Source organism: Adiantum capillus-veneris, chromosome 27 (genome assembly GCF_014529385.1).
Source record: "Adiantum capillus-veneris isolate H3 chromosome 27, ASM1452938v2, whole genome shotgun sequence".
Taxonomy (NCBI): Eukaryota; Viridiplantae; Streptophyta; class Polypodiopsida; order Polypodiales; family Pteridaceae; genus Adiantum; species Adiantum capillus-veneris.
Genome location: NC_140957.1, coordinates 52,018,554 through 52,090,642, shown reverse-complemented (window position 1 = coordinate 52,090,642; position 72,089 = coordinate 52,018,554).

Below are 72,089 nucleotides of genomic sequence, written 5' to 3'. Positions count from 1 at the left end.
GGCCACCTGTCCCCATCTGCCCTACTCGTCAGGGATCTACTACACACCCTTTCTTTAAACTGCAATATCTAAAGCCCCGGGGCTCCGTTTGACGAGCCGTTTGAACCGGCCTGGAGAGCACATTAAAGACCACACTTTGGCACACGATGACCGCCTTCTAGATACCTTTTGATTGCCAACCCTGTTAGCCCCATTCTGGAGCCTTCTTGGCCTAAAAAACCGCATTGGACATACACTTCCACTTCCGCTTGGCCACAACAGCTTTAGACACATGCCCTAGCACCATCATGTGTGCCTGTATGCATCCATACCCTTGCATGAGCCCATATTTGGCATCGACATGTTTTGGGTGCACCATCATTGCCCAACCCTCTTGTTGAGCATTTATGCTCAACCAAAAGCATACTCATTGCACACAAAAACGGCATAACCGCACCAACACTGAGCAAACCTCAAACCACACAACAACCTGTATGTACAATAGTTACATAGCTTCTGCTTTTCTGCTGGCCTTCCCTTAGGCGGGTTGCCCAACCCCCTGCTTTACCTGTCATCAACCGCCTGGATCAAACACTTGACACTGATCTCGTCCAACCATCTGTAGCAGCTTCCTATAGTGCCACATTCTAGCACATGTCCAATCATCCAAATAACCTGCCCATAGCATATCTCCACCACTCAAAGCATTCATTGGTAAACTACCCACTTCAAACCACGCATCACCAAGCACACGATCACTCAAAAACAAACATATCTGACCCTTCCTCCCCACCCGATAAACTGGAGGTCTCCTCCATGGAATCCTGTAGTAGCTGGTTGATGGCCCAATGCACTGCTGTATTTATAAGCATACCCTTCAACCACAAGGCACACGCCTCCCTTAACATATCAAACAAGGCCGCATTCTTGGACTTCTATTCACGCACAAAGAAACATTCATGCTGCACTAAAAGCTCCTCACACATAGGCACCTTAGCCGCCATCAACTCCATACCTGCTTCCATACCAGCATCATCCTCAACTCCAACCTCTCCAAGCTCTTTCACATCACCTGGTCCATGGGGATCCACCATCACTTCTTGTAGATCAGCCACATGTACCTGTTCTTCAATTTTTTCCTCGCCTAGTGGCGGACAAAGCACAAGGCTACCTTTAACCTGTATCCTGGCTAGCGCCCTCTCAACAAGCACCTGTGATTCCTCATCCATGTCAACCATCGAGTCATCGAATCCCCAATCAACCTCATCATCCCAGCATACATGACCACACAAGCTTGAACATTCATCCTCTTGTCGCTCAAGATGGGCTTGCTCACTGCTTTGGTCCTGCACACTGCCTTCTTCCACCTCATCACAACTCCTTGGATTTATGCCTGTCTCCTCAACAACCTCTACAAACTGCATAGCCACCTTGGCCTCAACTACCACTTGACGGACTTCAGAATCCTCCAGCACTTTGGAACTAGTAGCATCTGCTATCTTCTTCACACATAAAACGTCATAAACATCATAACTAGAGGATGTCGACCCCGTCTCCCAAGTCGTATCTCCATCAAAAGAGCTGCCACCATTCGACTCGTGCTCTTCCTCTACCTCAAAATATGGAACCTCGTCCATCTTTACTGCTTCAATCTCATCAGCAAACCTCACTTGCTGGCCATGAGCACGCTCCCCAGGAATTCAATTATCCATAGGTGAATCTGCCAACACATTTCCATCACCTGGAATCACTGGCACTTCTTCGAACATTATATCCCTCCTGTCTGGCATTCTAGGCATAGAAATGACCCTGTCTCTCTCCAGCCACAAATCCCTTGGCTCTTCTTGCATACGCAGACCCTCTAGCACTTGCTATGCCTTTACCCACTTGTAGTGCATAGCCAGTGGATAGGTGGGATGCAATCCATCTCGATGTCGACATTAGAATATTGTTGGCATATTAGGCATGTCTCCACAAACTGAGCCACATCTTTATACATACCTTTCCACCAATAACGATCCTTAATCTTGACAAAAGTTGCCTAGACCCCTCTATGTCCAGCCCATAAACTTGTTGGAATTAGGGTTGCAGAGAAACACACACAACTTGGAGAAGACGAAGGAAGCTCAAGGCACACAATAGAGAGTGTGTTACTTAGTGTGCAATGGAAAGATGGATAGCCCTAGAGTGATGGGCGAATATACAATGCACGGGGGAAAAAACCTCCTAAAGAGGGAAAAAATGCCCCGGCGGTCCTAATGTGTTCACACACATCACTACCACATGTATATGGTAACAAATCCCCCCTGGAGTGATGCAGTGAACGAGAGCTGGCACATGAGTAAAGGGAAGTGCCATGCCCTGAGGACAAGATCAGTCCACAAAGGGGAGTAAGCCCAAAGCTTTGCGGAAAGCTTCAAGCTTCTCACGAGACAATGCCTTTGTGAAAAGATCTGCAAGGTTGTCCTGTGTTGGCACATAAGCCAAGCTGATCTCTCCTGCTGAGAGCCTCTCCCTGACATAGTGGTAATGCACCTCAATGTGCTTTGTGCGAGCATGAAAAACTGGGTTCCTCGCCACTGCCAATGCGCTCTGACTGTCAGTGTAGATAGTGTTGGCAGTGTCCCGTCCAACACCCAAATCAGCCATAAGGCGTCTGAGGCATACACACTCAACCGTAGCTGTGAAGATTGCCCTGTACTCAGCCTCACAACTCGAAGTGGCCACAGTAGGTTGCTTCTTGCTCAACCATGATATACATGAACTGCTTAGCATGAAACGAAAACCACTTGTGGACACTCGCGTGTCAAAACAACCAGCCCAATCTGAGTCCGAAGAAGCATGTAAGTCTGGCGGCAATGATCCCCCCTTGAGATAAAACAAGCCAAGATGTAAAGTGCCACTAAGGTAGTGGAAAATCCTCTTGACAGCCTGCCAATGCTTAGACCCTGGGCTATGCATAAATCTGATGACCTATGAGACTGCAAACTGAATATCCGGCCTCGTGTTGCATACATAAATGAGGCAGCCAACAACAGTTTGGTAAAGAGTGACATTTGCAGGATCGCCAGCATCATGTAGACTCAATTTCAAACCTGTTTCCATGGGAGTGGCAATAGGTTTGCAATCCTGAAGTCCAAACTTACATAGCAATGTCTCTATGTAACTTTTCTGACACAAGGCAATACCACCATCACACTGCTTAAACTGTATACCCAAATAATGATGCAACAGCCCCAAATCTTTCATCTTGAAAGTAGCATTTAAATCAGCCTTAAATTCAGCAATATGTCTCTCATTTGGTCTAGTGATCAACAAATCATCAACATAAAGAACCACGATGAGAAATACATCACCCTCACGCTTTACATACAATGTGCTTTCTGTTGGACTGTTACGAAAGCCTTGTTTGACCAAATGAGTGTCAGCTTTCTCATACCAAGCACGAGGAGATTGCTTCAACCCATACAAAGCCTTGTTACATTTGCACACTTTGTCCTCTTGTCCTTTTATGACAAAACCGCGAGGCTGCGTTACATAAACTTCCTCAAATATGTCACCATTCAAGAAAGCAGTAACAATATGTCACCATTCTATGCCAATGCACATAGAAAACGCACAGTAGTCATACGACAAGTGGGAGCAAAAGTCTCTTCATAATCTATGCCTTTTTGCTGTGCATAACCCTTTGCAACAAGTCGAGCCTTATGGCGATCAATCTCACCATCCGGCTTGCGTTTCAACTTGTAAACCCACTTCGTACCATTGGCCTTTTTGCCAGGAGGCAAATCACATAAAGTCCATGTGTCATTTTCTATAAGTGCATCATATTCTGATTGCATGGCAGCCATCCAATTTTCTGAATTCTGTGCTTCATCAAAAGATAGAGGCTCCTCAACATCATGTAAACTAGACACAGCCAAAGCATAACAATCTAATGCATAGGATGCATGGCGAGAGCCTGAACGAGTACGACTAGACAAAGGTGCATCCAATTTATTGTCACGCAAAGTGTGCACCAGCCATTTTGGCATACCTCTAGCCTGCTCATTTTCAGCCCTTTCCTCATCAAGTACATCATGTACATTTGCATCAGTAATAGGCTGATCTAAAACATTTTCAAAAACCCCCATAGGCTGTACATTTGCCTCATTGGAACGTACATTCGTATTTCCACCACTGAAAAGAGGCAACAAAGTGTCATAAATGTCCTGTGAGCTTACATTACTGTCTCTAGTACATGACAGCAAGGGCTAAACAGAATCTTCCACAAACACTACATCCCGAGAAACCAGAATACGTTTTGTTTGCGGATGATACAACCTGTAACCTTTGCTTTCAGCACTATAACCAAAAAAAATACATTTGACAGCCTTATCATCCAATTTTCTGCGCTGCACTTGTGGCACCAAAGCATATGCCAAACAGCCAAAAACACGCATGTGCTCAATAGAAGGCTTTCTATCATGCCATGCTTCATATGGAGTAATAGACTGCAAAGCTTTCGTAGGACACCTGTTAAGTACATAAGTGGCACACATGATGGCCTCAAGCCAAAAAGAATGCGGTAAAGCTTGACTTTTGACCATACATCGTACCATTTCCGTCATTGACCTGTTTTCCCTCTCAGCAACACCATTTTGCTGAGGTGTATAAGGCACTGTACATTGGTGTTTTATCCCACGACTAGCCAAAAATGCATTAAATTCATGAGACATGTACTCCCCCCCTCGATCGGAACGGAGGGTGCCCATAGTACATTTCGAGACATTTTCAGCCATAGCCAGAAATTGTTTGAAGCACATAAAAACTTCGGACTTTGCTTTAAGCGGAAATACCCATGTATCTGAAATAGCCCTTGAATCTGCAACAACATTTGCAAAATTTTGTCCACACTTGTCATACAAAGTGAGCTTATACAACCCACGGCACAAAAGGCCAGATGCAACAATTTCATCACCAAAACTGAGATCATGAACTGTACATCTGTCATCCACAAATTTGACTACAAGTCCAAGTCTAACAAGTGCGGATACAGACAAGAGATTCTTCTTGATCCCAGGTACATAAAGTGTATCAACAAGTGTGAAGGAACGGCCATTAGCAGCAGTGAGCACAATCTTTCCAACTCCTTTAACTGGATAAGAGGCGTTGTTGGCACAAGTGATTGAATTCCCATGAGGGACAGACTCAAGAGAGGTAAACAATTCACGATGTGAGGTAATGTGCTTTGTAGCACCACTATCGAAATACCACACATGTGAATCTGCAGCAACGACTGACAAGCATGCATCATGGACAGCAGGATTGTAAGTGCACTCTGCGCTAAAAGCCCATTCTGCATCAACATCAGCAACATAGTCTCCTTTCATAGAAGACTCAACAATGGCTGCATTTGTAGTGGAACCAGCATTTGCAGTGGAACCACCCTCTTTCTTCTTAGCCTCTTTGGCCTTCAACTTAGGACACGACTTGATCAAGTGATCATTGGCTTTACAATAATGGAAACGCATCTTCTTTTTTCCCTTATCACCAGAATTGCTAGACGAAGTACTGCCAGCAGAAGCATTAGGAACATAATTTTTGCCACTCGTAGCAGAACCATAAGAAGTGGCTGCATTGCTGTTACCACCCTTTCTTTGAGAAGCAATAAAAGCTTGGTCAACTGCACGCTGTCTAGTCCTGTTTTTTTTGGACAGCGACTCTTGCAACAGCAATGTGCATAATGCATCAAACTTGACAACTTCTGGATTTCCTTGGGTCATAAGTCTCCAAGTACTAGCAAAAGTCTGGTAGGAATCTGGTAAGGCATCAAGAACAGTTTGCACAAGGGAACTGTCTGAAATAACTTCACCTGCAGAAATAAGCTGCTCATTGATATCCTTGACACTAGCAAGGAAAGTGTCCATATCATCTTCCTCATGCATAATCTTCGACTCCAGCTCTTTACGCAGCAAAGCAATTTTAGCCTCATTGCGGCTTGCATAAAGACCTGCTAGAATATCCCAAGCCTGTTTTGCAGATTTTGCTGAACGGATGTGAGGAACAATGGTGCGCTTCACAGAAAACGCAATCAATGCATGAGCCTGTGCATCCTTAACATCCCAACGAGCTTGTTCCGCCGTAGGCAAAACAACTCTAACAGCTGCAATCCTTGCAGCAAGACCTGCAACATCCTCAACATCGCCTACATCCTCAGAACCAGGACGTACATCAATGCCCTGCACAATGTTCCAGACACCCTTTGACACAAGAACATGTTGCATCATATAAGCCCACATAGGGTAGTTGTCCCCATCCAACCCGTCCTCAGCAGCAAACATCTTGAACACATCTGTGTTGTTGTTGTCAGCAATGGTAAATGCTGCACCTGATGTGAAAACTGCCCGAAAATAGGAGAAATGGAGCGGGAACAACCTGTGCTATATAGCACAAACCATAGAAGACTATAAGGCACCTGTTATGCAGAAAACGGCACTGACAGAAATTCTGCACAAAATGACGAAATAGCCTGTGCAGTACTGCCTGTAGTGGAAACGGATGCCGAAATGAGCCCAAATCAAAATTCTGAGCAGACCGAGCTCTTCGAGCTTACCCAAAAATTTGTGGACTTGCGAACGCTCATCAAAGCTCACTTAAATCGGAGAAAGTGAGCAGGCGTGTGCTGGAGCAGCTGGCGACTAAGCCCGGGAGGACGTGACCTGCTCTGATACCAATTGTTGGAATTAGGGTTGCAGAGAAACACACACAGCTTGGAGAAGATGAAGGAAGCTCAAGGCACACAATAGAGAGTGTGTTACTTAGTGTGCAATGGAAAGATGGATAGCCCTAGAGTGATGGGCGTATATACAATGCACGGGGGAAAAAACCTCCTAAAGAGGGAAAAAATGCCCCGACGGTTCTAATGTGTTCACACACATCACTACCACATGTATATGGTAACAAAAATTTCATGAAACTCTTTGATACTTGCTGTTGAGTCGCTTTATCACAAACAACCCGCTGTGGTACTCCTTTAGAGCATTTTGGCTGCTTCCATAAATGACCGTCCTTTAGAAAATAGCCGTAAGCTTTCTTCCTGATCTTTTTGTACTCTTGATCCATCCACCCTTCATGCTTAGTAAGAGTGCTAAGGTAGCGACCAATCAAAAGCCATTCTTCTTCATAGAACTCTTCAGAAAATACCTCAAAAGTATGAGCAATATTGCCACAATTTGCATGCAGATAAGAAGACGAATAGAACTTCAAGCCAACATCATCACTTGTGGTCAACATCTCTTCTTCATCTTCAAATCTAGCTCTTGATAACATATTTGCAACAGGATTATCTCTACCTGCAATATGACAAAATTCAGGATTAAGAGACTTAATGTAGGCTATCCATCGTAGCATAGCAATATCCGGAGTAGAGCAATTTGCAATCATCTCTATCAGTGGCAAGCAATCTGTCTCTACCAGAATTGAAGCTCCAATAGAGTATTCTTTATCAGACCTTAGAGCAGTAGCAACGTCCCAAAGTTCTCTCTTAACTTGTGGGTAGCCTCTTTGGTGAGCATTGAGCACTTTTTCTCCAAATCGAACCGCATACCTGTTCCCTTCTTCATCATCTTGACCTATAGCCCATCCAATACCTGTCGGGCTAGTGTCAACTGTTAAGATTACTGGCCTTTCGCATTCGTAGTCGACTTTCCTCAAGGTCGGAGCCTCAAGGAGCATCTTCTTTAATTTCCTCATAGCTCGTGTGTGAACTTCTTCCCAAACAAATCTTTTACCTTTTCTCAACAGCTGATAAAGCACTTCTGCAACATGAGCAAAATGTGGCAGCCAAATAAGATAGAATACACATGCACCCAGAAACCGACGAACTTCAGTAACCGAAGAGCACGTTTTCTTCATCTTTTGAATAGCTTCAACTTTAGCCCAGACTTGGCCTTCTACCTTTTGGACTGCACATGTGCCCTACAATTAGAACCTCTTTGGCACCGAAAGTTGATTTTTGCCCTGAAAGTGTTAAGTTAACTTCTTCAAGTCTGGATAAAATTGCATCACATTCAGCAATATGTTGAGCAACAAACTGTCGGCACCCCCTCTGATCTTTTACTTCATCTTTTGAGCCTTCCTCACAGCCCTTAATTGGTAGATCATCAATGAAAGGCATAGTAACATGTGGGATAAAGTCCCTTAATACCTTATTCATGCCGTTCATCATATGAGCTATAGAATTAGTAGCACCCTGTGGCAGAGTGCACATCCTTATCAATCCGAGAGGTGTATGCATCGTAGTAAGATCCCTGCTTTCCAAAGCTAACTGAAATTGATCATATCCAGAATAAAGATCACCCATAGAGTAAATTGACCTACCTGCAAAAGCCTCAGCAAATTCATCCACAATTGGGTCGGTACCCACATTGCGGATTGTTACCTCGTTAAGAGGCTGCATATCCTGTATAAACCTTAAAGTACCATTTTTCTTCGGAACAATGAACCATCGGTTAGAGTATGGCGCACATGATGGTTCCAAGATTCCCATTTGTATCTTCTCATTAAGCAAATTGATAAGCTTTGGCAAGTGAGCTTTAGGAACTGGAATAGGACGTAAGCTCCATGGCATGTGAGGAACAGTGAATATAACCATAGGTGCAACAAGACTTGGATCCACACACCCAATCTCACTTGGCTCAAAGGAAAAAGCTTTACCATCTTTTTCAAGCATACCTTGAAAACACTTGATTTCCTCTTTGTTGAGAAAACCATCTTCTCCCACCTTCAGCTGCTGCAATGTCTCTTTAGTGAATTTGTGCCCAATGTTCTTAGGATTTCTGAGCATAGGCTGTCGAGAAGCTTCTTTAATTACTTCATCACTTCCCTCTGGTAGAGGTGTATCCACATGTCTCACTTTCTTTGCAACTGTCTTGTACTTCGTCTCTACCTGTGCTTCAACTTCTTTATCCAAGTCATCCTCAATATGCATAAGTGCCTCGTATATGTCCATTGAGTGCACTTTAACAACTTCAGTTCCACTTTCTAACCTGTTCTGCTTGATATCCTCAAGCTTTGACATAGTATAAACATAAGAGATCTCTTCAAAGATTCCTGAAATCGCATCATCCGGTTCTAGCACATCACATCCCTGCAAGTTACTTTGAATGCTTGAAACATATTGTTTCTCCCACTTAGTTAAATCATTAAATTTCCTGTAAGATACTGAACCCTCAAATGTCAACCCTAGAAATCATGAAGAGAAGGTTTCTCTTTGCGAGAACTTCTCCTCACTTGTACCACCATAGTCCCGCTTTATAGTGGCACCCCAAGAAAATCCTGAGCAAATCTTTGTTCTTTAAACTCCTTACGTATCTTTGGCATTGGACGATCACGTAAACTGTCTTTGTTTCTAGCATGATCAACACATACAGTTAGAAATTGAACCCCTTTCTTACCATCTCGGCTTCGAACCCTGGCATAGGCCGAGCCATCATCCAGCACCTTAGTTTCCATCCACACAGCCGTAATGTAGGGTTGTCCCAGAATCAATGGGTAGGAGGAATGCTCCTGTATAAAAAAGTTCTGCTCATCACAGAGATCCCCAATAGTTACCTTAACATTTGCGCATGCACCATAAAGATCTCGAGGAAGCATGTTGGCAGCTCAAATCCGCCACCTGTGATCTACATCAATAGGCCACTTCCCCTTTTGGTGCAAATTCTTTTCCATGAGATTGAGTTCCGAACCATGGTCTATGAGGGCTAAGACCGGCTCCTCAATGTCGCCAAGCTTTACCACTGTTTCTATCGTTGCTCTGGCCCAATGAGTCCTCGAAAAGTGACTCTTGGGTATAACTTCTTCATCTTCACAATCATTAAAATGCATGTTTCTTACCTCAGGTATAATCGGGCTTGGAACCACCACAGGCTTTGGCTCTTCTTCTTCAAGATCTGCTAAATACTCTTAATAGTCTACCAAAATTGCTTCAATGTGATGAACCACTTGGCTTTTAACTGGATCTGACTCTTTATCACTCAGTACTTGTCGCTTTCTTTTTATGATGTCTATAATCTCTTCGTGGAGCTCGCGCTTAGCAATTCCAAGAATATCCCCCAATGTGAGCTCCACTTTACTATTTAGGATACGTTCTTCAAAAACTTTCTTCAAATTTGTAGCCAATTCAATATCAGACTTGAGTTTCTACGAGGGTCCTTTAGGCTTACCTTGCTTCTTGTCCTCCGGAGCCTCTTCCATAACCACCTCCAGAGTGGGTTTAGGAACTGGCACTTCTTCTTTCTTATTGCTGGATCTCGTCTGCCTTTTCGACGTCCCAGCCACCTCTTCATCTCTTTTCCACTTCTCTTCCACCATAGCTTCATTGGCTTGAGCTTTAGCAATATAAGCATATACTGAAAGAGAATCCACTGGATCGGTCCACCCAGTAGTTTTTCGAATTGAATTACCACCTGGCCGTAACGTCCCATATGTTACCTTACCTGCTTATGCTGTCTTTAAAGCATATGGCCACAACTGGCCCTTTGTACCTGTACCATCATCATCTTCCTTACCACAAACTTGCAGCCCATATGTAGCTGCTTCCACAAGGGCAACATTATGCTGTATTTCCTCCACTATCTTTTCATTCCGCCTTTGCCAAAGTTCAAGCGGAGCATTTCCCCTGTTGCCCTGAGATGAATCTTCTTGTCTTTCTAGCAAACCACATTCTTCTTATAAGCTTCATCAAACTCATTACACTCTCTCACAAACCTGTGGTCTTCACTATCGCACCACATGCATCGATCCCAATTTTTACGTGGTGGCTGCTGCTGCTTAGGTTTCAGAAGTAGACGCCTTTGCAACTAACCCTTCAAATTTAACAGTTTTAAAATTCAAATTTAGTTCTTGAATACCTTTAACCAAGTCGTCAAGAACAAACCCCTCCACTTTGGGTATTGCAGAGGGCGGCTTCTCTTTAATCTCTTCATCATCATCATCTACAACCTCAACCACGATTTGCTTGTCAGCTCGTTTCCTTTGTTTTACAATCATATTCACCGCTTCACAGATTATTTTCCAATCTGATGTCAACCCCAATTCTCCTGCTGGGTCCTCCAATAATTGCACCAAATTCTTTTGTAGTTGCGGATCAGCAGCTTGAATAAACAATTCCACCTTTTGATCCTTCAAGGAACGTTGTTTTGCTGACGATAACTGATCAAACTTCTTTTCAAACTCTCGCAACAGTTCTCGTGTAGATAAATTTTTACCCTTCTTCTGCACCCACTTCGTAAAACTCTGTCTGGTCACGCGTTGAGAATCCTCCAAAAAATATTCCTCTTGCAGTGCCTTCTTAAAATCCTGCCAGTTCGGTCCTTGAGCTGCTTGAATTTATTTAATCCGGGCCCTAAGTTCCGGTACTGCAATCAAATGAAATCCTTCCACTCAATCCTGGTCTTCAATACCATTATCTTCCATAGACTGCTCATACAAATTGCAAAATTTTGAAATATCTCGGCCCTCAAACCTTTGTAGCTTTTCAGTAACACTTTGCCGAGCTTTGCGAATCCGCTCTTGCAAATTATGTTGCTGTTGGGCAGCCTGTTGTTTGCTGTTGCATGTATGCCGCAAACTGCTGCATCATCTGTTGCATGGCTGTCTCTTGTGGTGTAGACACAGGCTTCAACAATTTTCCCACCCCGGCTCGGTTTCACGTCGGGTTCACCAGGTGTCGGGGGATAAGTGTTCGAAACTTGAGCCAGGTCAGCGCCGGGCTGCTGGCTGTGGAAAAATGAGAGCGAAAAATTGTCGCACCGCACAATACAACAGCAGTTAATTACTTGGTAATGCTATGGACGCACAAAACTTGCTTGAAAATTGGTAACACTGACGAAACTGATATGCAATCAAGAAGAAGTGTCATTAACGACACCATTAAATAATGCTAATAATAGTTTAGGAGCTTAAACTCCCATAATAGATCACTCCGGGCCGTTAACGGCTCCGCAACTCATCAAAAAGAAATAATTAAATTAGGTTGCCTGCTGACGAGAAAAATCCTAATGTGCCGGTTCCATCTGTTCGATTTGTCTTCTAACACTATCTTGCCTTTTCTTTAGCACTAGACTTTCCAATTTCCCTTCATGGTCGGCTTGCTCTGAGCTCTCAAAACTTGTCCTGCTTGCTATGCCGAACCTTGGCCTTCTTCCCGGAAGACTGCTTACGAGCCTTGTTTGCTCTCTCCTTGCTTAAGCCGAGAGAGAGAGTATCCCCTTGGTTCCTTCCTTAGCAAAGGCCGAGAGCGATCCTTGTGCTTTGGTTAGCGAAGGACGAAAGAAAGAGAGTGTTGTTCTTCCTTAAGCCGAGAGAGAGAGCCGTGCCTTGGTTGCAAAGCCCTTGCTTGGCTTTGATTGTCGAGCAAGAGAGAGAGTTTTTCACGCTTTGATTACCTCCTCGCCTCGCCTAGCTTGAGCCGGAGATCGAGAGAGAGAGCCCTTCACGCCTTGATTACCTTCTCGCCTCGCCTTGCTTGGTCCGGAGATCGGGAGAGAGAGCCTTGCTTACCGCTTTTCTCCCCTCTTCCCTTCTTTGCTTCTTCGAACCCTCCCTTTCTTGCTTCACGTCAAATTTTACTTGTCCCCAACCCTCGCTAAGCCTCCCTTGCTATATTTGGCTAAGCCCATCAGTCACATTGCCGTGATTGATGTGACGCGTGACTTATGGTGATGATGTGGCAGCTGAATCGCGACTAGCACCGTTTGCGGCGGGAGTGGTTCCAAATCCGCTCGAGAGGTCCTCCTGGTCTCTTTGTGCTTCTGCAGCGACCGCATCCGAGCATCGTAGCGCCCAACGCGAGTGCTTTTCCCCTGCTGCTCGTCGGCTTTTTCTTCCCTGCACGCCTTCGCCATGCCTTTTTCTTCACATAAGGTTAAAACTAAAAAAAAAAAACCTTTTAGGTGGCCATCCTTAGGCCCTTGGGCGGCCATTGAGGAGGCCTTTGGGTGGGCCTTGGTTGTCTTGGGTGGGCGGCCTTCGGGCCCCACTTACATATTGGCCAAGCTCCACTGGGCAGCTCTTTGGGCGGCCACCTTAATCAAATCGCCACAACATTAGGCATACACACTGAGCAAAGCAATGCCAAGCACAACATCTTTCCCCCACAGTCCTTGTCTAACCTTCATCTTGAACTTCGATGCCTGTACCAACCTCTCGTATAATCCTGCATACCTTTAAGATGCAAGTATAGGTGATTGCATTGAAGTAAAGCCTTCTCATCATATCCGATAAAAGGTGTCAAAGTTTATTTCTTGTCAGCTGGGTATTGCCAATTACGACCACTGCCGGCCAAGCACTGCATGAAATGACATCTCGGGCATGAGACTCATCAAGCTACTACTGCTCCAGCATCCCAATCTCTGGAAAATAGACAAAACTCCCAGCTGAGGCACCGACCGAGCCGACTGGACTGGTACGGAGCTGGCCCTCGGTGTATCTTAATCGGCCAATATCTTGCCGACCGGGACTCCGATCATTGAACTGAAAAGACCGATGTGCTCCACAAAGTGAGCACTTCAAGCCCGTGCATTCTTTTCATTTCTGTCACCTCGGCTGCAGTTTCCCAATCCGGTACGGATCTGCAATCGACTCAAACTTTGAACTGCCATAACTTCTTTACCGTAGCTCCAAACGACGAGCCGTAAAGACAGGCCGATAGAGCACTTCAAGCACTGCAGTTCTAGATCATAATCTTCCTTCTGTGCTTACTTCAAGCATAATCATTTTTGGCATCATTAAGGCATCTCTTGGCCTTTTTAACTGCATTTGACATACATTCAACGTTTAACTTGTCCTGTTACCAGGCCTTAACTACTGTTCATTAATCATGTAGGCTTCAAACAACTTGATGTGCATTTTTCTAGTATCTTTCTTAGCATGGGAGCGGAGCTGCACGACAACGAGGCAGATATTCAGTTTGCAGTCTCACAGGCCGTCAAATTTATGCATAGCCTAGGGTCTAAGCATTGGCAGGCTGTCAAGAGGATTTTCCACTACCTTAGTGGCACTTTACATCTTTGCTTGTTTTATCCCAAGGGGGGATCATTGCCGCGAGACTTACATTCTTTTTCGGACTCAGATTGGGCTGGTTGTTTTGACACGCGAGTGTCCACTAGTGGTTTTTGTTTCATGCTTGGCAGTTCATGTATATCATGGTTGAGCAAGAAGCAACCTACTATGGCCACTTCTAGTTGTGAGGCTGAGTACAGTGCAGTCTTCACAGCTACGGTTGAGTGTGTATGGCTCAGACGCCTTATGGCTGATTTGGGTGTTGGACAAGACACTACCAACACTATCTACACTGACAGTCAGAGCGCATTGGCAGTTGTGAGGAACCTAGTTTTTCATGCTCGCACAAAGCACATCGAGGTGCATTACCACTATGTCAGGGAGAGGCTCTGAGCAGGAGAGATTGGCTTGGATTATGTGCCAACACAGGACAACCTTGTCGATCTTTTCACAAGGCATTATCTTGTGAGAAGCTCAAAGCTTTCCGCAAAGCTTTGGGCTTACTCCCCTTTGTGGACTGATCATGTCCTCAGGGCATGGCACTTCCCTTTACTCATGTGCCAGCTCTGGTTCACCGCATCACTCCAAGGGGGATTTGTTACCGTATACATGTGGTAGTGATGTGTGTGAACACACTAGGATCGCTGGGGCATTTTTTCCCTCTTTAGGAGGTTTTTTCCCCGAACATTATATATACGCCCATCACTCTAGGGCTATCTATCTTTCAATTGCACACTAAGTAACACACTCTCTATTGTGTGCCTTGAGATTCCTTCGTCTTCTCCAAGCTGTGTGTGTTTCTCTGCAACCCTAATTCCAACACTAAATCGGTACAGTTGGAACTTGTAGGCAGTATTTGATTACACATTGTGCGAAGGTTGACCATTGTGCATGTGAAAGCACTCTTATTTACACGGCATGGAAGCCAGTTTGAGAGAATACCTTCACATGTCAAAATTAGGATAGATGAAGCTTACAGAAACCACCTTTGTATATGAATCAACCTTCCAAAGCTTCTTTTAGTTATCACTACTATGGCAACATCTGAAGTGAAACCATCACTCGAACTTCATGCAGCACATATAAATAGGCCCAAGATCTCCAATCTAGCGTCATTATTCTCTTTAAGATAGTGTAGAAGGCTGCAAAAATTTGCAGCCTTAAATGAATCAATGATGCATCTATAACATATCAGTTAGCTCTATTGACATAATTCTATGACCACATCTTTCTGCTTGAAGCACTTCAATGGCCATTTTATACGACGTGTTCTCAATTGATGTTAATAACATGTTGTTTTCAAGCTCTCACTTCTTCCCATCTGGCCCCAAAGTAAACTATAAAGCTACAACACAAGATTGTACATTGATAGGGCAACCAGAGCAAACAATGAACTCTAATTCACATGCAAGCAAGCTACTTTGACTAACACATAGAAAGACTTCACAAAGTGTACGTGAACCCCACTCATAGTAGAAGGAGCCTTTATACATCTTCATCCTTTCACCCTCTTCATGCAAGAATATTGAGTGCATCCTCTTCCCGTTTGTTGAGTACATAGTGAGCATTCTAGTGCACCTGTGATTGTATGCCATGTATTGGTCCTCACCTTGCATCCTAGGTGATGCCCCTATCTTTTGTTCTCTGTGATGACATCCTTGTGTGTCATCACCACGTTTGATTTGCACCCCTTATTAAATGGTGCCCTCATCGAGAAGGGCCTACAAGATCTTAAGTCATTCCTCCAAAGTTTGGGACATTGCTCGAGGGAGATTGACGATGCTTTTTTCCCTTTTGTGCAGCCTCGATTGGTGGGCTTGGAAATTTTGGAAGGCGGCAAGGGTTGGAAGGTTCGAAGACAAGAAGGGGAGCTTTCAAGTGGTTCTATTGGCTTGGCTATATGAGAACCATGCAACAAGGTACAAGCATTAAAAGAGAGGAGAAAACACAATTTCATTTGGGTGTTTTTGCAGAGCCAAATAAAGGAGGGTGTGGCACATGGCACAACAAATCCCCCATGCCGGTGCGTCTTTCATCAAGGAAGCATATATATGCTAGAACGTGATCCATAGAAGGCATGCAAGCGAGAGAGAGAGAGAGAGAGAGAGAGAGAGAGAGAGAGAGAGAGAGAGAGAGAGAGAGAGAGAGAGAGAGAGAGAGAGAGAGAGAGAGAGAGAGAGAGAGAGAGAGAGAGAGAGAGAGAGAGAGAGAGAGAGAGAGGAGGTGGTCTCTCTACATGAGGCCATGGCAGTTCTCATGGGGCGCTACTCGCAGCAGTGCAACCAAACATTTGGCGGCATTTTGGTGCCTCTAGGCGGCTTTGAGCGGCGACAACTAGCTTCGTTGACTGCGATGGTGAATGCGTAGTGCTGACGTGGCAGATTTCGCTAGGGATCCCACATCCTCAAGGCCCCCATATTTTTTAAGATAAAGGGAGGCTCCACTTCTCTAGCGCTAGTGTTGGGGGGCCTTCACGCATGGGCGGGGTTCAAAGGCAGAGAGGCCCGGCCAAGGGGCACCTCACATGCAGTGAGAGAGGGATAAGTAGCTGCCACACCCCATCAAGCGGCAAGTTCACATGAAAAACTACTATAAAGGGCTAGTTTTTGATCAGTTTTGGGGGACTTTTTACTCGAAAACAAGGAGGGTGTTTTTTTGGGAAAGACCAAGTGATTTTTTGCAATGTTGGCCATGGCGTTGGTGCAATAAGCTTTGTAGTCGTGCTATTGAGCAAAGAAGAATCAGCATTGCCATTTCTGGTGTCATTGCCCCCTTTCCCCCCTCTATGTTCTACTGCTCTTGTGCTTGTGTTTGTGGTGTTGAGTGTGTGTGTCGGCAAGTGTGCCCCCCTCAAAACATTGGTGTCTGTTTGCAAAGAGAGAGAAGGAGAGTTGTTGTGTGTGGAAAGTCATGGGATGTGCTCTGCGGATTGTGTGCATCGAGTTGTGGTTTTACAAAGGGTGGAGTGAATTGGGAAGTGTGCAAACAGTGGTTTGCTTGTGGATAGTGTCGAGTTTTGAAGGTGAACTCTAGTGGATTGAGACGTTGTGTATACCTTGAGCTATATGGAGGAATTTTTTTGTGTTCAAGATGTGTTCCCCTTTCCCTCTCTCCATCTTCTACTGCCCCGACTAAGGAGCGCATTGATGCTCCTTTTTAAAGTCAAAGCGATTGATTGAAGATGCCAAAAATGTGAGGTTTGAACAACAGGTTATGTTAGAGATGGCGTGGTTTGGTTTTCCCATTTTCACTAGGGTCGAGGATGCAAAATCCTGGCTACAAGACTATGGTATGCTTGTGTTGGAGAGCGTACTGACAAGAAAAGAAGGCACGATACAATTGTTTCCACTGTTGGTTTGTGGAAATGTGAAACGGTGGTTCGATGGACTACTTGAAGAAGAAAAGATGGATTGTCTTTGGAAGCAGCTTTTTGATGCTAGTATGTGTCAGAGATGCATATGCATGAGGTAAAGAGAAAGATGGATGGTCTAAAGCAAAGCCTGGACGAGGATTTTCAAACATTCATATGGAAATTTGAAGCCCTTTGGAGAAAACTCATGGAGGTAGCTGCTATCCAAAGTGTTGATTTTCTAAAATTGAGCAAGTTTTTTGATTGCTTGCATGAGGAGGTTAGAGATAAAGTTGAGGCAGATGGGCCCGTGATGTATGTTGAGGTGGTAGAGTTTGCAAGAGACCAAACCAGAAAGATTATGAAGAAGTCACAGGAGAGGCAGGGTCTGCTAAATGCGGTGGTCCCAAAGCGGTGTGATATGGTGGAAGTAGATTTTAAGAGAGTGCAAAGGGATGTGCCTGTGCGAGAAGAACCAAGGGTTTTGTGGCTATAAAGAGATGGGGTAGTTTCCATGTCGAGGATGTGAGTTAGAGTGGCTCAAGCTGTGGATGAAGTGTAGGAAGATCGATCAAGAAATGCACTACCAAGTCAAGATATGGTTGCTCAAAATCCTTTGAAGAATTCTAGAGACCACAGAGTATGATTTGCAGATGAAGTTGAGGTGGTAAAGCTGGAAGAGATTCTTGAGCCTAAGACATAGGATGAGGATGCCGATATAGAGTCGCCATGTGCTAATGATGGTGAAATACAAGCTCGAGTTTTTGGGATTCAAGCGATGAGAATTGAGCGGATGAGTCCACATCCTATGATGAGGAAACAGAGTCTGATGAACCTATGTTGGTAAGGGTAAAGCTACCTTGTTATGTGTCTGATGATATGGTGATAGCCAATGTGAAAGAAGAGTAGGTTGATGTGCTGAAGCTTGTCAAAGAGGACACGTTGTCAAAGAGGGCATGCAATATAATGGTGGTGACCATGTTGATGGGACTAGCAGTGGTAAGTGATGTTGCAATGCAACTGGTGTGGAGTTTTGTAGAGAAGAGAAAAGCCGCGTCTATGGATGGCCAAGCAGGTCTATCAAGTCGACAAGAGGATGATGATGAAGCGGCAACCCAGGGGGTTGGGCATTTTTCTTGTGCTATGAAATGTTGGATGATGATGACCAAAGAGAGGAGCAACTGGAGTTGCCTACAGATTGCCATGGTGATGCTATGGAAACGGGTTCTATAGACCAGGTATGCTTTGAGGATGAGTCTGATTGGGGTTTGATGATGCCGAAGTTGCTTTGGTGAAGGTATGCAGGTACTTGTAGACAAAGATTTGACCAGGATACAGGTGATGCAAGGGTTAGCCCCGCCAAAAGAGGATATTCCATTTTGGATGAGCAAGGGTCTACTATGGTTAGGCTGGCAGAGGTAGATGTGGAGAAGTATTTGTGTCACCAGCAATGCTCTTTTGAGGAGCGCCCCACTTTACATGGTTGGGAGGGAGGTTTAGGTACGTCTATTTTGAGTAATGGTGAGTTTGATGATGCTTGGTTGGAAGTGGGTAGTTTGACAGTGGATGCTTGTCTTCCAAAGGATGCTGGAGTGCTGAAGGTAGGCCATGGGGGATCTATATGCATGGTGGGGTATATGCTAGGATAAAGCACTATGGGATGCAGTTGCAAATGGATGGACATAATAACTGCCAAGTGTTTGACCCAGGTGAAAGCAATGATGTGATGGAGGGGGTGGGGCAACCCACTTGAGGTTTGGCAATAGACATGAATAAAACTATGTATATATGTTTTGGTTTTTGCTTGACGATGAAGAGCTTGAAGTGTTGAAAGAGCCGGTCCAGATGACTCATCAAATGGAGCCACGATGGGCAAGATATTGAAGTTTGAAGTTGGAGGTGGTTGTAGATTGAAGATGGATAGGGCAGATGTTGATAGGCGATTGAAGTTGGTTTCAGCTAATGGATGTGGGGTGCTTATGATGTGGATCATGTTGGTCTTTTCAGATCATCAATTGGGGTCTTGGATGTCAAGATGCTTCCATATGAAGTTTTTTTGGGGGACCAATTCTGTGCCGGTTTAGTAGCCTCAATCAGTGTGCCATGTGATGCTTTTTGGGCATCGCCACAGCTCAAGAAGGTAAAGTGGGATGTGTGGGATCATCAGGAATTGACGGCTCAATATGGTAGGAGGTGTGGTTGTGAAGTTGTGGCCAGTCAAAGTTTGGGACAATTGCTCAAGGGGCAATTGTCGACGTTTTTTTTGGTTTTGTGCAGCCTTAATTGGTGGGCTTGGAAACTTTGAAAGGCAAAAAGAGTTGGTAGGTTCGGAGAGAGAAGGGGAGCTTTCAAGTGGTTCCGTCAGCTTGTCTACGTGAGCACCAGGAAACAAGTGACAAGCATTAGAAGAGAGGGGAAAGCACAAGTTCATTTGGGTGTTTTTGGAGGGCTTGGAGAGGATTTGGACGGGAAAATAAAGGAGGGTGTGCCACATGGCACAACAAAATCCCACATGCGGGTGCATCTTTCATCAGGGAAGCATATATATGTTAGAACGTGATACATAGAAGGCATGCAAGTGTGTGTGTGTGTGTGTGAGTGAGTGAGTGAGAGAGAGAGAGAGAGAGAGAGAGAGAGAGAGAGAGAGAGAGAGAGAGAGAGAGAGAGAGAGAGAGAGAGAGAGAGGTCTCTCTCTGCGTGAGTCCATGGTGGTTCTCATGGTGTGCTTCTCGTGGCGGCACCCAGCTTGACATTTGGCGGTGTTTTGGCGGCTTTGAGCGGCGGCGACTGGCTTGGTTGACTGCGGTGGTGAATGCTCAATGCTAACGTTGTGGATCTTGCTAGGGACGGTGTCTCGCATACTCAAGGCCCCCATATTTTTGAAGGTAAAGGGCCCCCCTACTTCTCTAGCACTAGTGTTGGGGGCCCTTGTCGCATGGGCGGGATTTAAAGGCAGAGCGGCCCGGCCAAGGGGCACCTTACATGTAGTGAAAGAGGGAGAAGTAGCTGCCACGTCCCATCAAGAGGCAAGTTCACATGAAAAACTACTACAAAGAGAGGGACAAGTGTTCAATTGTGCATGACTTGCTAAAAGTAATCGATATGGTTCTATTAGAACAATTTTTTGATCATTTTTGGGGGTCTTTTTACTCAAAAACAAGGAGGGTGTGTTTTTGGGAAAGACCAAATGATTTTTTGCACTATTGGCCATTTGTAGTCATGCTATTGAGAAAATAAGAACCATCGTTGTGATTTTTGGTGTCATTTACCTCTTTCCCCCCTCTCCGTTCTACTGCTCTTGTGCTTGTGTCCGTTGTGTCAGGTCTGTGTGTCTTGGTGCTGTATGATTGCAAAGAGAGAGAAGGAGAGTTGTTGTGTGGAAAGTCATGAGATGTGTCGTGTAGAGTGTGTGCGTCAAGTTGTGGTCTTCTAAAGCAAGCAAACGGTGGTTTTCTTGTGGATAGTGTCAAGTTTTGAAGGTGAACTCTAGTGGATTAGGCGATGTGTATACCCTAGGCTATAGGGAGGCATTTTGTTGTGTTCGGGGTGTGTTCCCCATTCCCCATCTTGAATGTCCTTGGATTCTCAGGTGATGAATATGGAGCGGGCAAATGTGGTACTTTGTCAAGAATGGTTGCATAGCCTAGGATCATCACTTAAACGTAGCTACAAGCACAACAACTTGATGTTTGAATCCCATGGCGCACATGTGTTGTTGTTAGGAGAGACCGTGGTTTGAATGCGGTAATTGTTAAGAGCAAGTACCCATTACCATGAGTGGATAAGTTGTTCGACAAGCTCGTGCTTTATTAAGATAGACTTGCGATTGAGATATCACCAAGTATACACTTGACTGGCTGATTTACCTAAAACTACGTTCCAAACAAGGTTTGGACATTACGAGTTTTTGGTTATGCCTTTTGGGTTGACCAATGCACCAACTATGTTCATGACACTCATGGATAATGTCATGAGACCATATTTGGGCCATCCAAATTGGATGCCATTTGGAGGTGGCCTTCTCCTAGAAATTTGGAAGAGTTATAGATTTTCTTGGGATTCGTAGGTTTTTATCAAAGGTTCATTAAAAACCATGCTCACATTGTTGTACCGATGATAGACGAAGTGAAAGACAAGGGGAAAACCTTTCAGTGGGGTGCCACTCAATAGAAAAGTTTTGATGCTCTCAAGGACGCATTAGCTACAACTCCTATTCTAGTTATTGTGGGCTCCTTTGTAGCCATTCGTTTTAGAAACGGATGCCAGTAATTGTGCTATTGGAGGAGTCCTTCTGCATGAGGGAAGACCAATTGCATTTGAAAGAAAGAAACTTGATTAAACACATTAGAATTACTTTGCTTATGACCGAGAACTCTATGCAATAGTGTCTGCTTTGAAGACATGGTGCTATTATTTGTATGGAGATTAGTTTGAGATTGTGTTCGACCATGGAAGCATAAAATGGTTGGCACAACAAAATGATTTAAAGGGTCGAAAGGCCAGGTGGGCTGAGATTCTTCAGGAGTATGACGCAAAGCTCCGGTGTCATAAAGGACGATACAATGTGGTAGCTGATGCTCTTAGTTGTATGCCTAAGATAAACTCTCTTCTTTTCACAAAAATTAGAAGCGGGGTTTTGGAATCTTTTCGGGCAAATATGAGCATGGCGATGCATACTCCAAAGTGTGGAGCCATATGAAAATAAGGGATCCTTCTCACTCCAATGTTGGTAGTGTGTATTTAACCTCCAGACTCAGTTCTCCTCTATCAAGTGATGAACTACAAAGATGAAATAAATTTTCTGTCGATAATGGGTACCTACTCCACAAGGGGGGAGAGTTTGTGCGGATGCAGAAATTCGATGCCAAATTCTTTATGATCGTCATGATAGTCCAAGTGCAAGGCACTCATGTATTAAGAAGACTTATACTCTTGTAAGACAACAATTTTACTGGCCAGGTTTACACAGCTATGTCCAAGACTATGTCTTGCATTGCCAGAAATGTCAAGTTAATAAAGTAGAGTGCTTGAAGTCAGGAGGCCTCTTGCATCCATTAGAGATTCCTAATGGTAAATGGGAAAGTATCTCTATGGATTTTATTGTGGGTTTACCAACCACTGTATGAGGTAATGACTTGGTATGGGTGGTCGTAGACCAGTTGAATAAACTATGCAAGTTTATTCTAGCCAAATCAACAATCAAGACTGCATATTTAGCTAAGTTATTTGTGGACAATATGTACAAGTTGTATGGATTGCCAAGTAGCATTGTGAGTGATTGTGATGCCAAGTTTAACAATCATTTTTGGAGGGTTTTGTTTAAATGATTGGGTACACAACTAAACCTAAGTATAGCAGATCATCCTGGAATGGATGATCAGATTGAAAGAGTCAATCAAGTGCTAGAGGATATGCTACAATCATACGCTAGCAAAAAGCAATCAGATTGGGAAGATTATCTACCTATTCTTGAGTTGACTTACAATAGTGCTAAGCATGTAACGATTGGATTTAGTCCTTTTATGCTAATGTACGATTTTCACCTAGGTCACCAGTTATGTTAAGGTTGGCAATTGAAAAGCTCCAACATGTTAAAGATTTTATCCAAGACCATATGGATATGCTGAAAATGTTCGACAAGCACATGATTGTTATAAAAGTACGTCAATGAGAATCATGGCAAGCTACCTTCACGAAAGGGGTAGATGTATTTTTGCGTGTGCAAGAGCATTCAAAAAGTATGAAGACTTGGCCAACACCTAAATTATCTCCAAGATACTGTGGAACTTTCAAGATACTCAAGCGAGTTGGTGATCGAGCCTACAAACTCTCATTACCTGCACACTCTTACATTCATCTAGTATTTCATGTAAGTTGTTAAGTAAACGCTTGCATGGGAACGACAATGTTCCTGCTACTGACAGCTCCAAGAGTATGCATAAAAAGCTAAGGATAAGGGCAGAAAATACTGGTATCCAGATCATTTCCCAACTCTAAAGTGTCCACCCTCAAGAAACGAGTCAGAAACCTACACCTCCGGTCATATACCACATGCCAAAAACTCCAAGCTGCTACGGGAAGTCTAAGAAAAGGGACAAGCAAGGCTACTGAGGAACTATATGTCCGGTGACGAAGAGTCAACGAACTGCACCAATCACCGTATAGAATGATGAGCTGCAAAAACTGTATCTGAAGGAACTATATTAGAACTAAGAGTGAAATTGTAATTGATCTTCTATTTTGAACACATCCCGAGAATCACCCCACTCTCGTAGTGAATAGACCTACAGTAAGAAACACACATCAATACTAAGATTGCAGCTAACACGACAAGATCTCGATCTACAAGAGAAAAACAAGTGCTATCAAAAGCCACCAAATAAATTGTCAACCCTGTTCACTTCACATGGAATCACAAGAACGTATGGAACTAGTGTGCACCAATTCACTCCCAAGCTGACTCCACATCCCCTTTGAAAGGAGAACACCCAAACCATGGATAAAGAACATATCTCTCCAATAGTCTCTGCCTGTGTACCTAGATCACCAAAGAGAGGTGATTCCAAGAGGAAAATAATATACATGTGGAACGTGGAACCAAGTTTAGAAGAACCAGGAAGAGTGTCTCCCCACTGTAAAAAATGCTAGAGCTAATTGTAACCAGTAAGAAGGAACATTATCCATCTGTACAAAAGATAACATGCCAGTCTAAGGATAAGAGAAGTAGGTGTGTCTTGTATGGTACAGTCTCCATGGATCAATCTAGAAGACAAGGCATAGAAACTACTACTCCGATGCACTGGGAAGAGCAAACGTCACACCACAACTCCAAAAGACAAGGCAACCACCAAAATGGCTAAAGGACGAACATCCGCCAAGATACTGATAGCCGTTTTTTGGCTCTTTGTAATTGCCACAATGAGTTACCTCACCCTACCAAAATCACCCAAACACTGTGGCTATCCCTACCATTTCACTGAACATAGGCGTGCGTGAGTCACGGGACTTTTCCCATATCTTCTTAAAAAACCCTCAATTAGCTAGCCATTGGGCTAGTTGAGCCAAAAAAATAAAAATAAAATAAAAAATATAAGTATATTATGGCCCATGCGTATGTAAATATTTCTTTGTATATAGGGCCTAAATAAAAGATTTTTTCATAATTATTTTGGTATTTATTTTAATATTTCTACCTAGGTGTGTGATATTTATGCTCTGTACATTGCCTCACCATTACCACAATTTTTCTTACCATTTTTCTTATTCTTTATTCCATATAGAAATATTTTCATGTAAGCTTCTCTTATACTTGGTGTAACTCCATCCCAACAAAAATCCAAAAAAACTAGTTCTATTTATGTGTATATTTTTTTCACTATTGTGATTTTTTCCTTCCTACATATATTCTCTATTACTCTCATAAATTAGACCACCAAAAATATTCATCTTTTTATGGTAGACTCATAATGAGAGAGATTTCTTTTGACCCCTTTATATTTTTTTCCACTTATATTATTTATATTTGACATGTACATATTTTTTAGACCCCTCAATATTTGATTTTCTTAGTTGTACTATTCACTTATATCATAATCTCAACAATATCTTCAATTATAGACCTACCAAATAAGGTCAAGGGTAGGTGGCATGCATACATGCACTATGGAGGGCTCACTCTTGGAGGTATTCAAAAGAATCATCCAAAGAAGGACCCCACAAGGACCTTGTGCAGTGGAAAAAAACGGTCGGTTTTGCTGAATTTTTAAAGTTCACTTGCTCTCCGAATTTGAAAAGGTGATACAAACAAAAGTTGTAGCTCGTGGGCTGAACTTTTGCCTCAAATTTTTTCATATTTTTTTGAGCTACGAGCTGTGAGCTATGATTTTATTAGTGGACCCCAGTTTTCCCATGCTATGCAGCCACACTCTCTCTTCCACTTTATCATTTTCCTCTTTCACACACACTTCTCCACTCATCATGTCCACCTCTCTCACCACTCCTCTCTGCACCCTACTCACCTTCTCCTCAACCTTGAAGAATAAGAGAAACCATGGTGAACTCATACCTCCCACACACAATTCCATTCCAAAGTTGACCACCTAGTCTCATTTTTCCTCCTCCAAATTACCCATATCTATCAAAAAAACCACAAAATTCAGCCTCTTCTCTTAAAAGACAGCATCATGGTGGTTGATTACTCAGCTTCAATTACCTTGTCTCTCAAGGAAGGTCAAGAGTGGAGAAAAAATGTACCGTCAAAGCTAGTGGACCGTCAACAAGCGTCAAAATTGGCCCTACTCAAGACACTTGGAGCATCAACCTTGTAAGAAATCCACCTTTTCTTACCTCTTAAGAGTTTTTCTTCCTTATTTGTATCCTACATGGATACTCCCATTGTAAATATCCAATTCCATTTGTAAATTAATACTAACTCTACTAACACTAACCCACTATGAAAAGTCCTATCACCTCCATTTCTCTCCTCTCTCTTTCCCCACCAACTTCTTGATAATTCCAAGCAAAAGAAATTAGATAAATTGCTGAAAATCTAACCCAACCATGGTTAGAGGAGTAACCCTAGCCTTCAAAATTGCTATAAAAGGAGGGTGTAGCTAGCACAAAAAGGGGGAGCCATAAGCAAGAGCACTATGCTATAGCTTGAGAAGCCAAGCTCAACCTCTCTAGAAGGAGCTCTTGAGTGGAAGCTCATTGTCTTATGCATGTGCATGTGTTGTAATAGGGGATTAGCAAGGGAACTCTATGCCATTGTAAGAGAGAGAGTGATCATTCAATTGAGAGTAGGAAATCTATCATTTCTCCTACTAGTGTAAGCCCAACATTTGCTGAATCAAGGAGGGTGGATTTGGACTAAGCTTGGATACTTTGTCTCCCTTCCAACGTGAAGTAATGGACAACAATGATGCGTAAGTGTCTTGGTGTTTTTTGTTAAGTTCTTGATAGCTTGTCTCTGGTGTTGTCATCAATCTAGCCATAAATCCCACATACTGTAAGAGGGCGACAGGGTGGAGAGGACTCCCCTGGCTTTAAGACAGTGATTGGGGTGGCTGTTTTTGTGATGTGTTGTGGTGAAATTTACGCAAGCTATGTTGAACAAATACTAATCTCACTTTGATTTGTCATGACAGATTTGTAAGAAGGTATTAATGCAACAAGCACCCCCTCCCCCTTTCTCTCTCTTTCTTATATATATAGTTGTGTTTGCTTGATCATTGCCGATACGTTTCAAAGCAGCCCGAGCACTCTCTCTCTCTCTCTCTCTCTCTCTTGTTTTAGTGTGTGAGAGTGTTCCATTGGTGTTAGGGTTAGTGTAAATTCCTTGTTTGTTTGTGGGTTGCTCTAACGATTCTCCTCTTTTGCGTCCTAGTTCGCTCTTAAACTAGGTGGTGCCCCTTGTGTAGTTGGGATTTGGCTGTGGGTTTGTTGTTTTGGTTTGTGTTGTGTTGTGCCCAAGCCCCATTGAGCAGCACGGGAGCCTTGAAGGGTGTCTAGAGGTTGCTCTTCTTGTTGCCCGCCCCGGACCGCCTCAATACAAACTGTAATGTGGGCTCAAGTACACCATCCAAAGCCACAAGAAGTGGGCAAGGGAAACCAAGGACTGGAAGACACTGTGTAGGTACTCCACTGTATGGAGCACCAAAAGTCAACTGAAGAAGTCCCCCTCTGAAAGAGAAGTATCGTAAAAAATACACTCCGAGGTAACAACTATCTCTGGCCCATGTCAGAATAGAGCAAACATTGTCACTGAAAGCTACGGAGCTAAAGTTGAAAACTCGCCCAAATATAGGAAGTGCCCCTCCCGCTCACTTCTGGGAAAAGATAATGAGTACCACCAAAAAGAAATCTAAGACAACCTGGAGAAAAACTGCTTCCTTTGTAAATGAATAGCAAAGCCTGAACCTCATGGAACTTGAGACTCAAAGAGAATTACGCCATTGGTAAACTCGGACTACTAAGAAGAGGAAGACCTTAAAGGTCATCACCAAATGATCATGTTTTCTAAAGAAGTCATTAGGGTCCAACAAGAACCTAGCTACTCAAGCAAACTCCCTAAGATCAAACCAAATGCCCGCCACTCCTCTGCATCTCCCAAGATCAAACTTGTAGGTACAATGCAATACAATATCCCAAACTTCATACAGACTTGGAAGAGGACATATACTCCCATTGTTGTAACTTGCTTCCTTAAAATCTTCATAAAAAATGTCCTTTGTGCTATAGAGAACATACCCACCACTGAACTATGCAATCAATATCCAATACACAATATAACTCCAATACTCAAATGGAGTGTAAAGGAACCAATTTGGGGAACAAGCCCTTGAGGAATTTTGGGGCTGATTTGTAACATGCCAGAAAACTGAATAGAAGACTGCAAGGGAAGAAACCTACTATACTCGCCAGTGGTGGCCAAATCTGCACACTTGAAGAAGGGCTACCTCCAAGGTTGGATCCCTCCAAAGGGATGTATGGAAGAAGCATCCAAATGTTTTTGATTATGGAAGTAGGAACTAGATGTCCCCACCAATTGTCGACAATATATGCAAACCTGTCCTCCAAATGATCTCGACAAATCTGTTGTCTATCATCAAGAAAACTGGCCAATGAAGGTTGCAAACTTGTCCCAAAACTGGTGTTGACAAGCTCACAAGAAGCTGGAAACCACATGCTCCACCTCTAAACCTCATCCAGGGAAGTCAGATGATCAAACAAGAAGTGGTTTTGGAGATAAAAGTATCCCCCTCTGCCTGTCAAAGCCAACTCCAACACATGCATTGTAACATACATGTGAATGCTGCATACCGAAGGAACAAGAGTCAACTAAAGCCAAAACTGGAACTTCCATCCTTAGATGGAAAATGAAAAAGCATGGAACATAATTTGCTTCAAGAAGGGAAATTACCCCCCCCTCGATGTCATCCATAATCCACAATCTAATACAAGAGTGCAGTTGAATCATCAACTTGCTACCCATTGGATAGGTAGCTTTGTCGATAATTCCAAGAAAGATGTGCATTTGCAAAAGGCAAAGCACATCTGCCAATCCATAAAACATAGCCATAGAAGCCTCCTCCAGAAGAGAGGAAGAAGATCCTATTGCTGTCCACACACTTCTCTCTAAATAAGAAGCTAGAAGTGAATAGCTCCCCCTTTGGATCCTGCAACTGCATGCTTGCTCCCCTTGTGGGAAGGCATGGTAACATGAATCCATTTGGGAAATCCAAAGCAATCCAGCTCTACTACACACCTTGAAGCCTCCATCAGGTTCCCCTCAGTGAAGAGAGGTTGGGTAATCAAGGGCAAAGATGGGGAAGTCGTTGATGAGGATCCAAGGCCTCCACATACCCAATCTATCCCAAACTTGAAGAAAAAAAAAAGCAAGCCTCTTCTCTCTCAATCATGTCCAAAACCACACCGAATTCATATCACCATAGGGCTTTGATACCACGTCAAAGGTAGAAGCAAACAATGCAATGAAGACAAGAACTAGCTCATAATCTGGTGGGTACCTTGACTCCAATCTAGAACATCTGCAATGCCAAACACATGAACAAGGTATACATGTGGAGAAGAGAGATCATTGAGGTAGAGAGAGATAGGACATCTGTGACTGAGAGAGAGAGAGAGAGAGAGAGAGAGAGAGAGAGAGAGAGAGAGAGAGAGAGAGAGAGAGAGAGAGAGAGAGAGAGAGAGAGAGAGAGAGAGAGAGAGAGAGAGAGAGAGAGAGAGAGAGAGAGAGAGAGAGAGAGAGAGAGAGAGAGAGATGGGAAAGGCTCTTCATGCTTATAACAATCTGCTCATACAAGTGACCAAGGGTGGTCCGACATAGAACTGACATGCCCAATGGATAGACCCAAGGTGAACACAACTGCGACTGCTATTGCTACGGAAATTGCCAATCTGCTCCTGCACATAGATCCCTGACACGGCCACAATGTGGGCTAGGCTCCCCACCACTAATCCATCTCATGGCAAAGATGAGCTGGAGAGATAGAGACAGAACTAGATCTTTGCTCTCCTAGGCCAGCACATGAGGATAGTGCTTCACCTCTGACTGAGATGCCCATGGGATGGGTTGCCCTGAGAGGATCACAAGGAGGGGATCGATTTGCTACCCATGTTTTTCCTATCATAGGATCACCTCTTGCACATTATCTACAAACATCCCCTAGGCTGCCCACCAAAAATGCTTGGTCTGCCAGGGAAAACGCTAGTAGAAGCGGATGAAAAATGCTAGGTGAGTTGGAGGTAGAAACGCTAGGTCTGCCCACAAGAGGATCTCCACCTACTACCCCTTGTGGTTCCCATGATAGGGTTCTATTTGAGTGGGGTTGAAGACAAAAAAACAACAAGCTTCTTCTCTCTCAATCATGTCCAAAACCACACCAAATTCATATCACCATAGGGCTCTGATACCACGTCAAAGGTAGCAACAAAAGATGCAATGAAGACAAGAACTAGCTTGTGATCTGGTGGGTACCTTGCCTCCAATCTAGAACACCTGTAATGCCAGACACATGAACAAGGTATACATGTGGAGAAGAGAGATCACTGAGGTAGAGAGAGAGAGAGAGAGAGAGAGAGAGAGAGAGAGAGAGAGAGAGAGAGAGAGAGAGAGAGAGAGAGAGAGAGAGAGAGAGAGAGAGAGAGAGAGAGAGAGAGAGAGAGAGAGAGAGAGAGAGAGAGAGAGATCCGGAAAGGCTCTCTATGCTTATAACAATCTGCTCATACAAGTGACCAAGGGTGATCCGACATAAAACTGACATGCCCAATGGATAGACCCAAGGTGAACACAATTGCGACTGCTACTGCTACGGACATTGCCAAACTGCTCCTGCACATGAGATCCCTGACATGTCTACAATGTGGGCTAGGCTCCCCACCACTAATCCATCTCCTGGCAAAGATGAGATGGAGAGATAGAGACATGATTAGATCTCTGCTCTCCTAGACTGGCATATGAGGATAGTGCTTCACCTCTGACTGAGATGCCCATGGGATGGGTTGCCCTGAGCGGATCACAAGGAGGGGATCGATCTGCTACCCATTTTTGTCCTAGCATAGGATCACCTCTTGCACATTATCTACAAACATCCCCTAGGCTGCCCACCAAAAATGCTTGGGTTGCCAGGGAAAATGCTAGTAGAAGCGGATGAAAAATGCTAGGTGAGCTGGAGGTAGAAACTCTAGGTCTGCCTACAAGAGAATCTCCACCTACTACCCCTTGGGGTGCCCATGATAGGGCTCCTTTTGACTGGGGTTGAACTGCAGACCTATAGTCTCCACCCCTCCCTGCCTATATAGGGCCTACCCCAACCTGCCCGACCCATACTCCCAGCCCCACGACCAATAATAAATCCCATAAATGGGGCATAAATAGGAGAAAGGGACAGGAGGCTCTGGTAGGGCAATGAACTACAAGGGAGAAAATGGTATATGGAAAATGGAGCCTATGTGGCTATGAAGCTGAGCCAAAACCCAAGTCTAAACACGGCTAGACATAACCCAACATGTGAAACCTACCGCACACTGGTCAGGCACAGCCACAAACAACCCTCATTCCGTAACACTTGTCCTTGGGAGAAATTGGGACCGACTAGACGAATCCAAAGAGATGCCTAAACTCCAATAAAAACCTCCAAGGAAGAAAAAGTAATTAAAAAAAAAAATGCAACAACCAGCCAAGTTGGTTGACCCCTCCCCTTGCATGGCACCAAAGAAAGGCCATGTTATTGTCCTCCTCATCCCCTAGCTCTGCCCCCACTCATGATCCATTTCCCTCTTGTGCATGGTCAACGTGGCCATCCCCATCTTCTTTCTCCCATGCCATACCTCCTCTCTCTTTTTCTCTCCCTCTAGCAATTGGAGTAGCAAGAGACAGCAAGAGACAACACCCTCTCTCTCTCTCACACACACACACACACACACACACACACACACACACACACACACACACACACACACACACACACACACACACACACACACACACACACACACACACACACACACACACACACACACACACACACACACACTCTTTATAGAATAGACAATCACTCTACTTGCCCTTGGCCAACTATAGCTAAGCTTGTTCCACCTTCCTTTCGAAGGAAATCTATGACAAACACGGCCTATGATCCTTGTCCCACTCAAGGACACATTAATCTATGCATTTCTGCCTCCGTTCCCCAAGAATTCTATGCCATGTTTTTTAATCAGGTACTCTAATTTGCCGACAAGTTTGCAACCTCTAATCCTTGTCCCACTAAAGGATGCATCAAATTATGTCTTGTGTCTTGAGTAGAGCAGGGTTCATAGCTCATATCTTGATACATTCCCTCATCTTATAGGTCTCAATGACAACTAGTGGACATTATCCGTCCTCCTTGAAATGCTTTCAAAGCCCCTTCTCTCTCCCCGCACACATGCACGATCGATATAGCGAATAATAACAATGATTGAGCAGTGGATATGCCTCTACCTACTCAACACATGGATGCGGCGCAATAAATAGGAGCCTTCACATGCCTGCGGTGAACATCATAGAGCAGAGACATCATTTACTCAGAATTTTTTAAAGATTGATCCACATAAGGTTGCTTAATAAAGACATGTATGCAAGGGTTGGGTGTATCAACTTTTTAACCAAATAGTGACATCGAGTAATGTGGACAACAACTCCTGCCAGTTGGAAGTGGAGATATATGCACTTGGCACACTTGGGTTAGGTTGGTGGTTATGAGCAAGTACATAATCTGTAATGATCAACTTTAGTTTTATACACCTTATCCGGGTTTGTTTTCCTCTTGCATTCTCACTATACATGCATGCATGTTGATGGATATTATTGATTCCCTCCTCACCCTCAATATACAAATATTTTGATTTCTGGCAAATTCACTTTTTGTCGCTTATGAGCTACGCCCTATTCCTCTACCCGATTGAACTGTAGATAAGCGGTAGGCCATCCTCATGCAAGGGCCATCGCTCAGGCGTTATCCTTTACCTCGTTGCTCACATAGGTGGAGAATAAAACCACACACACTGTTTGCAACTACCTCAACCTCTCATGCTCACATCCTAGCTTGCCATAACCTATGAGTATCTCATGCAAACAGGGATTGGAATGTTCCTCCATCCTTACACCTCCTTCAGTACTCGGAGCATCCTCTACACTCTGTTGTTGAGCATGACAACAATGCATGGAAGCAGCCTTCTCACTTCTTCGACATGTCCCTTTCCAACATTTGGATGATAAGCATCAGCATCTCCTCACCAGGTCGATGATCCCTGGTTACAACCAAAACGGCATATCATCCCCATTCAATAGTCTATGATGGAAGCATATCTTGAAAACAACAGGAAGTTGCAACCAATGGCCATATTTCGACCGCATCATGCTTGGCTATGTTCAAACAAACACAAGAATTTGACACACAGGTAGGTGCATTTGCACCTACTCAGTAAATTTTATGTTTTAATAAATGGTTATTAATGATGTGTAGTTCTCCGAGCTAATCAGGCTCGTTACAAATATATGCCGTAAACCTTTGACCTTGATATGTTAATGATTGATTGTTATGAAAGCATGATATGTATATAAACATCATGCCTCGATACCTAGATGAGGGTCTGTATGGAAATAACAAATAATGGATTGTGGAAGATCGAATCAAAATACAGGCTGATTGCTGGGTTTTTTTATTATAATGGTTAGATGGTTTTCTTTGACCATCTCTCACACTTCATGATTGTTGTCTCGACTTGCATGTCTTATTATTGGGGTTCCCTCTCACTTACATAACACGACTAGGCTCCTTCATGCTGAGACAAGTAGTAGTACTATGCGGAGATACTTGACATGTTATGGCTCTCTTACAAGTTCAACTCAAACTACCAACATTTGGGTACCTTTATGCTCCTCGCACACAGGCATATATGAAGCTTCACAAGCCCTGTACAAACACTCTCCTTCTTGAGTTACAAATGAAATTTATTAGGAGTATGTCGCTGCTAAAGGATTCATAAGGACACATAGACACGCGATTCATAGCACACATAGACACACTTACTGTTAATTCTTTGGTGGTATACTCATAGGCTGCTATATGTTTCTCATATGGGCTTTTTTGATAGCCAAGGCTATGGTTGACTCGATAACATATGTACCCTACATGTATAAACTAAAAATTTGTAGGTCAAGGGAATGATTTCAAAATGGAGACGATTAACTGCGAGACTGTAAACTCTCATAATGCTGACTTGAGATCTGAAACCTTTGTACGCACTCACAACCTACTATAGCATTTTCATGCCGTGATAAGGGTAGAATCTTCACATCTCATGCGATACAAATAGGACGAAGCTTGACCCAAATCTCCAAGAGCTGAAAATATCTTGATTTGGCATCTCGAGTCTTATCCAACATACCACTTTAGGCAGTCTTGGTGCTTGAACAACATGCATATACTGACAAGTTTGATCTTTAATTTGGTTGCCCCTATGGCCATGATATTTATTTAAGTTTAGGCAAGATAAGTGCTTGTCATAAGAATGCATAATAATATCATAATTTGGATATACTGCTTGCTTTATGTTGTGGAAGGTGGTAATGGCATGGTATCATTGGCATATAGATACCAAACATTGCCACTTTGATAACTTGATTGTGGTTTGTTGATTCTGTAAAATCCTCATATGAGGTATCTCTCAAAGAGAGATGTGATTAGTTTGAAAATGGTCCTTTTTATAAACAGAACTCTGGTTGACTTTTTTCAAAAGTTCCTCTCTTTTATCACATAGAGATCATTTTGAAAATGGTCCTATAGACATGTACTTCTATCTTTGTATGCAGGAACTCACTTTTGATGAAGGTAATTATATAGTGGTTAATTCACAATTATAAAGTACTTTTTGATGCTATCCCTTCTTTGTGGATAAATGCATAATTTTTGAAACAAATGTTTGTTTTGAAATTAGTTCAATGAATGTTAAAAGAGCCTTAATGCTCACGTGGGGGTCTCGGATGAGATGGCAATAGACTGGACTTTTGAGAATTGATCCAATTTACAAAGGAGACGTTGTCTGCTTTTTTCTGGGATTAAATGATGTAAACATTATCATAAATAAATGACTCATTCTTTAAACTTAATATTAGATCTTTGTTATGGTGTTAGTTTTTGTTGTAATTTTTGACACCAATAACAAGGGGAGAGAGTCGTTGACACCTATCTTCCCAAGTAATGACAGGCTTGTGTTTCTTGGATGGTGACACGTAAGAGATTCTTTCCTTGAGATTACAACGACAACTGCAGCAATAACAAAAGATCATCCACTGTTCGTTTATTTTTATTAGTGATTGATAACCCTTGTATATGATTATTTGATAATAACATGTAATACACTATATGTCAGTATCAAGTCTAAATGTCAAGCGTAGTCTTAACTTTATCTACTTGTTAACTAATGTATACATAATGTTTTGTTATTTACACTTACACTTTGACCGGTCTCTAGTCCCATTGTATGGTTCAATAGTTTGTGAAATCAAATTCTTGTTAGATAAATCATTCTTAAACACACACACACACACACACACACACACACACACACTTACACTTTTGTTTCTAGCTAGCTTTTGGTCGGGTTAGCACCATACAATGGGCCTAGACCTGCTATAATATTTTTGACTTGACCCACCTAATCCAAAGGGATGGGTTGGGGCCACGACTCCTAATCTGGTCAAGCACATATATCGTGTTGTTCTATTACCTTAGACTGGCAGATCCTTGACTCTGACAAAGTATACTTACATCAGATGGCTGTTTTAGGAATGTGATGCGTATATTATTTAGCCCCATTGGCACCACTTTTACCAAAATGGTAACCTCTTTCCATATGATAAATGCCTCTTTGGACACTTCATAATGATAATTTGGATATCTTTGTTGCTAAATTGTTCATATTTGGTTGGGGGTAGGGTTCCACATGGTGGGCCCTACCTCTCGCCATGTAAATCCTCTCCTAAAGGATGGGGGTGGGCCACACACACAAACACACACTTTATAGACTAGACAATCACTCTAGTTGCCCTTAGCCAACTATAGCTAAGCCTGTTCTGCCTTCCTTTTGAAGGAAATCTATGACAAACACGGCCTATGATCCTTGTCCCACTCAAGGACACATTAATCTATGCATTTCTGCCTCCCTTCCCCAAGAATTCTATGCCATGTTTTTTAATCAGCTACTTTAATTTGTCGACAACTCTGCAACCTCTGATCCTTGTCCCACTAAAGGATGCATCAAATTATATATCGTGTCTTGAGTAGAGTAGGGTTCACAGCTCATATCTTGATACAGTCCCTCATCTTATAGGTCTCAATGACAACTAGTGGACATTATCCGTCCTCCTTGAACTGCTTTCAAACCCCGTTCTCTCTCCCCACACACATGCACGATCAATATAGCGAATAATAACAATGATTGAGCAATGGATATGTCTGTACCTACTCAACATATGGATGAGGCTCAATAAATAGGAGCCTTCACATGCCTGTGGTGAACATCATAGAGCATAGACATCATTTACTCGGAATCTTTTAAAGATTGATCCACATGGGGTTGCTTAATAAAGACATGTATGCAAGGGTTGGGTGTATCAACTTTTTAACCAAATAGTGACATTGAGTAATGTGGACAACAACTCCTGCCAGTTGGAAGTGGAGATATATGCACTTGGTACACTTGGGTTAGGTTGGTGGTTATGAGCAAGTACATAAACTGGTATGATCAACTTTATTTTTATACACCATATCCGGGTTTGTTTCCCTCTTGCATTCTCACTATACATGCATGCATGCTGATGGATATTATTGATTCCCTCCTCACCCTCAATATACAAATATTTTGATTTCTGGCAAATTCACTTTCTGTCGCTTACGAGCTACACCCTATTCCTCTACGCGATTGAAATGCAGATAAGCAACAACATAACCTTATCCATAAAAAATAATTGTTTTTTTAAAAAATAAAAATAAAAATAAAAATAAAAATAAATTTTGCTTATATTAAAAGGAAGGGATCGGGATGGAGATCAGGATTATTCCCCAAGCCCAAGCGTCAGTCCTCAGTCTTACGATTTACTATAGAGACTACTATATATATATAGACTACCCCCTCAAGAGGAAGGGAGGGCATGTGGGACAACTCCTTCAAGTCCTCCACCCTTCCCTTCACACTTACACCCTTGGACTTACTAGTTTTAGCCTTCTTTTTTCGATCAGAAAAAGATTGTTTTTAGGATTTCGAGTGCCTTAAGTAACCGAATTGGGGTTGTAAAGCATGACATGTCCCTCTAACCAAGACGCTCATTTTCAGCTATCACATGCCGTATTTCGTTGCTTGGTATAAAAAAAGGACCAAAAAAACAAAAAATTGAGAGTAAAATTGGGTTGCAAAACACACAAAAAACTAGGTGAGCGACCTTCACAAGCACTCATCAACACTTCTAGGGTGTTGAGGTCACATCCACCTATGCTCTGGTCGTGTGCTAGAGGAATATCATATAGAGATTGTCTCTGTTTACACGGGCACCCATTATTCCTCCACATTAGGCTCTAGGCCCTCAGCGGAAACCCAAGGAAGTATCATTCGGGACCCACATATTGCATCTAGTGACTCTTCCTCTGACTACGACATCATGGAAGGTTACCCGATGCCCGATCCCAATAGTTCAAGCCAAGACATGCATGCCATGGGTCCACGGTCTGGACCGAGCGTGTTTAGCTGCTTGAAAGAGAATTTTAGTAGAGGCACTCGCTTCGAACATGGAGCTAGCAATGTAAATGAAGGGGGTGGGAAAGTAAATTCACCATTCATGACCAATGTAGACCCCATGCTCCTGGAGAGTGTGCATGTGAATACTCCATTCACTACACTCCCTGACTCTTCAGAGCTATTCCCCTCCGAGGTTATATTACCTGATGGTAGAAGCCTTGCTAAAGTGCAAGAGATTGAGTGATATATCCTTGCATCTAGGGAAAAGGAAATTGAAAGCTTACGCAAGGCAGAACAATGGAGAGAGCTAAAGGAAAAGGCCCCTATGTCAACATCCATGCTAGTCGACCGAGGAATTGAGTGCTCCTGAATTAGCAACCACTAAGGGTCAAACCATAGAGAGCCACATTGCATCTAGTTCAATGGACACCACTAGCACCTCAATCCTGGATGGAGCGTTTCTAAATGAATTGGGAGTATGAACTACAAACAAAAACTTTAACCGACCTATACACATGTCACACCTATCACGTGGGTTGGTTAGATGTCCTACGATCTACATTGGCTACTACTAGCGTAGAGGAGCAACAACAAAGAATTTGTGATGTCATCCATAGGGTTATTGAGCTGGAGAGGTAGAAGAGAGGGATCCAGATGCCTTCAACAAATCTCATGAGATTATTGGATACAGGGAAGGCTAAGCAACCAGCTTCATCACAAATGGAGACTCCCTCGGTAAGCCCGATGGATCCTCCGTATGTTGTTTTGCCAGTGTCTCTGTACAATCTAAGTCCACAAACGATAACTTTAACTTTTCAAGTTTAGCTCATCTTTCTCTTGATGACACCATGGATACCATGCCTACCCTAGTCATGGGCATGACAAAAAACACACCATGGACCTCATTTATTAGTAAAGCACCACTACATGGTGGCCCAATGCCTACAATAGTACCTACAAGTGTGTATCAATCATATGCATCTATGGCCCTCGTGCTCATGTAGCTCCTACCCCTCCCATTGTTTCAACAACTTATGCTCCATGACCACAACATCCAAACCCTTATTTCAATGAGACCATACCAGCTAGCATTAGCATGTCACATCCCACGTCTGCTATGCCCAAGGCCACACATATGAACTTTGGGCCACCACATGGCACAACATCGTACCCAACTTGGGACCCGAGGATCACCTGTATGCCTAACCCGATGTCAACCCCCATTTCACATGCAATCCCAAGAGCGCCTGTCCCCACTATACCTGCTCACTTGGGTGACTTGGCAACATTTGCCCAAGCTATCGATCGATCTATTGTTGAAAATATGTGTAACACGCGTGATAGAGAGCCTAGAAGTAAGGTAGTACAAATAGCCAAGCTCACACAAAATTTTAGTGGAGATGGGGACGTGAGAAAGCATATTACTATTTGATCAAATATGCGATTCCCTAGAAGAACACAATGAGCTACATAAGAGTAATGCTTTAAGCCTGACCTTGAGTGGGAGCGCTGGGGATTGGTATAGGACCCTAAGGATGGAAGAGAAAACGATTTACCCTACTCTTAGGAGACTATTTTTGAAAGAGTACATACAAGAGGGAGTGCTTTGGGGCGTAGCCTCTCAGCTCCAAAAAGCCCAAAGAGAGGAAGGAGAGTCTGTGAGAGAATTTATTAGTCACTTGAAGCATTTGAATTCTCGTTGTAATCCAAATGAGTGCTTCGATAATAACTAATTGCTCGATAGATTCGTTAGGGGACTACGACATGAGGATATCTACAATGGCCTACTCATTAGAGGTATCACCACTTGCGAAGCAGTCACCACCAATGCGATCCAATTGGAGGACAATTTAATGATTCAAGGAGAAAGAGTGTTTGTTGAGCCTAAATCTACTAGCTCGCAAGCATTGGGGAAGGAGACAATGACCATAAAGCCTATCGTTAAAGAGCCAAATATATCTAAGATGACTTTAGTAGATCTCACCAAGGTCTTAGAGATAATTGTGCCTCACAAATCAATCATATGTATCCAAGAATGGAGCAACAATGATGCTCAATTTTCTTTGGTCCACATACTACCAGTGAATGCCCTATGTTTGAAATTTAATGGGAATTTCAATGCATGTGGGAGGTATGGTCATCAAGCCAAGGATTCCATAGTACTTAAACGCGCAATGGCCAATAGACCAAATTTAGCATGGATGGACACACGTCGAGTGCCTGCATTGATGTTAGACCCACCTCTTGAACAACCGTCACAACACATGGTCCCTAGGACCAAAATGTTGTTCGGGCCCAAAATGTTGTTCGAACAACACCATTATCACCTCCTATGTTAGGACCGCAACCCCCATATCCGAGAATCACTTTTGTGAATCAAGTTGGTTGTGAGTCGTCTATTGCTTGTGTGGATTTCGAGGACCAGTTAGACCCTAATAGTGCCTATGGGATTGATGCACTTGAAGAAAGTCCACAATACTACATGGAGGACTATTGGGGACAAGTCAAACCTATCTATCAAGTAGCTGCTCTTGTGGCAAGAGGCCAAAATATCAATTTCACTATCAAGAGACCACCTCTTCAATGCTACAAGTGTGGGGGTCCACATCATGTAGCTAAGTGTCCCATTAGACTACAAAAGAATGCCACATAATGCAAACCAATCAAGCGATTACAAGTACAATTTTGATACACATGTGTAATAGATGTGGCATAGATCATTTGATTGCCCAATGTCCTAGTAATCCAAATGCACCAAAGATCACGTCATTGAACTTAATTGAGGTTACCAAGGAGCCATCACAAAGTACACCGGTGGTACCAGTAAATGTACTCACACGATCGATGCCATTGAACTTAATTGAGATTACCAAGGAGCCATCACAAAGTACACCGGTGGTACCAATAAATGTACTCACATGATTGATGCTCCAAAACCAAAATTATATTCTTGAATGTTACCATATACATGTGGTAGTGATGTGTGAGAACACACTTGGACCGCCGGGGCATTTTTTCCCTCTTTAGGAGATTTTTCCCCCGTGCATTGTATATACGCCCATCACTCTAGGCCTATGGGATTGATGCACTTGAAGAAAGTCCACAATACTACATGGAGGACTATTGGGGACAAGTCAAACCTATCTATCAAGTAGCTGCTCTTGTGGCAAGAGGCCAAAATATCAATTTCACTATCAAGAGACCACCTCTTCAATGCTACAAGTGTGGGGGTCCACATCATGTAGCTAAGTGTCCCATTAGACTACAAAAGAATGCCACATAATGCAAACCAATCAAGCGATTACAAGTACAATTTTGATACACATGTGTAATAGATGTGGCATAGATCATTTGATTGCCCAATGTCCTAGTAATCCAAATGCACCAAAGATCACGTCATTGAACTTAATTGAGGTTACCAAGGAGCCATCACAAAGTACACCGGTGGTACCAGTAAATGTACTCACACGATCGATGCCATTGAACTTAATTGAGATTACCAAGGAGCCATCACAAAGTACACCGGTGGTACCAATAAATGTACTCACATGATTGATGCTCCAAAACCAAAATTATATTCTCGAATGTTACCATATACATGTGGTAGTGATGTGTGAGAACACACTAGGACCGCCGGGGCATTTTTTCCCTCTTTAGGAGGATTTTTCCCCCGTGCATTGTATATACGCCCATCACTCTAGGGCTATCTATCTTTCCATTGCACACTAAGTAACACATACTATATTTTGTGCCTTGAGCTTCCTTCATCTTCTCCAAGCTGTGTGTGTTTCTTTGCAACCCTAATTCCAACAATTGGTATTAGAGCAGGTTACGTCCTCCCGTGCTCAATCGCCAGCAGCTCCAGCACAAGCCTGCTCACTTTCTTTGATTTCTGTGAGCTTTGGCGAGCGTTCGCAGGACGACAACTGTACTTCGTGACTTTCATTGATGATTACTCCAGGCATGCATGGGTATTTCCGTTTAAAGAAAAATCCGAAGTTTTTATGTGCTTCAAACAATTTCTGGCTATGGCTGAAAATGTCTCGAAATGTACTATGGGCACCCTCCATTCTGATCGAGGGGGAGAGTATATGTCTCATGATGTTAATGCATTTCTGGCTAGTCATGGGATAAAACACCAATGTACAGTGCCTTATACACCTCAACAAAATGGTGTTGCTGAGAGGAAAAACAGGTCACTTACGGAAATGGCATGATGTATGGTCAAAAGTCAAGCTTTTTTGCATTCTTTTTGGCTTGAGTCCATCACATGTGCCAGTTATGTACTTAATAGGTGTCCCACAAAAGCTTTGCAATCTATTACTCCATATGAAGCATGGAATGATAGAAAGCCTTCTATTGAGCACATGCATGTTTTTGGCTGTTTGGCATATGCTTTGGTGCCACAAACACAACGCAAAAAATTGGATGATAAGGCTGTCAAATGTATTTTTGTTGGTTATAGTGCTGAAAGCAAAGGTTACAGGTTATATCATCCGCAAACAAAACATATTCTGGTTTCATGGGATGAAGTGTTTGTGGAAGATTCTGTTCAGCCCTTGCTGTCATGTACTAGAGACAATAATGTAAGCTCAAATGACATTTATGACACTTTGGTGCCTCTTTTCAGTGGTGGAAATATGAATGTACATTCCAATGAGGCAAATGTACAGCCTATGGGGGTTTCAAAAAATGTTATAGATTAGCCTATTACTGATGCAGGTGTACATGATGTACTTGATGAGGAAAGGGCTGAAAATGAGCAGGCTAGAGGTATGCCAAAATGGCTGATGAAAAATTTGCGTGACAGTAAATTGGATGCACCTTTGTGTAGTCGTACTCGTTCAGGCTCTCTCCATGCATCTTATGCATTAGATTGTTATGCTTTGGTTGTGTCTAGCTTACCTGATGTTGAGGAACCTCTATCTTTTGATGAAGCACAAAATTAAAAAAATTGGATGGCTGCCATGCAATTAGAATATGATGCACTTATAGAAAATGACACATGAACTTTATGTGAATTGCCACAATCCAACCTAGATGAGAACTCTGTTGTTGAAATAACTGTGAGCAAGTTGGGACAATACTTTAAGGGCAATGAATCCAATGGGGCCATACTAATCACTACCAATGGATTAACTATGAAGGGAATCCTTGATGGTGGTGCTGGGGTTAGCATTGTAGGCTAAAAATTGATGGGAATCTATGGGAAAACCTCACCTTGGGACCACAAACATAGTGGTAAAGATGACTGATGGAACTATTGTTAAACCTATTGGGATGCTAGAAGATCTCAAGATCAAGGTCCATGGACACAAAATAAGGCATACCCTCATTGTTATGGATTTTTCCAAACACATTATGTCATCTGAGATGATATTAGGACGCCCTTTCATCAGCGAAGAAAAAATGGTGCATGAGTGGTCTAAAAACCATGTCTACTTACAGGTCCAAGACTCTGTCATTTGAGTTGATCTCGTGACTGGTCAGTGTTACCATATACATGTGGTAGTGATGTGTGTGAACACACTAGGACCGCCGGGGCATTTTTTCCCTCTTTAGGAGGTTTTTTCCCCCGTGCATTGTATATACGCCCATCACTCTAGGGCTATCTATCTTTCCATTGCACACTAAGTAATACACTCTCTATTGTGTGCCTTGAGCTTCCTTCGTCTTCTCCAAGCTGTGTGTGTTTCTTTGCAACCCTAATTCCAACAATTGGTATCAGAGCAGGTCACGTCCTCCCGGGCTTAGTCGCCAGCTGCTCAAGCACACGCTTGCTCACCTTCTCCGATTTCAGTGAGCTTTGGCGAGCGTTCGCAGGTCAACAAAAATTTTGGGCATCCTCGAAGAGCTCGGTCTACTCAGAATTTTGATTTGGGCTCATTTCGGCATCCGTTTCCACTACAGGCAGTACTGCACAGGCTATTTCGTCATTTTGTGCAGAATTTCTGTCAGTGCCGTTTTCTGCATAACAGGTGCCTTACAGTCTTCTACAGTTTGTGCTATATAGCACAGGTTGTTCCCGCTCCGTTTCTCCTATTTTCGGGCAGTTTTCACATCAGGTGCAGCATTTACCATGGCTGACAACAACAACAACATAGATTTGTTCAAGATGTTTGCTTCTGAGGACACGTTGGATGGGGACAACTACCCTATGTGGGCTTATATGATGCAACATGTTCTTGTGTCAAAGGGTGTCTGGAACATTGTGCAGTGCATTGATGTACGTCCTGGTTCTGAGGATGTTGGCGATGTTGAGGATGTTGCAGGTCTTGCTGCAAGGATTGCAGCTGTTAGAGTTGTTTTGCCTACGACAGAACAAGCTCGTTGGGATGTTAAGGATGCGTAGGCTCATGCATTGATTGCGTTGTCTTTGAAGCGCACCATTGTTCCTCACATCCGTTCAGCAAAATTTGCAAAACAGGCTTGGGATATTTTAGTAGGTCTTTATGCAAGCCGCAATGAGGCTAAAATTGCTTTGCTGCGTAAAGAGCTGGAGTCGAAGATTATGAATGAGGAAGATGATATGGACACTTTCCTTGCTAGTGTCAAGGATATCAATAAGCAACTTATTTCTGCAGGTGAAGTCATTTCAGACAGTTCCCTTGTGCAGACGGTTCTTGATACCTTACCAGATTCCTACCAGACATTTGCTAGTACTTGGAGACTTATGACCCAAGGAAACCCTGAAGTTGTCAATTTTGATGCATTATGCACATTGCTGTTGCAAGAGTCACTTTCTAGAAAAAACAGGACTAGGCAGCGTGCAGTTGAACAGGCCTTTATTGCTTCTCAAAGAAAGGGTGGTAACAGTAATGCAGCCACTTCTTATGGTTCTGCTGCGAGTGGCAAAAATTATGTTCCTAATGCGTCTGCTGGCAGCAATTCATCTGGAAATTCTGGTGATAAGGGCAAAAAGAAGATGCATTGCCATTATTGTAAAGCCAATGATCACTTGATCAAGTCGTGTCCTAAGTTGAAGGCCAAAGAGTCTAAGAAGAAAGAGGGTGGTTCCACTGCAAATGCTGGTTCCACTACAAATGCAGCCATTGTTGAGTCTTCTGTGAAAGGAGACTCTGTTGCTGATGTTGATGCAGAATGGGCTTTTAGCGCAGAGTGCACTTACAATCCTGCTATCCATGATGCATGCTTGTCAGTTGCTGCAGATTCAGATGTGTGGTATTTCGACAGTGGTGCTACAAAGCACATTACCTCACATCGTGAATTGTTTACCTCTCTCGAGTCTGTCCCTCGTGGGAATTCAGTCACTTGTGCCAACAACGCCTCTTATCTAGTTCAGGGAGTTGGAAAGATTGTGCTCACTGCTGCTAATGGCAGTTCCTTCACACTTGTTGATGCACTTTATGTACCTGGGATCAAGAAGAATCTCTTGTCTGTATCCACACTTGCTAGACTTGGACTTGTAGTCAAATTTGTGGATGACAGATGTACAGTTCATGATCTCAGTTTTGGTGATGAAATTGTTGCATCTGGCCTTTTGTGCCGTGGGCTGTATAAGCTCACTTTGTATGACAAGTGTGGACAAAATTTTGCAAATGTTGTTGCAGATTCTAGGGCTATTTCAGATGCAAAACTTTGGCATGCACGTTTTGGTCATCTGAATTTTGCCAGTTTGCCGCGTTTGCAGAAATCTGATATGGTTGCTTCTTTGCCACCTCTTGAAGCACCTGTCAAACATGTTTGTGAAGGCTGTATTTTGGGTAAGATGCAGCGTTCTAAATTTCCAAAGGATGGTTCAGTTCGGGCCACATGCAAGTTGCAGCTTGTGCATAGTGATGTTTGTGGGCCCATGCAAACTCCGTCCTTGAGCAATTACCTGTACTTCGTGACTTTCATTGATGATTACTCCAGGCATGCATGGGTATTTCCGCTTAAAGAGAAGTCCAAAGTTTTTATGTGCTTCAAACAATTTCTGGCTATGGCTGAAAATGTCTCGAAATGTACTATGGGCACCCTCCGTTCCGATCGAGGGGGGGAGTATATGTCTCATCAATTTAATGCATTTCTGGCTTGTCGTGGGATAAAACACCAATGTACAGTGCCTTATACGCCTCAGCAAAATGGTGTTGCTGAGAGGAAAAACAGGTCACTGACGGAAATGGCACGATGTATGGTCAAAAGTCAAGCTTTACCGCATTCTTTTTGGCTTGAGGCCATCATGTGTGCCACTTATGTACTCAATAGGTGTCCTACGAAAGCTTTGCAGTCAATTACTCCATATGAAGCATGGCATGATAGAAAGCCTTCTATTGAGCACATGCGTGTTTTTGGGTGTTTGGCATATGCTTTGGTGCCACAAGTGCAGCGCAGAAAATTGGATGATAAGGCTGTCAAATGTATTTTTGTTGGTTACAGTGCTGAAAGCAAAGGTTACAGGTTGTATCATCCGCAAAAAAAACGTATTCTCGTTTCACGGGATGTAGTGTTTGTAGAAGATTTCGTTCAGCCCTTGCTGTCATGTACTAGAGACAGTAATGTAAGCTCACAGGACATTTATGACACTTTGTTGCCTCTTTTCAGTGGTGGAAATACGAATGTAAGTTCCAATGAGGCAAATGTACAGCCTATGGGGGTTTCTGAAAATGTCGTAGATCAGCCTATTACTAATGCAGATGTACTTGATGAGGAAAGGGCTGAAAATGAGCAGGCTAGAGGTATGCCAAAATGGCTGGTGCACACTTTGCGTGACAGTAAATTGGATGCTCCTTTGTCTAGTCGTACTCCTTCAGGCTCTCGCTATGCATCTTATGCATCAGATTGTTATGCTTTGGCTGTGTCTAGCTTACATGATGTTAAGGAGCCTCTGACTTTTGATGAAGCACAAAATTCAGAAAATTGGATGGCTGCCATGCAATCAGAATATGATGCACTTATAGAAAATGACACATGGACTTTATGTGATTTGCCTCCTGGCAAAAAGGGCGTTGGTACGAAGTGGGTTTACAAGTTGAAACGCAAGCCGGATGGTGAGATTGATCGCCATAAGGCTCGACTTGTTGCAAAGGGTTATGCACAGCAAAAAGGCATAGATTATGAAGAGACTTTTGCTCCCACTTGTCGTATGACTACTGTGCGTTTTCTATGTGCATTGGAAGCTCATTTTGGTGGGGATGTACATCAATCAGACATTGTTACTGCTTTCTTGAATGGTGACATATTTGAGGAAGTTTATGTAACGCAGCCTCGCGGTTTTGTCATAAAAGGACAAGAGGACAAAGTGTGCAAATGTAACAAGGCTTTGTATGAGTTGAAGCAATCTCCTCGTGCTTGGTATGAGAAAACTGACACTCATTTGGTCAAACAAGGCTTTCGTAACAGTCCAACAGAAAGCACATTGTATGTAAAGCGTGAGGGTGATGTATTTCTCATCGTGGTTCTTTATGTTGATGATTTGCTGATCACTGGACCAAATGAGAGACATTTTGCTGAATTTAAGGCTGATTTGAATCCTACTTTCAAGATGAAAGATTTGGGGCAGTTGCATCATTACTTGGGTATACAGTTTAAGCAGTGTGATGGTGGTATTGCCTTGTGTCAGAAAAGTTACATAGAGACATTGCTATGTAAGTTTGGACTTGAGGATTGCAAACCTATTGCCACTCCCATGGAAACAGGTTTGAATTTGAGTCTACATGATGTTGGCGATCCTGCTGATGTCACTCTTTACCAAACTGCTATTGGCTGCCTCATTTATGTATGCAACACAAGGCCGGATATTCAGTTTGCAGTCTCACAGGTCAGCAGATTTATGCATAGCCCAGGGTCTAAGCATTGGCAGGCTGTCAAGAGGGTTTTCCGCTACCTTAGTGGCACTTTACATCTTGGCTTGTTTTATCCCAAGGGGGGATCATTGCCGCCAGACTTACATGCTTTTTCGGACTCAGATTGGGCTGGTTGTTTTGACACGTGAGTGTCCACGAGTGGTTTTTGTTTCATGCTTGGAAGTTCATGTATATCATGGTTGAGCAAGAAGCAACCTACTGTGGCCACTTCAAGTTGTGAGGCTGAGTACAGGGCAGTCTTCACAGCTACGGTTGAGTGTGTATGGCTCAGACGCCTTATGGATGATTTGGGTGTTGGACAGGACACTGCCAACACTATCTACACAGACAGTCAGAGCGCATTGGCAGTTGCGAGGAACCCAGTTTTTCATGTTCGCACAAAGCACATTGAGGTGCATTACCACTATGTCAGGGAGAGGCTCTTAGTAGGAGAGATCAGCTTGGCTTATGTGCCAACACAGGACAACCTTGCAGATATTTTCACAAAGGCATTGTCTCGTGAGAAGCTTGAAGCTTTCCGCAAAGCTTTGGGCTTACTCCCCTTTGTGGACTGATCCTGTCCTCAGGGCTTGGCACTTCCCTTTACTCTAGGGCTATCTATCTTTCCATTGCACACTAAGTAATACACTCTCTATTGTGTGCCTTGAGCTTCCTTCGTCTTCTCCAAGCTGTGTGTGTTTCTCTGCAACCCTAATTCCAACAGTCAGGCACATCCTCCAGGAAACAAGTTTATAATTGACCATCGATCTGACACCACAATTCACTTGGCCCCATTACAATATTGTTACAAGTGTAAAAAGGACATTGATGTTGGAGAAGATTCCCCTTATATGGATGTTCTACCTGGAATGACTGAGTCCGACAATGTGGATTGGGTCCACCTAGTAGCAACCATAGACACTTGGGGAATAGGGGGATCACGTGGGTAACACCTGAGGGGAATGAAATGCCACAACTCATACCTTTACATATGATAAGAGCAATGCATATAGCTCACGGGGACCTACAAGGTGAAGGCTTGATTGACACTGAAACTAGTACCGTCTCAAAAGACTATAACTCACATGATTGACACTGAAACTAGTACCGTCTGAAAAGACTATAACTCACATGATTCATATTCTAGATCATCAGTTGAAAACCGACTCCGAGGACAAAGAACTTGAACTAAATATTTGCGCAAATATGGAAACGAACCATAAGAAGCCCTGATTGACAATCTATCCGGGAGAGGAGAAGACAAGAGTAGCGATTCATTTAGTGACTAGTCTCACTGGAGGAAGGTCGTAATCAAAAATTAAACAAGAGACATAATAGATATAAGAGGCGACAATATTCAGCAAATGTGCATGCTAGGATTAATGAAAAGAAACCTATCGCGCAGAATGGCTAAATTATGTGGGGGCATGTGATGCTCATCAAAAGTTGGTAAATAATTGGGGTGAATACCTTCAAAATGTCATGTGGTGCAGTCCACAACCCATTGACATTGCACAGCTAGAAGCTACAGAGAAGCCAAAGTTGAGCCGTACTGTAAGAATACGACAAAATCAAGAGCTAGCTCAACAACAAAAGGAAGTGGAAGAGAAATCACAGTCCACAAAACAACAAGACCCCAGAGATTTACATCCTGCACATGAGAATTTCAAATCCTACACCGCGGAGGGAGCGTAAGGTTGTGTATACAAAGGCCTAGAGAACACCTATAGATGGAAGTAATGGAGTCTATGATGGTTTAGTGATTGTTAAAGAAACATAGTTAGTGGACCTAGGTGAGGACTTCAAACCCGGTTTCATTGCCCAAGACCTGACAAAGACTGAGGAATATGTACTTAAGGAGCTCCTCAAGGCATTCAAGGATATATTTACTTGGAAATATCATGATATGAAAAGTGTTCCACCTTCCGTGGTGCAACACACAATTCCCATGAATAGCATGGCTAAACCAATCCAGCAACGACCCTACCCAATGAATCCTAAGTATGCAAAGATTTCAATAAGAGATTGAAAAGCTTGTCAAATGCGGATTCATATACCATATTGAGCACTCAAAATGGGTGTCTCCAATAGTTATTATGCCAAAAAAGAATGGGAAACTCAGATAGTGTGTGGATCTCAAGAAGGTTAATGCCGCCACTAGGAGAGACCATTATCCCTTGCCATATTTGGAACATGTGCTTGAAAGAGTTGCAGGGAAGGAATCTTATAGCTTTTTAGATGGGTACTCTGGCTACAATCAAATCATAATTGCACTTGAGGACCAAGCTAAAACTACTTTTATAACCGAATTTGGAGTGTTCACATTTCGTGTTATGGCTTTTGGCTTAGCCAATGTCCCTGCTTTTTTCAAAGATTGATAAACACTGCTTTTAGGGAATATTTGAGGGAGTTTTGCGAAGCTTTCTTAGATGACCTTTGTGTTTATTCTTCTTGGAAAGAACATCTATCATGTTTATGAAAGTGTTTGAAAAGTGTAGATTGTATCACATCTCATTAAATCCTTTCAAATACTAATTTTGGGTCAAACATGAGTCATTTTAGGGCATGTAGTGTCCAAAAATGGGATTTCCATAGTTGAGAGCAAAATTAAAGCCATTTCCAATTTTCCACCACCTACAAACTATAAAGGAGTTTAAAGGTTCATGGGCGATGTTGGTTATTATCGGCGGTTTATTTTAAAAGTTTGCCGAGATAGCTCACCCGTTGTACAAGCTTCTTATTGAGTTTCACTGGAACACGGAGTGTGACCATGCTTATGAGTTATTAAAAAAGGCCTTGACAAGTGCTCCCATCCTATGAGTGCGCGATTGGAATGTAATTTTTCATGTACATATTGATGCATCAAACTTTGCTATTGGATGTGTTCTAGCTCAACTAGGAGAACATAAATTGGACTACCCCATTAGCTTTGCAAGTCGTCAATTAAATGATGTTAAGAGGAACTACACCACTACAAAGTGGGAAGGTTTTGCTATAATTTACGTAGTAAAGAAATTTTGCTACTACCTTCTTGCCAAGAAGTTTGTTTCTATGTGGATCATCAAGCGTTGTTGTATCTAGCAAATAAACCTTGTTCCATGGGAAGAATTACATGATGGTTATTAATTCTTCTTGAGTTTGATTTCATCGTTGTGGTGAGACCCGGTAAAAGACATGTCATGGTGGATCATTTGTCTCACACACCCAATGATGAAGCCTCTATTGGAATCGATGATGATTGCCTGATACTTTCCTATTCTTAGTCGAGACCATGCCTGAATGGAGTGAGAAGATTGTGAACTTTTTAATTAATGATTTTCCATCCAAAGAGCTTCGTAAGGATATAGCTTGAAAACTATTAAAGGAATGTGAACCTTATTCTCTAATTGCAGGAACTCTCTACAAGCTAGGGAAGGATGATATTCTTAGACGTTCTGCTCGTGAAGTATTATATGGCCAATAAGCAGTTATGCCATGGGAGTTTGTAGTTGCTAGTCTGCGGGTAGCTTCATAAGAAGGTTGGGATGTTAATCCTTTAGTTGAGCGCTCATACATCCTTGAGAGGTTAGATGAAGAAAGACAATTGGTTGTGCAATGTTGGAATTAGGGTTGCAAAAAAATGCACACAGCTTGGAGAAGACGAAGGAAGCTCAAGGCACACAATAGAGAGTGTGTTTCTTGGTGTGCAATGGAAAGATAGATAGCCCTAAAGTGATGGACGTATATACAATGCTTGGGGGAAAAAAACCTCCTAAAGAGGGGAAAATGCCCTGGAAGTCCTAGTGTGTTCACACACATCACTACCACATGTATATGGTAACAAATCCCCCCTGGAGTGATGCGGTGAACAAGAGCTGGCACATGAGCAAAGGGAAGTGCCATGCCCTGAGGACATGATCGGTCCACAAAGGGGAGTAATCTTAAAGCTTTGTGGAAAGCTTCAAGCTTCTCATGAGACAATGCCTTTGTGAAAAGATCTGCAAGGTTGTCCTGTGTTGGCACATAACCCAAGCTGATCTCTCTTGCTGAGAGCCTCTCCCTGACATAGTGGTAATGCACCTCAATGTGCTTTGTGTGAGCATGAAAAACTGGGTTCTCGCAACAACTGTCAATGCGGTCTAACTGTTAGTGTAGATAGTGTTGACAGTGTCCTGTCCAACACCCAAATCAGCCATAAGGCGTCTGAGCCATACACACTCAACCGTAGCTGTGAAGACTGCCCTGTACTCAGCCTCACAACTCGAAGTGGCCACAGTAGGTTGCTTCTTGCTCAACCATGATATACATGAACTTCCAAGCATGAAACAAAAACCACTTGTGGACACTCGCGTGTCAAAACAACCAGCCCAATCTAAGTCCGAAAAAGCATGTAAGTCTGGTGGCAATGATCCCCCCTTGGGATAAAACAAGCGAAGATGTAAAGAGCCACTAAGGTAGCGGAAAATCCTCTTGACAGCCTGCCAATGCTTAGACCCTGGGCTATGCATAAATCTGATGACCTGTGAGACTGCAAACTGAATATCTGGCCTCGTGTTGCATACATAAATGAGGTAGCCAAGAACAATTTGGTAAAGAGTGACATCAACAGGATCACCAACATCATTTAGACTCAACTTCAAACCTGTTTCCATGGGAGTGGAGATAGGTTTGCAATTCTCAAGTCCAAACTTACATAGCAATGTCTCTATGTAACTTTTCTGACACAAGGCAATACCACCATCACACTGCTTAAACTATATGCCCAAATAATGATGCAACAACCCCAAATCTTTCATCTTGAAAGTAGCATTCAAATCAGCCTTAAATTCAACAATATGTCTCCCATTTGGTCTAGTGATCAGCAAATCATCTACATAAAGAACCACAATGAGAAGTACATCACCCTCACGCTTTACATACAATGTGCTTTCTGTTGGACTCGTACAAAATTCTTTCTGGTGGTAGAGCCAAGTACCCTAGCACTAGATACCTTACTATATGATCTTTACGTTGATAATAAACTAAAAATCCACATTATGAAGTTGAAATGCCAATTAGATGATGTGAGCTATTTGATCTCAGCTCCACCCAATATAACCCCAAAGACAAGGGAATGTTGAGCGGCTGATAAAGATGAGCATTCATGAGAAACTTGGTTGCCTTGGGATCTTGTAGTATTATGCCAATGTGGGATTATACTTCATTTTGGGAGAAGCTTGAATAGCTTCCACGGCTTCTGAACCCAAAACAGTGATGAGGATTTGCTTCTACCTGAGCCATTGGCCAATATGGACAAAACTAGAAAAAGACTAGATATTTGGCTGTTAAATGAGATCCATGGGCCATACATTGTGATGATTGAACTTATAAAAAAGGTCCAAAATTTGATAGTGGACCAATGTAGTCCCGCTCTTTGAGCGATCTAATGCTCTACCCCGAGCTATCAGAAAGAGAGTCGCCATTTGCGAAAGATATGCCAACAGATGATACTCTATGCGAAGGGGCAACACTCACTTTGTGTGGCAAGATGGATGCTTGAGTCCATCCTAAAACAACATCTTCCTGCTTTTTGTGTTGCAAAAAGATATGTACCATATGAAGGTGCATAGCGGGTCCAAAGAGAGAGAGAGAGAGAGAGAGAGAGAGAGAGAGAGAGAGAGAGAGAGAGAGAGAGAGAGAGAGAGAGAGAGAGGGGGCGGGGGGGGGGGGGGATTGAGCGATTAAGAAAATACGCTTTCTCCAAAAGTTGATTTTGGAGTGAAACAAGTTTTTTTTTTAATGCTCAATTGAGCAAAAATCTGGAAAAGCTCCCTCCATTCCCATCCCTGGTATGTGGAAGTCATGATTAAGGAGTCATTTTTAGCCAAGGAGACATTTTTAGTTAAAGAGATACGAAGGCTCTGTTTGACCTACCAACCTAGTATTGTGAATGAGTCAAAGAATTACATGGAAAATAATCCCACATCCTCTATTTGATATAGTCATTACAAATCACTAGTATAGGGCACAATTGCAGTGAAAATAGAGGGCACAATTGCAAGGAAACAACCCAATATCATTGTCGGAGGAAAAGGTTACATATCTAATCTAGAAATGACCTACACTTAAAGAAAATTCCTTGAACATGGTGAGGATTTTCCCAAAAAAAAAAGGCTATAGAGATCTTTGGTTTGCCAGTAGTACTACCATCATTCCAATACATAGCATGTATCCAATATCCGGTCCATGATTTAAGACCTAGTAGGATCTTTAGACAATGTCATTCCGGTGTGAAACATAACCAATAATAAGACTTGTTATTCCAATAATGTGTGTGAGTGTGAGTGTGAGTGTGTTATTCCAATAATGTGTGTGAGTGTGTGTGATCCTCCCCCATCCTTGAGGAGAAATCAACCTGGTAGAGGATAGGCCACCAAGTGGACCTATCCTCCACCAATGTATTGGCAAGTAGTACCGTGTCAATGCGTATTGAAGGGAATTGCTTACTCTACAAGAACTGCACAATCTGATGGATTAAAGTGTGTTTCTTGAAGCCATTCTTTTCAAACAAGTGGACAAGTTTCAAGATATCAATATATACATGAGATGTATGTGATGCATTGTAAATAATGGGGAGAATCTATGATACACATACTTTAGCTGCCATTTTAATGGGTATGTTGCTCTTCGCTTGTATGAAAGAAACATTTGGCAAGGTAACTTATCCTTCTTCCAGTAAGTACTAGTGGAATATTGTCCAGTGAATGGTCATAGAAGTTTAATAAATGTCCAGTAAGTACTAGTGGTATATTGTCCAGTGAATGGTCATAGAAGTTGAATAAATGTTGACAAATATGTCGTGGAATATGTGTTATAAATGGGCTTGATATTGAGAATATCAAGGGGATAGATTGTAAAAGGTCCTCTTCTAAAAAAGGTTTATTATGGTTGAGACAATCCAAAGCAAACCGATTATTAACAAACAATAATTTATCCATAAACCTCCATGAATAGAGGAATGCCATCAACATTTGAGTCTTTCCTAGGTGCAATAGTTTTCTGACATACTGTAGTTCAAACAATGCCAATTATAAATTACACGATGATGATAAACAAGAATATCCCATGGGAATACCCTTAATTTGATTAAAGATGTCATATCCAAGTCTAGAGACCAAAATAATATAATAAAAACTAATTTAAAGTGCAAAAAAACTCGAATGAAAAGCTACTTCTTTTTGTTTCTTCGTAAGAAGTGATTTCTTCCTGGCTTTCTTGAAGCCTTTATACCCAAGGTGTGTAAAAATTTTGATTAGATTTTTTAAAGTATCCATAAGCCCATTCTATTCATAATGTGGAATGGCTTCATAACAAGTCTTAATGTCACATGTGTGTGCATGAAAAATGGATTCAGGAAGATTGATCAAAAAATCATGCTGATTATTGATGATCCAATAACAATCAGTATGTTTAACTAGTCCAAGGTCTAATCTTTTCAAGAGTGAGGCTAGTAGAGAAGTAGTAGGAGAGAACACACATTATGGGCATTAGTGATCCATCTAAAATCATTCTTATGCAGTTTAAAGTTTCCCATAAGATATGGTAGTGTGGTTTTATGAGGAACCGAAATACCCACGTTAGAAGAAAAGGCTGGTACATTATAGCGCTTCTACCACACATGTCGAAGGCTGGGGACTTTCCAAACACTGTGTGCGAGCCACAAATAGATGCAAGCACACAACCAGACTATCCTAGTAAGCTCAAAGGGGCTAATGGTGTGTCACTCATGGCTCTACGCTTGCCTTTGTGAAGGATTCCATGCCGCAAAGAAGAGGGAGCCGCCATCGCGCTCAACCGCCTTGCCACCGCCAATGCTGCCGCAATGCTTGATCACACGCTCTCTCTCTCTCTCTCTCTCTCTCAAGCACGCACGCACACACACACACACACACACACACACACACACACACACACACACACACACACACACACACACACACACACACACACACACTCGTGAGCACACGATGGAGAAGAAGGTAGAGGTAGAGCAAGAGCACTTCTTTAGCATGCACCTCCAGTATGAGGATTTTTAGTCGACATGGAACTTTTATATGAATTTGACCCATTCACACATGGGCGTCCACAGTGGCCGGTCATACGAAAAATAATGTAAAAATGAGATAAGTGGTGCGCCTCTCATCGGCGATCACCTACGCACCTAAAGGATCGACAAACCCGGTCCATGATTCAAATAAAGTGATAAGGCATCCGTCAAAGGTGATAGGGTGTTCGTAAGTGGTTAACATGCCCCCCTTCCTGATGGATTTCGTCCTCGGAAGCTAGTGAGGTGAAGCCCGTTTGTCGAGGTGGAAGAGCATCTAAGATTGGATGTCTTTAGCTTTCTTCAAACACTGCAAAATCAACCAAAAATGGCATAATAATTGCATTCTCATAGAACATTTATAATTAAAAAACATATGCAATGAATATGCACACATATTAATTGGTAACAGAATATCAAACAATAGCAGTAAACATTAAATTGTAATATGATCAAACACATAAGCACTTGTAAAGGTCAAAAAACAAATAAGTTTAGGGTCGCTAATTTAACGTTCGAGAGGCACTAGAGAGGTCAAGTATTAATACCATGGTCAAGCTTCTCAATTCTCAATTAAGTTGTTTATTGCAAAAGCAAAGTATTTCATGTCCGAGGGCTGACTAGAGGCTATATCTAGAAGACCTTCTAGTTAAGCTACGATAAAAGAAATTGTATATGAAATCATCGCTTGAATTATTCGCTTTGTTTGACCCCCAAAAGTGTTTTCCACATTGATTTAATTTTTGACGTGTGCGCTTATTTTGTATGTCTTGGGCTTTTTGCTTCTCAAGGAAAAGCGCCCACACTGGGAACCTCTAGGGCTCTAGTACCCTAGGCAATACATGTGAGTGAAGTACCAAAGCAAGCTGGGATTTCTCTTCCAGCTTAAGATTTTACATTTTTGGCACTTTTGTTTTTTTTATTGTTTGTTTTTCATTGCATTTCAATTTTGTAAGTTTGGGGGGTCATATTGACACTGTTACCCTCCCCAAGCTTGTTACCCTACCCAAGCTCGTCACAATAGTAAATTCCCTTTATAACTTAACTAAAGGACATTGCACACAATGCTTCATAATTTCGATTAAGAACTTAAAGTAACCATTGACAGTTAGGAAGGCATTTCCCATGGTATTAAGAAAAGATCTCTAATGTTTATCTTGGTCAAACTAGCTTAGTCAGACCTCTTGATTCATAAATTTAGACAAGGGACTATGACATAAAATTATATTGAATGTAATGTTTAGTACTAAGCAAATATGTTGAATATTGTGTTGTCAATCACAATTAAAGCAGACAAATATGGATGCTAAAAAAGACAAGAGGCAATGATAATGGACAAGAAACACCTATTTGTGTTGATGATTACGCTAGATTCAAAGAGTGAACTAGACAAAGATTGCATGAAGTTCAAAATCCCAACTACTGCATTGCTTTCATGTACACACTAGAAAACACAAGGAATATCTCTAAGAGGCACATCAGTGGGAAGAGGCACCAACCTTTATTGAACACAATCAAAACAACATAAAGAACCCTAACCTAAGTATTTGCACCCCTCCTAGAGGGTCAAGAGAACAGGATATTGTATAGATGGGCAGGTAGCCCTAAGTCTAAACCCCTATCCTTGCCGCCATTGTCAAGAAAATAAAGTCATCATTAGTGAGACCATACGTACCATCCACGCAATCATGTAAATCTTCATCATCATTAGATGCACATATGCTCATCAAGAATGTCACTAGGCGTGTATAGTCATCTTGCTCAAAAGGATAAGCTTGTGCAATCGAAGAGACGTTCTCTACTAAGCAGGAATCAGTCGTGGTCAAGAGACGTATCAGCCATTCTAATCCCTTAAAAAAATAATCACACGCTAGTGTATCTACCAAATCCCATTCAAGAGCAAGCACTGGGCATACTCTGTGAAACACTTGTGAAAAGTAAAGGGGGTACCTCTCAGCCAAGGTAGGAGTGGATGACTGTAGCGTACTAGCCATATCTGTACACACATATGGATTTTGGTTAGTGTGAAAATATTATAAGGGTCGGATAAAAAGGTCGTGTCCTTGTGCATAATGTGTTATTATGATTTTTGGGTCATGTACTATAATTTGTAGGTTTCAAGCTTTTTGTTTGGTGGCTCTTGCTCGTTTACTTCTTTTAATTTTGTTTTCCTAAGTATAGGGCTATATACATACATTCTCTAAGATTTGGAGATTGAGAGGTCCAGGAGGAAGGTTAAGAGGGGAGCAAGTGAATGATGGATGTCAGCAAACACTCTCCCCTTCCTTGGGTAAATCATACCTTTTGGAATGATTTTGTCACCTTTTGAAACCAATTGTTCCAAGTTGTAATGGGTGAAGACTTCGACCAATAATTTTTCACCACCCTAGGCGTCTCATCTAATTGCAAGGGTGGTAAGGGACTCTCCCATGATTTTACTTGAAACGTTGTTTTAGATGATAATTTTACAATGGGAGGTACTATTCTTTCCTTGTTTTTTTGTACATTTTTGGTGGTAGGTGGAATTTGTGAAGAAGTTTGTGTTTCTGTAGAAGAACAACATGAACAACAAGAAGCTTCATTTGTTTTTTATATATTTGAGCCGAGGATACAAGTCGTTCTCGCTTGGGTACCCAAACTAGCGCCGGATCCGCTGTATAGTATTTAGTGATCTTTCCCTTCCTACAGTCTTCAATTGGCTTTATCATTACAGGATTTGACTCACATGGGCCTATAGGTGACATGTAAGAACGCAAGTTACATTTAGGCACCCAAATTTGATCATTCCCTTCATAATAGCCTTGGGCTTCCCGTAGGAATCCAACACAATGTTTTCTTACATTTCTTGGAGCGAGTGGGGCGTCTCTTACAAGGATTATGTTTTTTAGCGTAAAAATGGTCCCTAAAGAAGCTTTAGGGAACCATTTGTATGTTTTCTTTGTTATATTACGATGAGTCTTGTGTGTCTCATGCTTTGTTTCAGCTACAGAAGTTGAATCTCTAGAGGGTTGGGCTATAGGTACAGATGGTTCAACCCCTTCGACATGCAATGTTTTGGGTTGTATTTCCTCCGAAGGTGATATCTCAGGAACTATTGCTTAAGTGGCAGGGCAAAGAGTTGGTTTTTGTGTTGTGGCACTCTCAGTCTCCCAATCAATAATGCATGTGGTCTCTAACGTCCACTTGCATCCTAGGTTTATATTGCCTTCCATAGTTCCAACAGGCATGACCAAAAAGGCTTGAGCTACGACCCCGTTGTAACTGACAAAAGTGTGCCAGGTTCCAAAAGCAGTAGTTTTTTTGTTGCTGATACCCTTGACTTGGATGGTACTCTTAGATAGAGATGGTTTTCCTAACTAACATCACACTCCATATGATAGCAGATTATATTTAGCACTTGTGTCCAATAAAGCATTATATAGCACTTTCCAGATACGTGCTATTTAACTCAATAGGGTATTGTAGAGGTGTGTCAGAGTCCAACCAATCATCCTCTGTTTCAACTTGAAATGCATGTGTAACTCCAAGGTTGGCCTCTTGTTGGCGTCTAATACGTTGATGTCGCTCCTTAGCCTCAGCTTGAGCTTGTATCTTTTTCAATTCTGCTTGTGCCTTGGCTTCCTTTTTTTATGGATGGCATCTAGCTCCTCTTGGCTTAAAGGGTCATAGTATCTTTTAAGTTTACTCCCATTGAGGAATCCAATGGTTCAAACTCCATCAAGAATTTGGCAACCGAATGGTACCTTGTGGGGTGATTTTGCATACTTTGTATGGTCCTTTTCCCGCATATTTCAACTTTTTCTTCTCGTTATGCACTCCATACAAAAGGACTTTATTGCCAACCTTGGTATCGTTGTTATTTAAATGACGGTCAAACCATTTCCTTCTCATATCTTTCTCCACAAGTGCATTTTGCATGTTACCATATACATGTGGTAGTGATGTGTGTGAACAAACTAGGACCGCCAGGGCATTTTTTCCCTCTTTAGGAGGTTTTTTTCCCCCGAGCATTGTAAATACGCCCATCACTCTAGGGCTATCTATCTTTCCATTGCACACTAAGAAACACACTCTCTATTGCGTGCCTTGAGCTTCCTTCGTCTTCTCCAAGCTGTGTGCATTTCTCTGCAACCCTAATTCCAACAATTGGTATTAGAGCAGGTTACGTCCTCTCAAGCTTAGTCGTCAGCTGCTTGAGCACACACCTGCTCACTTTCTCCGATTACAATGAGGTTTGGAGAGCGTTCGCAGGTCGACAAATATTCTGATTTGGGCTCCTTTCGGCCTCCGTTTCCACTACAGGCAGGTCTGCACAGGCAATTTCGTCATTTTGTGCAGAATTTTTGTCAGTGCCGTTTTGTGCATAACAGGTCCTTACAGTCTTCTGTGGTTTGTGCTATATAGCACGTGTTGTTCCCACTTTGTTTCTTCTATTTTCGAGCAGTTTTCACATCAGGTGCAGCATTTACCATGGTTGACAACAACACAGATGTGTTCAAGATGTTTACTGCTGAGGACAGGTTGGATGGGGACAATTACCCTATGTGGGCTTATATGATGCAACACGTTCTTGTGTCAAAGGGGGTCTGGAATATTGTGCAGGGCATTGATGAACGTCCTGGTTCTGAGGATGCAGGCGATGTTAAGTATGTTGCAGGTCTTGCTGCAAGGATTGCAGCTGTTATAGTTGTTTTGCCTACGGCAGAACAAGCTCGTTGGGATGTTAAGGATGCGTAGTCTCATGCATTGATTGCGTTGTCTTTGAAGCGCACCATTTTTCCTCACATCCGTTCAGCAAAATTTGCAAAATAGGCTTGGGATATTTTAGTAGGTCTTTATGCAAGCAGTTCTTTCACACTTGTTGATGCACTTTATGTACTTGGGATCAAGAAGAATCTCTTGTCTGTATCTGCACTTGCTAGACTTGGACTTGTAGTCAAATTTGTGGATGACAGATGTACAGTTCATGATCTCAGTTTTGGTGATGAAATTGTTGCATCTGGCCTTTTGTGCCGTGGGCTGTATAAGCTCACTTTGTATGACAAGTGTGGACAAAATTTTGCAAATGTTGTTGCAGATTCAAGGGCTATTTCAGATGCAAAACTTTGGCATACACATTTTGGTCATCTGAATTTTGCTAGTTTGCTGCGTTTGCAAAAATCTGATATGGTTGCTTCTTTGCCGCCTCTTGAAGCACCTGTCAAACATGTTTGTGAAGGCTGTATTTTGGGTAAAATGCAGCGTTCTAAGTTTCCAAAGGATGGTTTAGTTAGGGCCACATGCAGGTTGCAACTTGTGCACAGTGATGTTTGTGGGCCCATGCAAACTCCGTCCTTACGCAATTACCTATACTTCGTGACTTTCATTGATGATTACTCCAGGCATGCATGGGTATTTTCTCTTAAAGCGAAGTCCGAAGTTTTTATGTGCTTCAAACAATTTTTGGCTATGGCTGAAAATGTCTCGAAATGTACTATGGGCACCCTCCGTTTTGATCGAGCGGGGGAGTATATGTCTCATGAATTTAATGCATTTCTGGCTAGTCGTGGGATAAAACACCAATGTACAGTGCCTTATACACCTCAGCAAGATGGTGTTGCTGAGAGGAAAAACAGGTCACTGACGGAAATGGCACGATGTATGGTCAAAAGTCAAGCTTTACCGCATTCTTTTTGGCTTGAGGCCATCATGTGTGCCACTTATGTACTTAACAGGTATCCTACGAAAGCTTTGCAGTCTATTACTCCATGTGAAGCATGGCATGATAGAAAGCCTTCTATTGAGCACATGCGTGTTTTTGGCTGTTTGGCATATGCTTTGATGCCACAAATACAGCGTAGAAAATTGGATGATAAGGCTGTCAAATGTATTTTTGTTGGCTATAGTGCTGAAAGCAAAGGTTACAGGTTATATCATCTGCAAACAAAACGTATTCTGGTTTCACGGGATGTAGTGTTTGTGGAATATTCTGTTCAGCCCTTGCTGTCATGTATTAGAGACAGTAATGTAAGCTCACAGGACATTTATGACACTTTGTTGCCTCTTTTCAGTGGTGGAAATACGAATGTAAGTTCCAATGAGGCAAATGTACAGCCTATGGGGGTTTCTAAAAATGTTATAGATTAGCCTATTACTGATGCAGATGTACATGATGTACTTGATGAGGAAAGGGCTGAAAATGAGCAGGCTAGAGGTATGCCAAAATGGCTGGTGCACACTTTGTGTGACAGTAAATTGGATGCACCTTTGTCTAGTCGTACTCGTTCAGACTCTCACCATGCATCTTATGCATCAGATTGTTATGCTTTGGCTGTGTCTAGCTTACATGATGTTGAGGAGCCTCTGTCTTTTGATGAAGCACAGAATTCAGAAAATTGGATGGCTGCCATGCAATCAGAATATGATGCACTTATAGAAAATGACACGTGGACTTTATGTGATTTGCCTCCTGGCAAAAAGGCCATTGGTACGAAGTGGGTTTACAAGTTGAAACGCAAACCGGATGATGAGATCGATCGCCATAAGGCTTGACTTGTTGCAAAGGGTTATGCACAGCAAAAAGGTATAGATTATGAAGAGACTTTTGCTCCCACTTGTCGTATGACTACTGTGCGTTTTCTATGTGCATTGGCAGCTCATTTTGGTTGGGATGTACATCAATCAGACATTGTTAGTGCTTTTTTGAATGGTGACATATTTGAGAAAGTTTATGTAACGCACTCTCGCGGTTTTGTCATAAAAGGACGGGACTGGAAACAACGGAGGTTGAATGTTTCAGCTTCTAAAAGCTCAATGCCACCACAACTAGGGATAAGCGAGAGTTGTTGGTAGATGGCATGCATAGAGTGCCAGAGACTTGCCAGTCGGTAAGCTGTCATTAGTGTCTAGACGACTGGTAGATCCATAGTCCTTGTAGAAGATCAGGCCGTTGAACTTGTTGATAATGAAGAGGTTGTAGATGCTTGTTGTCATGCTTGCAAAAATTGCATGAGCTTGCAAAACTGGAACGAGAGCGAAGGTACAAAGTTCTAGGCCTCTCTCTCTCTCTCTCTCTCTCTCTCTCTCTCTCTCTCTCTCACGCTCGCAAAATAGGTTTTGAAAGGGGTCAATAGAGTGAATATAGTGAATACTAGTACGGCCAGCCGCCTTCGGCGACTTCTCTCTCTTTTTCTCTTTCCTGCTTTATCGCGTGCATAGGGGCTAGGGGCTTCTCTCACTTTTGAAGTTTAGCCTTTAGGTAGCAGATTTTGACACGTGTAAAGGGCTCCCTCTTCCGCCATATTATGTTAGTTTAAATTGTAGATAAATTTTGAAGTGCTTTGCCCCAAAAGTGCGACCAATAAATGCAACAAGTAACACCATTATGTAGCTGTCAATTTTTGTAGGCTGCATCTGGCGTAATATGTGATGCAACAGCTATGGGTCGAGGTAGGTGTGTGGCAGTGTTCGGGAAAAGTGTGCCTCAGCTTAGCCTTGAGCTGGTTGCAAAATCAAAGTAGTCGGTTGAGGGGAGGGCAAGAAGGAGAAAATTCCGCTTGAAATACATGGAGAATAGTGTAATTTTGCGAAAATATTGGTTAGTATTGTAAAATTTCCGAGTCAAATTTGTCTTTGAGGGATTTTTGTATGTTTGTGAAAATGATTTTTCCCGAACACTGGTGTGTGGGGTGCTGCAGGGGAACAAGCAAAAGGGTACATCGTACATCTACAGCAAGTCGCAGAGGTGCAACAAAGATCATTGGGCCAGCTAGGTTCGTGTAGTCTACAGGTAGCACAGGTCGTGCAGGGCTTCACAAGTGCAGATGTTTCATAGGGGCATATGGCATGCAGGTCACGCAGGGCTTTGCAGGTGTAGAGGTCGCACAAGTGCAGGAGCTTGATTGCATCAGGGTTTCACCGATGCGCAGCAGCAAACCAAGTAAGACACAACTAAGTAAGGCAACACACAAAAGCTAGCAGGAGAGATAAAGTCTGTGTGTGTGTGTGTTTTCTGCTAAAGGCGTTTCTGGTCGCATGTCGAGGACTATATGAGAGCCCTTCAATTCGCACAGGTTGGATCAACTCTCTCTCTCTCTCTCTCTCTCTCTCTCTCTCTCTCTTCGACATGGCTGTATCACCTTCCCTCTCTCTCCCTCTTAGCTTGAGCGCTAGTGCTCACCTCTCACCTTGAGCTTGAGAGAGAGAGAGAGAGAGAGAGAGAGATGTGAATCAGGTGACTATTCATTTGAGGGGCCATCTCTCATATATTAAACTCTTTGGTGGTGACTTTTTTATTTGAGAGGCCATCTCTCATATTTTATCTCTCTCATATATTTATATTAGACTCTTTGGTGGCAAGCTTTGCCATGTGCCTGAGGAGAGAGGCTGCCTCATCTCTAATGTAAAAGCTAACATCCATTGCATACGAACTTGGGAGAGCAACTCTATCCTTGCGCTCGAGTCTCTCAGATGAAGTGTATGTTGTTGGGCCCAATCCGAGATGGAGGTCAATCTCCACAAGGTTGAGCTCAACTTCTCTCGTGGGCTCATTGGGAGGAGCGGCAAAAGAACATTTATTGCAAAAAGAAAAAGATGAATGGAAAGAGGTGGAGAAACATACATCTCCTCTGTAAGACCATAGAGTTTTCTCATGAATGTAATGTTTGAAGGTTTTTATGAAGGCTTTTATTCTGAGACTGAGAGAGAGAGAGAGAGAGAGAGAGAGAGAGAGAGAGAGAGAGAGAGAAGAAGAAGAAGAAGAAGAGAATTTTAACGTCATAGAAAACTATCCCAAGAGACCTTAAAGATCTATCCGACAAGGAGAGAGGTGCATATGATAGCTCCCAAATTTGACCTTTGTGCATCGCTTGTGGCAGGCAGATCCAGCAGGGTGTGTTGAGTGAGTCGGTGCTTATTAATACTGTGAGACACCTCTATATTACAAGAGGTCCAGACATGACTGACCTTAATTCAAGGATGTTTGAGATTAATGAAGATTCCACTTGTTGCCCTGCCTAACATACTCACTGGCTTCCGCATGTTTGTAGTGGGGAGAAGGGTGGATAATGGAGCAGTTAACATGAATTGCAAATGGCAAAATAAGTTTTCTATCCATATCTAATTCATCATATCAAGTCACAAAGGGTACTTTGGTTTTGTTCGTTGAGCTTGAAGTGCATACCACCCAATGCACTTTAAACTTGGTTAATTTTCCTCTCTTCACGCATTCCTTAGTGTGCTAGTCTTGCCCAATCAAGGGGCAATTCACTAAGACAACCAAGCTCTATGGGAGCATTGTAATAGATGGTTGTTAAGCCTAAGCTCCATTTGAAGATTTTCAAGAAGAGAGAGAGAGAGAGATCAAGAAAAAAAGATCGCTCCAAAAATTGATTTTGGAGGGAAGCAAGCTTTTTTTTTTTGCATTGCTCAGTTAAACAAAAATATGGAAAAAGATCCCTCCAAAAGCTCCTCAAAACCTCAACTCCCACATACCTCCTTCAAACTTTTTGTGAACGGCTTGGTGGCAAACAAGGTCAATAAATATTAGGAGCAGGATATGGATTCATCACATATAGTACATCTTGTGGAGATCCCAGCTAAATGATGTTAGAACTCCAGTTTTTCGTAAACCTTACACAATGGGAAAGGCCTTTACTTTGGTATATAATCCCGCTTGGGTGGAAGAGGGTAAGCATTAATAAAGCAGCTCATGGCCAGCATGTTGTGAAGAGCCAAAATAGGGGACATCTATTATGTTGGAACACATGATGAACATTTAAAGCCTATATGCAGGGGTGTAAACTGCAAAACTCATCAAGTGGGTCATTAATGTAGAAATAAACATGTCACGCTAATTACATGCTTGCATTTGTGCACGACCACCTACGTTCTCCTCCAGGATTTTTGCTCTTTGTAATCACGCATGCGTGCATGAGCGCGCGCGCGCGCACACACACACACACAGAGATAGAGGCAAATGAATGTGGCTTAATTGGGCGGTTCAACCGAGGGCTACAACTTGAAGAGCATCTCCATTGGCTTTGATGGCATCCAACACACACACACACACACACACACACACACACACACACACACACAGGTAGCAATATTTGCTAAATGAGATTTATGCCCTTTCTCTCTCTTTGTCAATACTGGTTGGTTATTCTTTTTCGTTATAGATATTGGTTCGTTTTCTTTCTTTGAATTATAAAATGAAATGTATTATCTATCGAATAGATAATGAAGCAACATCCAATGACTCCAGGGATGTGAATCCTTGGGATGCTAGGTTTTTCTTGGAATTTTGTAGGTTCTCTATCTGAAGATGGGTCAAACAATATGGTTGATATGGAATATTCACTTGGTTTGTCGCCGATAAGACGAGCTTGGCATGTAGTCGTGTCTTAATATGAATTTAAGATGATATGAAAACTTGAAACCATAAAGCCATATACTGGTACATGAACTAATACACATAATTTGGTTGATATTATCATATGAAGAGCTAGAAGCTTTATTTCATTCCCCTATTCTTGAACTAGGTGTAACAAATCGTTCTTGCCCTGGTACCCAAACTAGCTTTGGAACATGTGTGGAGTACTCCATGATTTTTCCCTTTCGAGGCTCTTCAATTGACTTTGGAGTTAGAAGATTTGGCTTATACGGCTCTATAGTTGTCTGGTTTTTTGAAAACTCTTCAATTGTAGGTACCTTGAACATAAGGGTGAATAGTTAAGAGTAATTGACCCTAAAAGCTACAGGGTAATTGTATAATACCTGGGTCTTATTTTCCTTATTCTGCTGTCTTTTGATCACATACTGCAGATCCTCGTCATGGAAAATTAAAAGGCAGTCCAATACTTGTGTTCTCTCAAAGAATATTAGGTCTCAAGAAAGTTTTTTTTTGCAAAAACTAGTTTTAAGCTAATTGGGGCATGCATCTCATGAATTCTCTTGATTACAGGCTGATATGACACCTTAGTTCAATGTATACAAACAAACTACTAGGATGTTAACCATACAACAGAATTATACAATAGGATTAGCTGCATCAAAATCTTGTACAAAATACCCTAACTCTAAGACTAGACCTTTTCTACCTAGCAAAAAAATATGCCGATTGTGAAAGAGTGTATGAAAAGTCCAAATATGAGTTAGGGACAACGATAATAAGCGGTTGAGTCCGCCTTATACCTATCTTCCCGATTGGGGCATAGTAAGTTCTAACTTGATGTATTTTTTGGATGGTGACAAGTAAAAGTCTCAATCTTATTCCTTTGGGATATCGGCATGGCTTCTTCGTCTTTTGTGTCTGGTTATTGATTAGAATCAAAATTCATATCTAATCTAGGGTTTTATTAAAAAATTGACTTGCATACCAATTTTCAAAAATATGAGAAGTTTTGTGCCATGACCCCCTAGCTCTACCTCCACTCATGATCTATTTCCCTCTTGTGCGTGGTCATAATGGGCATCTTCATCTTTTCTCTCCTCCCATGCCATACCTCCTCTCTCTCTTTCTCTCTCTAGCAATTGGAGCAGCAAGAGGAAACACCCTCACTCTCTTTCTTCATCTCTCTCTCTCTCTCTCTCTCACACACACACACACCTACACACATGCACTATCACTTTCAAGCTCATTCACCTCTGTCTCCCTCTTCTTCCATCAGTCACAAAAAAGAGCTCTCAATCTCTCTACTCTCTCTCACACACACACACACACAAAATCACTCTTAACCTTATCCGTTCACTCTGTTGCCTCTTTTGCTCTCTTAACTCTGCCAAGAAAGTCTTTCTCTCTCTCTCTCTCTCTCTCTCTCTCTCTCTCTCTAGCACCAAAAGAAGCTTCATCTCTCTCTCGTACACACACATCCATTCACACACACAAGCCATGCATTCACTTCCACTCTCACTCTCAAGAGTAAAACGACACATTTTCTTCCTTGTATTGTTGGCGTGCACACACACACACACACACACACACACACTCTCTCTCTCTCTCTCTCTCTCTCTCTCTCTCACACACACACACACACACACACACACACACACACACACACACACACACACACACACACACACACACACACACACACACACACACACACACTATGTGAGCCGATGCCCTTCTAAGCGGGTATGGCATTTCATAGGGAAAACCGTCGGGTTACAAGGGCAGTTTGGTGAGATGAGCGATAAGTTACCTGGAGGAGGCAACTCCAAAGGGAAGACCGAAGCAAGTCCCGTAGTACCTGGGCCTCTGAACAAAGGTACTTGGTCACTGTCACGCCCATATCAAGTTAGCAAAATGGGTCTCTCAAGGGCATGGGTCATGGCTCTAAGAGTGTAGATAATCTTGGCCTCTCGCAGTCCAGAGGTAACTAGTGACAAAAGCGTCTGCCCTAGGATTCTGGGTGCATAGTCTTGGTTGTTCTTCTTGTGCACTTTTCCAGTGTATGAGGAGAGCAGTCGGGAGTGCCCTACCCGACTCCTAAAACAAAACAAAACTCTACATATATGCACACACTCATAAATAACATGGCCATGCAACCACTGTACTGTTTTATGCACACGAGCACACATCATAAAAAGATAAATGCAAAATCATCATGGCGTACTTTTGTGCACAATAAATTATAAATAAGCTTCAACAATGGTCTTTCACAGGAAAGGTAAGGCTGATACACCGCCAAACTCATGCAAAGCAAGTTCCAAAATATGCGATGACATCAAAACCATGCCTAAGCAAGCTACAATAATAAAATATTAGTCCAGTTACGATTCCTTAACCACTCCACTTCAATTTATCTGTCTTGTGGCTAGTAAGTGGGCATTCATTGCTTGTAAATTTTTATTCTACCTTCCGACTCTTTCACCCTACTTCCCTATTATTGTTAATTTAAGCCAAAATTTATGTTGGAATTAGGGTTGCAAGGATACACACAGAACTTGGGGGAAGATATAGAAGCTCAAGGCACACAACAGAGAGTATATTTCTTAGTGCACAAATAGAAAGATAAGGTAGCCATAGAGTGATGGACATATAACAATGCACGGGAAGAAAACCTCCTAATGAGGTAAGAAATGGCAATAACAATAGGTTTGCGGTCCTCAAGTCCAAAATTATATAGAATGGATGGGGAAAAAAACCTCCTAATGAGGGAAAAAGTGTCCATAGAAATAGGTTTGTAGTCCTCAAGTCCAAACTTATATAGTAATGTTTCTATGTATCTTGCTTTACACAGAGCAATACCTCCATCACACTCCTTAAACTGCATGCCCAAGTAATGATACAAAAACCCCAAGTCTTTCATCTTGAAAGTAGCACCCAATTCGACATTGAATTCATCAATGTGTGTCTCATTAGGACCAATAATCAACAAATCATCAACATACAAAACAACGATGACATATACATCACCCTCACTTTGACATACAAAGTGCTTTCAATTGGATTGTTACAAAACCCTTGTTTAACCAAACGGGTATCAACTTTCTTATACCAAGCATGAAAACTCTCTGTCAGCCCCCATATAAGGCTTTCTTGCATTTGCACACTTTTTTTCTTATCCTTCCTTGACAAAACGTGAGGCTGCGTTACATATATTTCCTCAAATATGTCATCATTCACAAAAGCAGTAACAATGTCTAATTGATGTACATTCCATCCAAAGTGAGCTACCAATGCACATAGAAAATGAACGGTCATCATACGATAAATGGGAGCAAAAGTATCTCCATAGTCAATGCCTTTCTGTTGTGCATAACCTTTTGTAACAACTCTAGCCTTGTAGCAATCTATCTCACCATCCGACTTACATATCAACTTGTAAACCCACTTCATACTAATGGACTTTTTGCTAGGTGGCAAAAAGTCCATGCTTTATTTTCTATAAGTGTGTCATATTATGAGTGCATTGCAACCATCCAATTTTTACAATTTTTTGCTTTATCAAAGAAAGAGGTTCCTCTCCATCACATAAACTAGAGACAACCAAAGCATAACAATCTGATGTATATGATGCTGGTAAGAACCTAAACAATTACGACTAGACATAGGTGCATCCAATTTACTGCTAGACAAAGTATGCACTAGGGCAAACCCCTAGCCTCTTCATTTTAAGCCCTTTCCACATCAAGTACATCATGTACATTTGCATCAATAATAGGCTGATATGTAACATTTTTTGAAGCCCCCATTGGTTGTATATTTGCTTCATTGGAAATTACACTAAGGTTCCACACTTAAAAGAGGCAACAAAAGTGTCATAAATGTCCTATGAGCTTATGTTAATGTCTCTGGCATAGGATAACAAAGGGTGAATAGAATCTTCCATAAATACAACATCTTGTCAAAACCAAGATACCTTTTTTTTGCAAATGGTATAACTTGTAACCTTTGCTTTCATAATTGCAAAAAAAATAATTTGCATTTGATAGTCTTGTTATCCAATTTTCTATGTTCCTTTTGTGGCACCAAAGCATAAGCTAAGCAACAAAAAATTACGCATGTGATCAATAGATGGCTTCTTATCATGCCTTGCTTCATAAAGAGTTTTAGACTACAAAGCTTCAATTGAACACTTGTTAAGTACATAGGTAGCACACATGACAACCTCAAGCCAAAATGAATGTGCTAGAGCTTGACTCTTTACAATACATTGTGCCATCTCTGAAAGCAACCTATTTTTTCTTTTTTCAATACCATTTTTTTGAGGTGTATACGGTACTATACATTGGCGTTCTATCCCACAACTAGCCAGAACTGCATTAAACTCGTGAGCCATATACTCTCCCCCTTGGTATAAATGGAGGGTGCCTATAGTACATTTTGAGAAAGTTTTAGCCATAACCAAAAATTTATTAAAGCACATGAACACTTTGTACTTTTCTTGAAGTGGATACAGCCATGCATGCCTGGAGTAATCATCACTAAAAGTCACAAAGTACATGTAATTACCCAAGAATGGAGTTTGCATAAGCCCACACATCATTATGCACAAGTTGTAACCTACAAGTAGTCCTTAATGAACCATCCTTTGGAAACTTTGAACACTAGATTTTACCCAATATAGAACCTTCATAAGCATGCTTAGAAAGTGCTTCAAGAGGTGGCAAAGAAGCAACCATGTCAGATTTTTGCAAGTGCAACAAATTGGCAAAATTGAGATACCCAAAACGTGCATGCCAACGTTTTGCATCTATAATATCTTTTGAATCCTCAATTGCATTTGCAAATTTCTTTCCACATTTGTCATACAAAAGTGAGCTTATACAACCCATTGTACAAAATACTAGATGCAACAATTTCATTAACAGAATTGAGATAATGAATGGTGCATTTGTCATCCACAAATTTGACCACAAGACGAAATCTTGCAAGTGTAGATACAAACAAAAGGTTCTTTTTTATTCTTGGTAGGTAAAGTGCATCAAGAAGTGTGAAACAAATACCATTCGCATCAATTAGCACAATCTTTTTGACTCCCTTGACCGGATAAGAGGCATGGTTGGCACAAGTGACTGTATTCCTACAAGAAATTGCCTTGAGAGAAGTAAGCAAGTCACCATGAAAAGTAATGTGCTTTGTAGCACCACTATCAAAGTACCAAACATGTGACTCTTTAGTAGTTGACATACATGTAACATGGATAGAAGGATCATAAGTACACTTTGCACTAAATGCCTGTTTTGTCTCGACATCAAAATCACACTCTCCATTTACAATAGATTCTCCAATAGTTGCACTACTCAAAGATCTAGCCTCTTTCTTCTTGGATTCTTTGGCCTTCAACTTAGGACATTGCTTGATCAAGTGATCATCAACCTTGCAATAATGGCAACACATCTTCTTCTTGCCTTTTCCACCAAAATTACTAGATAAGTTGATGCCAGTAGAAGCACTAGACACATGTGGCCTGCTACTCATTAAAAAACCTCAAGAAGTGGTTGCATTACTATTACCACTTCCTCTTTGGGCAACAACAAAAGCTTCTTCAATTGCACATTGTTTAGCCTTGTTCTTTCTTGGAAACATCAATGTGCACAATGGATATAGCTTGAGGGTTTCCTTGGGTCATAAGTCTCCAAGTACTAGCAAAAGTATGGTGAGAGTCTGACAATGCAGTGAGCTGTCAGAAATAACTTCACCTACAAAAATGAGTTGCTCATTGATATCCTTGATACATGCAAGAAAAGTGTCCATTGCACCTTCCTCTTGCATAATCTTTGACTCCAGCTCTTTGTGCCTCATTACGACTTTCATAAAGACCAGCTAGAGTATCCCAAGACCGTTTTCCTTATTTTGTTGATGAAATGTGAGGAGTAAAAGTGTGCTTTATAGATAATGCAATCAATGCATGAGCCTATACATCTCTTATATCCCAACAAGATTGTTTTCAATCGTAGGCAAAACAACTCTAGCATCAACAAATGTGCTAGACCTTGCAACATCCTCAACAGAGCGTTTATCCACGGAAGGTGGTTGTACATCAATGCAAATTATTCAACCGTAGGCAAAACAACTCTAGTAGTAATAGACGTGCTAGAGCAACATCCTCAACAGAAGGCGGATGTATGTCAATGCCCTGCACAACATTCCATATTCCCTTTGACAAAATAACATGTGTCATCATGTAAGCCACATTGGGTAGTTATCCCAATCCAATCTATCCTCAGTAGCAAACATCTTGAAAACATATGTATTGTTGTTAACCATGGTGATTGACTGCACTTGATATCGAAACCACCCCAAAACAGGAAAAACTAAGTAGGACTAAAACTGCTATATAGAAAAACCTAAAGAGGACTATAAGATACTGTTTTGCAAGAAAAATCACTAACAAAAATTCTACACAAAAAGACAGTATTATGTGTGTAGTTCTCTTTATAGTGGAAACAGAGGTTGAAATGAGTTTGAATGACAAATTTGAGCTCAGTGAGCTCTATAAGTTGACCCAAAGTATTAGTTGACTTGCATGCTCACCAAAGCTTGAGAAAATATGAGAACATGAACAAAAGGGTGTTGGCTACAATACCATGAGGACATAACCTGCTTTGATACCAATTGTTGGAATTAGGGTTGTGGGGATGCACG